The sequence below is a fragment of the Schistocerca serialis genome, chromosome 6 (assembly GCF_023864345.2).
Source record: "Schistocerca serialis cubense isolate TAMUIC-IGC-003099 chromosome 6, iqSchSeri2.2, whole genome shotgun sequence".
Lineage (NCBI taxonomy): Eukaryota > Metazoa > Arthropoda > Insecta > Orthoptera > Acrididae > Schistocerca > Schistocerca serialis.
The window spans coordinates 265,607,594-265,679,682 of record NC_064643.1 but is presented as its reverse complement, the minus strand read 5'-3'; the positions used below and the strand labels follow the sequence as shown (position 1 = coordinate 265,679,682).

Sequence of the window (72,089 nt, the reverse complement as noted above, 5' to 3'; positions counted from 1 at the left end):
CTATCCTCATTCCCCCACAAACTAACACCTGTCCCATACACTTCACTTAGTCCACAACCTGGACATTTATTGCCTCAGGGTGTATACACAAACAAGGAAAAAAAAAAATTCCCGGGTTTTTCCTGGTTAAAAGTTGTTTTTTCCCCCAGATGAAAATACACTTTTTCCATGCTAAGTGACACTCTTTCAACCCTTTGAATGGTTAAAGTTTTATACACTGATGTAGAACGTTCGAACACTTTATAAAAAGAAAAAAAAAAACATGTTTTTGAAAAATCTTTGATGTGCAACAACAGGTATGCTGCATATTTTTGTATTATGAAAGTGTAAATTCGAATTCCAACAAAAACAGCAATTTAGTTACAGAAGCATTGAAATCAAAATTGTGATGCCCTCTTGTAAGCCAATCCATAGCTCATGTCACATGATCTCTCCAGCCGATGACAGCATATATTCTGAGCATAGGGCATGTGATGTAGTCAGCCAATAGCAACATCACCGTTAAGTAGCACGAACACGCACACAGGGAAAGTTAATAGTTTAAATTTATATACATGATGCAGGTACAAGAAAAGCTAGACTTCCTCATGTAATATTGGTCTCAAAGATTAATAAGCTATGAGAAAAGCTAAGCATTCACTTGTAATATTGGTCTTTTTCTGCATGTGTCGCATTCACAGATATATCACACAAATTGTGACAAAGCAAGCTGGGATCTCTTTACTTCCTCTCTTGTTTTGCCATCTGCCTCCTTATATTCATTTTTACCTAATTACCATTAACATGCACGAGTATAATCTGCATTCTATAAAAGAAAAAGGTTGGCCCTCAGTCTTATGAAATATAGCACCAGGTCTAATTTTGTGTATGTATTAATTCCCTAATTTATTTTAACCATTCCTAGTTAATATCTTTTGCTACAGACCATTACCGGGTGAAATCAGTAATTGTTTTGAGAAATTTTTTTTACTTATAAACAAATATAAATTCTGTACTAATTATAAACATTTGGAAGAAAAAAACTACTAGGATTCTTGAAGTATTTATTTGGCTCTATTCAAAAACATATTTGCAAAGCCAGTCCTTAATTAATTCCAAAATAATTACCAGGTTTGTCAAAAGTATGTTTGTTTGTATAACTATATCTGCTAATTTCATTATTTAAACAAATAATTCAGCCTAACCTGTGTTAAAAAGAAGGAATTTTTTGATGTATTCGGTTAACTGAATGAGTAACGTTTTACTTTTTATTTCTGTACCTTAAACATCAAACAATGTAGAGTTTCAGTGGCTATTATTGTGAGGATATATAAAGGCCCGATTTTTGGTCCTGAAACATACAGTCCACTGCTGATTTCCAGACGTGAAACACATATTGGTTAGATTAACAACAATGCATCAACTTAACAGTGGAATAAGTGTAACACAAATAGGCAATGTGTTAAAACAATTAATGACAATGTCTGTTTAATTTAGTTGAAAAATAGTGTCACATGTACTGTATTATTCTGTAAGAACTGTGTGGTTAGGTTTATACTGCTCATAGATGTTCAACAGCAAACTATTGTAGCAGTATGTTGATGTTGGCTGCAACCTGTTAATGAGGCTTATCACCATTTACCAATAGCAAACAGGTCATATAATTGTGTAATAGTGGAAGGGGGGGGGGGGGGGGTTGTGAACAGAAAAGTAAGGAACTGTGAAACACAATTGTGCAGCTATCAGCTACATCATTTACAGTAGTCAGTGGCATTTCCCCTCAAACTCCCAATCCTCCCACCACCCCCAAGTACCAGCTACAAAAGGAGTGCTCCTTTCGTCACCCAATATCACCAACGATTAACAACTGAACCACATCCTTCGACAGAGCTTTGATTATCTATCATCCTGCCCTGAGATGAGGGACATCCTACCAAAGATCCTTCCCACCTCTCCTAAAGTGGTGTTCCGTTGCCTAACCAATCTCCACATCATCGTAGTCCATCCCTATGCCACTCCCAATCGCAACCCCCCTGCCACACCAATCATATCCCTGTGGAAGACCCAGGTGCAAGATCTGTCCAATCCATCCACCCTGCACTTCCTACTCCAGCCCTGTCACAGACTTATATTATCCCATCAGAGGCTGGGCAGCCTTCGAAAGCAGCTATGTCACATCAGCCCTGCTGCAATCATTGCACAGCTTTTTATATTGGTATAACTATAAACCAGCTGTCCATCAGGGTCAAAAGGCCACTGCCAAGCTGTGGCCAACAGCAGAGTAGATCATCCCGTGATACAACATACAGCTGAATGTAATGTGTGTGAATTCAATGCTTCCTTCACAACCTGGGCCATCAGCTTTTCTGAACGGTGCAGATGGTAGTTAGCCTTACAACATACAACACAGTCTCTGCTCCTGAAATTATCCAGCATCAACCTACGGTAACCTACTGTCCCCCACACCCTCCACCCCACAGTTCCTGCCCCCCTCTGTCCTGTCACCTCCTCCTTATGCACGTTTCCCGTTTCCTCACTTGCATTGTCTGCTGCTCTCTGCCAATGCACCTGCCCACCTTTCCTGTTCCCTGCTCCTCTCCTTCTCCATTCCCCATTCCCATTCCCTCTCCCTCACCCCTGACACACTGCACACAGCCTCCTGATGCTATACCTGGTGGGAGTCTTGTCATGCCTAGTCCCTGCAGTTTTCTTGCACCCCACCCATACCCTGCTATCCCTTCCCTTTCCCTACCTCCTCCTGCTGCTGCTTTCGTTCCACATGACAGCTGCATTCTGGTCCAAGCTGCCAGAGACGGAGCTCATGTGTGCATGAAGTGTGCTTACTTGTTAATCAGAGAGAGAGAGAGAGAGAGACAGATATTTTCCTTTCCTGAAGACGGCTTTCGCAGAAAGCTAAATGAGTAACCATCTTTTCATTGTGGCTGTCTGCAAGTCTACATGTTATTTGTATGGAAAGCACCAATCTATCCTTTTCCTTGTATTGTTCATACGCCATGATGTATTTCACTTGTCATAAGATACATCAAATATATGTGAAGAACAGGACTTTAGTAATTGAGATATTAATCACAACAAAGTTTTTGCTTTTGAGTGAGGTCATTATTTTCTTAATTTCTTGGCAGAGCATGGGATAATTGTGATTTGGTTTGTATGTGGGATTGCTCCTTGCATGCATTCTTTTGCTTTACCCCTTGAACTGTTCCACGTCAATATTTCCTTACTGACTGGTGTAAATCAGAGGTAGTCAACATTTTTCCACCTACTACCTACCTTTGTATCTTGGTTAGTAGTAGAATTTTCTAACCACCCACCTATTCCACAGTAATGGTGATTTATAATGGAGAGAAGTAACTTTACAAAATTTATAAAGCAGAGTTACAGCAAGTTAAAGTATGTAATAATAATTACGATATTCTTTATGTCAAAATTTTATGAAAACCCAATGAAGAATGTTTTTAATACCACTACTGTCTACCATGAAAGTTGAAATGCCCATAAGTCAGTGTTAGAGACCAGGTTGATTACTACTAGTGTAAATTATCTAGTTGCTTTCCTTAATAATTTAATCCTCTCACTTCTTAATTGATTTACCTGTTCCCCTTAAATCCCCATTTCAACATAATTTTGGACATCGCAGAACATTATAAAATTCTTAATTTTTTGCCTCACAACAGCAGTTTCATGTTTTAGGAAATCAGTTTTTACAATCTCGTATTTTCTGTTTCTTTGCACAACAGTTTGCCAAGTGCAGGTATAATTTTGTAGCACAAAATTTGTGGCAAGAAAGTTATCAGTACAACTCAGCAATACAATTAACACTTTCGCTGCAGCATCGGTGCAGGCACGCAGCTCTCCAGTGCGGCCCGGTAACGCTCCTGTTAAAATAATCCAATATGTGTCTTATCTTATATAAACGATCGTCTGGTTTCAGGTTTCCTGGAAATGGATTTTTTTGCAAAATGCAGAGAGCGTAATATGATCAAATACCAGTCTCTTCTTATATTCATCGCTATTCCTCTATTCTCAAACAGCGGTTCTTTCTTCCAGTAGTCTTGTAATCGCAGATATTTAACGTTACCCATATGTAACGGAACTCCCAGGAAAACTAGTAATTCGCCTATACTTAGAGGTTTCCATTTATAGACCCTAGATCCCTCTTTCGTATTTTCGCTCAGCAATATGTTGACTGCATTATCATTCGCTTCGTCAACTACAAGTTGCAAGAATTTGTCTGTTATCAATAATCTGAAGAAATCCATAGGAGAATTGCCAGCAGGATGAATTTGCAAAACTTCTTGCTTCATAAATGGGTGATATTGCATATTATGTGGTTCTTTATGCCAAAACTCACCTGGATTATCTCCGTGTGACAGGTCAGGCTCTTTTTCGTCATCGATTTCCACACAATCGTCGCGATCAGTATCATCAGATTCGGAACTGTCACGAAACAGATTCGAAAGCTGTGCTTCCACGCTATTATCACTCTACAGTTCTTCTGCAGCCTCTAAATGACAATCTCCGTGGTATGCCTCATCCTCATTACACAGAAAGTCACTGTCATCTAGTACACTAAGTAACTGTTCCTCTGTCAGTTTAACACTTTTTTTCCCTGCTCCTTTTCACATTGGAAGGTCCAGGTGTCAGTTCATTAGCCGCCATCACAAACAATAAACGTTCCATAACTGAGCACACGAAACAAAAGTTTACACACTTTAATGCTAGTTTAGACGCTGCACCTAGAATGAGTAATCAGACAGTGAGAGCGGATGTTTATCAGCGTTGGCCGCACTGGCTCATGGCTTGTGACGTTTATAAGCGTCAGCCGCAGTGAAAGTGTTAATGTAGCAGCTAGATGATTTCAGTGACAAGCTGGGGACATTAAACCCATACTTATTCACACGACATTTTTTTTTTTCTTTGTTAGAAACTTTCGCATGGGAGAAAATATGAATTTTCATGCCCATTGATCCAAGTGCACAAGTCACCATCATCTGTAAGAATGTCTCAATCTCCCACTTTAGAACTGATCTTGTTTTGAAAAATACAACCTGACACACTGATCCAAGTGAGAAACCCTACTTATATCATTACGGCTCAAAGTTAAGGCTCTAATAAAGTTGAAGTGATTCAAGTGCAAAATATTCTTATGCTTGTGACAGTTTGGAGTTCATGTAACTTGGTAGATTGAAGTCAAAACAGGTGCTTTTTTATGTATAACAGTGATCGTATACATACTTCATACAACTGACTATAGAGTAATTTTTCAACTGGTAACAAAAGAAATTGTTTATTTGAAATTCAACCATTTGTGTCCGTTATTTTTCCAGTTTCAGCAGTGTCTATATTCTTTGGTTTTGACAGATCTCCCAGTGCACTGTATTCTCTTTGCTGCTCACAAGTGTAACACCATCGTTCTTTGTGTGTATTTTCTGTGTTTGAACAGCCTGTCCACAAAATACACAACAGACAGACACTCTAGAGCACAAAATACATTAGCATTATGAAGTCCACTGAGTGACACTGGAAGTAATACGGAAGTTTCCAGTGTTCATTCATCCTACCACACCCCGACGAGGCACATGAATCTCTCAGGAAACATATGGAGGTAAGCGTATATGAAGAATCATCAGATAATGGAATTCTGAATTATATCTTATCTAGAAGAACTCTGCTCGAGATCTGACTGACTAACTAGCTTGCATTCTAACTTTAAGCACTGGAGGTCTCTGTGGTTTGGCTTTTATCAGAGATTTTATTACATCTGCATACTTTAAGAGATTGGCTACTGTTCCTTTTATGTGACAGGTAATTTAGGAGATGTGGACATTGATTAACATATTAGAGGAAGGAAACAGCTAATAAATACGGATTCATGGAAGAGGAATGTATAAAAACACGAAAGAACAGCCTGTCAGGAATACACCAACACTGCGCCAGCAAATGTACTCGTGCCCGTTGAATGTTATTTTCATGGGATGCACAAATGACTTGGTTATGTAATAATGTAAAAACTGCAGGGCCCAAACAATGTAAGAAGAAACATTCTAATCAGGCACCTAGCCACAAAAGTGTGACGGGACAGTTCATATGAGACAAAAGTTTGTAAAGATTTCTGTGTGGGTGTGATCCAAGTAAGCTATAACACTGATTATGCACTAAGAATTTAAAAGAAGAAGAAGAAGAAGAAGAAGAAGAAGTAGTCTCTGGAATTCCTGAAAATGACAAAAGTGGATGGAAACCACCTTCAAACAAGTTCTCCAAGGAGAAATTGACAGGGATCAGAGAGCCTTCCTAAATACAGGCGCAACTGTGGGGAAATGAAGTCTTCATGTCAATACTCTCCTACCATTCAGTACTCCAGAGTGGTCCAATAATATGTATGAACTACTCAAAGATAATGTGAGTCAGGAAAAGCCCATTCTAAAAACGCACATCAACAAAAAGTATTCACAACATTCAATTTGTACTTTAATGTGCCTAAAACAAATATATGCAAAACTTGCGGTAAGTCTCGAGTGGCACTAAAAGCAGAGGAAGACCTGGAAATGTGCTTAGTTTTAAGAACCTAGAAAGATTATCATATCAAACTGGCAACTAAAGTGCAAGCTATTTTGAACAATTAATGCTTAAGTTAAAGATGATAAATCTTTAACAGCTACAACCTTTAACTTTGAGCGCCCACACCCCATTCAGTACTTAAATACGAGGGGGTCTATTATCAGGGTGTACACGTGGACGAGGAAAAAAAAAATTCCCGGACTTTTCCCGGTTAAAAATACACTTTCTCCCAGATGAAAATACACTTTTTCCGTGTTAAGTAACAGTATACTTTTCCTCACAACTGTAAAATTTATGAATCCTTTCAATGGTTGTGGTTTTATCCTCCGGTGTAGAATTTCCCGGCACTTTAGAAAATGAAACTCAAGGGAAAAAACACATTTTGGAAAGATGTCTGAAGTGCAGCAACAAGTACACTGTATATTTTCGTATTACGAAAGTATAAATGCGAATTCCACCAAACACCGCATGTTACTTTCCGAAGGATTGAAATCAAGATTGGGATGCGCCTCTTCAGGCCAGTCGTCAAGTGATCTCGCCAGCCAACGACAGTGGGTATTCAGAGCATAGGACATGTGATGTAGTCAGCCAATAACATCACTATTAAGTAGCGCGAACACACAAACAGGAAAAGGTAATGGTTTAAATTAATATATATGTCTGTCTGTGTCTGTGTATGTGCGGATGGATGTGTGCGTGTGCGCGAGTGTATACCCGTCCTTTTTTCTCCCTAAGGTAAGTCTTTCCACTCCCGGTATTGGAATGACTCCTTATCCTCTCCCTTAAAACCCACATCCTTTCGTCTTTCCCTCTCCTTCCCTCTTTCCTAATGAAGCAACCGTTGGTTGCGAAAGCTTGAATTTTGTGTGTATGTTTGTGTGTCTATCAACCTGCCAGTGCTTTCGTTTGGTAAGTCATCATCATCTTTGTTTTTAGATATATTTTTCCAACGTGGAATGTTTCTATTATATATTGTTGCTACAAGAAAAGAAACGCTTTTACGTATAATATTGGTCTCTCAGATTAATAAGCTGCAAGAGAAGCTAAGCTTTCACACACAATGTTGATCTTTTTTGCACTTGTTACACTTTAAGATGAATCTCACAAATGTGCCAGTAAAATTTTTAACGTCGACATAAATGTCTGATCATCTGGGCTCGAAAATAATCTAAATGGTCATCCTCAAAGACTTGATTTTTGAATGAGAGTCAAACGCTCTGTGATTGAAGAAATTCATTGGACATTTGCGCACAGAGTTCATCTAGGGTAAAAGGGAATTTACTTTTAAAGTAACGCTTTCCAAACAACCATTCGGGCTAATTTCCTGTGACTTGTTAGAAATAGATTCGTTTCAGCAGTTGCCAGAGAGTGCCAGATAACAGGCGTCGCCGCGATTGCGCAGCTACGATGACGCAAGAAACACGTACGTTCGTATGTGTAAAACATTAAAAGATCTTACATTATGTCATAAAAGAAACAAAACATTAGAGGATACTCCAAGCGCATGGGAATTTTGTGAACTATACTGACATGCATCAAAATGGTTCAAATGGCTCTGAGCACTATGGGACTTAACTTCTAAGGTCATCAGTCCCCTAGAACTTAGAACTACTTAAACCTATCTAACTTACGGACATCACACACATCCATGCCCGAGGCAGGATTCGAACCTGCGACCGCAACGGTCACGCGATTCCAGACTGTAGTGCCTAGAAGCGCTCGGCCACCCCGGCCAGCAATACGCATCATTCGGCTTAAAGTGCACATTCATGTGTATTCATATGTAAATTTTCTTTGAGTACCAGTACTGTATTATGTCATGTTTGGTTCTTTATCAAGGCATAAAGCCATACGTGCTAGAAGATGTAAACGTGAACTTGAAATGCAGCGCACAGTTGGAACTAGCCAATAATGTGGAACTAAACACTTTGTTTCAAATAAATTGACTGCCTAAGCAGAAAAGATTAATGAAAGTCAAATTTCTTTAACAAACCGACAAAAATAACTTCAATGTTCTGCAAGGCGTTTAACACGACTATCAGAAAGGTGGAAATAAAATCTGAAACTGATTACATATTTTGGCCTTCCGTAATTATGTGAATGTATTTTTATTCACTTGATAGCTCCCAGCCACAGAAATCCGTTTTGTTTTCATTTGACGTGAGAGCAATAAACAAGGAGGAAACAGCAAGATCACTTAACGTAAACCGGGTCACGTGGAGACTACCACCTCCCCACTACAACTCAGACTGCTCTGTGCATCAGATCCGGATCTACGATATTTCTGTATTGGGGCAATATTAGATAGTGATGCTCCCCCTCCCTCGAGCGTTTGTGGTAGGACGCCAAAAATTAAAAAACCGACATTTCAAAAATATCTTCATTTTGTAGCGCACATCTTTCTTCTGAAGAGTCTGATACATAAAACATATATGTTCGAGGAAACGTAACATGTTATTTGGCCTTAAGTGTGACAAAGTGCAGTGCCACGCCTCTTCACACAACATTCTTCCATCGCATGTCTCTGATTTCGCTCCGTGGAATTCAGAAACGTAATATTTCGTAATGGGTGGCATCAAACTATATTCACGCCAGTGGAAATTAAAATGTCCTGTGGTCCCTCTCCTGCTCCCATACAGCCAGTTTGACATCCTGCCCCTATTTTACAAAATCTCGCAATTAATACTGGATGGGGTTATTTGTAACTGGCAGAAAAGAACTCTTCAGAAAATTTGCAGTCTTTACTGCCTATTAGCTAATAAATTGCTGTTTTGTTTGATATAAAATTAAATAAAGGATACATAAAACTACTAAAGACAAGAGACAAGCAAGACAGTACGCATTTCTTAAATCCTTAAGCTCTGCCTTTTTTTCTCTATAATATTGCCACTGCTTTATATAGCGTAATTTCATTTCTGGGAAAGGAAATATTACCTCATCAAATTTAGTCAACGTTTTGCTACATGAAGAAATGAAATGTCGTCGTCTAATATTAGAAAAGCTGTTAATACAAATTGTACCCAAGACTGGTGTGGTTTCTTGATCTGATTACGTGTATTTTGTCACTGCTAGATAAAACGAAACAGGCCTGTCTAATATTGCAGCAATTGTTACACACACCAAATAAACGAGACTGTTTTAGCACAAAGGGTCATTTTTATAACAAGACAGAATAAAATTCACAAAGTATGAATATCAAATGCCTATTACGCCTAGTACAAGAAAAAGTTTTATGTTAGGAAATAGTTTCACATTACATTCATACTCTCTCGCTTCTGAAGCACGAGATCGAAAAGTTGCAGTACGAAATTTTTATATAATTTTGGAATCTTCATATTCTTCTGTAATTTGTGAGTGTCCCCGTTTCTTCTCCTTCCTCGTTCTAACAGACAATCTTATCATCACTAATCTTGTAACTGTTCCTGCCAGTGTCAAAACTTATTCTTTGGTTCACTTCAATAACCCCGCCACTTTAGTTATTCCGCATTTATTCTCCGGTTAGGCGTTATTACGTGTTCGTACAACGTGGTTTCCGCGCTACTCCCAGAATAGAACTTTTGTGGCTGTTTGCCGGGGACTGTATAACTGGCCCTTAGTGGTGTAGCGGTCTGGTCAAAAATTTTCCATCCAAATTTCATTTTCTCGGATACACGGAGGAGACAATACGCAATCTTTGCTGCCTGTTATTCCTGTTAGTTGTTTATTTCAACTCTGGTAGTCTAGATCTATGGAATTCGCTTGTAGTTATGACAATGCTGACCATTTGCAAACCCAGTCAACCACATAAACAGCGATTGGCATTCACCCGTTCGGCTTTATTCAGCTCAGCTCATATAGACCCGTCCCCTTTTTTCTGCAGGAAAGTTTATTTCTAGATGTGATGGGGATTCCGCTGCGGAGACATCATCACATACACTATGCACGCATTCAAAAATCAACAAATGATTCATTCAGAAATCAACTTAGTGAAGTGGACTGACAAGGCAGCCAGTCCACAGTGACGGGTAGCCAATAGAAAGGCACGCGTACACACTCACGCCGACGGGCGTCAATTCTGGAACAGGATAACTATTGAATGGTAGCAAGAAAAGTACGTAGCTGCTTTATACTTAACTTTATTATTTGATGACTACAGCATTCTTCTTGAGACATTTATACTATAACTCTCAAAGTAGGTAAGGCTAATGGCGCCTTGCTAGGTCGTAGCCATGGACTTAGCAGAAGGCTATTCTAACTGGCTCTCGGCAAATGAGAGGAAGGCTTCGTCCGTATGGTCGCTAGCAATCTCCTCGTACAACTGGGGCGAGTGCTATATCGTCTCTCGAGACCTGCCTTGTGGTGGCGCTAGGTCTGCGATCACACAGTGGCGACACGCGGGTCCGACATGTACTAACTGGACCGCGGCTGATTTAAGCTACCACCTAGCAAGTGTGGTGTCTGGCGGTGACACCACACTTAGAATTTGTTCTAAAATGTTCAAAAACCAGCAGGGATGCGTTCAAAATCATGAGAGTAATCGATAGACCAATGTGCACTGGACGCTAAGCGCTTTGTGAAACTAGGTCTTTTTCCTCAATAATATGAATTTGGCGTCCTTCCCCCCCGAAACTGCCACCCAGGGCAGTATCCAGGTTTGCTCCCGCCCCCTAGTTCCAGGCCTGTTGCGCATACATGAATCTGGCAACTTAGGCGCACCAGTAAAATTTTTCCTGATATCATCTGGCTGCTTCCTGCTATTGCTTATATAGCTAACTGCCACACTTCTGTAGCCAGAAGTGGGAGAAGGTACTACTCATACGTGACAACAGCACATACGCATAAGCTCGCTCGCAACCACTCAAAGGACTCTAATGTAAAAAGTTGTGATGTCACACTCATTGGAGGCAATTTGTTGTTGTGAAACATTGCATAGCCTTCTGTGCTGTTGGCAGACGCTTATATGAGCATTGCGTTTTTTTGTTGTATATGGCGCATTTCCTTTGCAACTTAAGTGTTGTTTTCTTTTTTTCTCTTGTTTGTTTTTTACTGCTGCAGTAGCGAGATACAGTAGTAGTCTGTTAGAGTATTGGTTCTTACCAGTCAAAGTTACAAAAATTTAACTGAAAACTAAAACAATCAAAAATTCCTGGAATTCTAAAAAATTCCTGGGTTTTTCCCGGTTTTCTCCCAGATGAAAAAATTCCCGGGTTTTTCCCGGATCTCCCAGTTGTCCCGGGTCGTATACACCCTGATTGTCTAAGGCAATTTCAAATGTTCAATTTTGGAATACATTCCTACCTAAAAGATGGAGAAAATAAAAGATGGAGAAAAAATAGTTATGAACATGTGGCCTGAAGGGGTTCTCAGGAAGTGATGACTTCACTCCAGCACTACACAGAAGATTCTACGCCCAATACTATCAAAACCCTGTGCCTTTTAAGTGAGTGCTGCTCTGGACAGAATACAAATTGTATCATGTTGCATTTCATAGTGTTTCTGGTCAACAAATAGTCCCACCTCAAAAACATTGTTATGCACTACCTTGTGAGCAGCCATACATACTTACCAAATTACATGGATTTTTCTTTTTTAAGTCAAGAGCAAAAGGAAAAAGATAGACATCTTCACACCACAGGAGTGGCTGCACTTCCTGTGTGGCTGCCCGAAGCATAAACCTTTTAATAATGCGTAACATGACTGCCAAGTTTCTGGGTTTTGAAAGCCTATCAGATTACCACACAGGCTACCAACTGTTTTCAGAGAGGGTGCAAAGATATCTCAAATGTGAAAAATAAGTCTTCAAGGGCTCAAACCTTATGCATTACAATTATGGCTATAGAGAAAAGTATAAAGAGATTGACTTCAAACCTAGTGAAACAGACTTGCAGGCATTTCTGCTAAGCCTCTCAAATTACTTACCTGCACAGACTAGGACAGCAAAGCCAATACCACACAAAAAGATGCAAGACAAAGAAATTCATAAATTTGTTCCACCATTTCATCATCTGTTCTACCAATCACTTCCACATGGGCTCATGAGATGATGAGGCCTAGGATGATGAAAATGTGTTACCCTCCAGATGTGAAGATGATCAACTTAGATTACCTCCTCTGATCATTATTTCGATGTGATAACAGTAATTTCATTATTTGTTTGTATCAAAGTGATCCAAGTGATTTGTTTAATGCAGAAACCAAAATATTGTGTGTCTTTCAATAAGAAGATTGCAATAAAACTTTTTATTTATTGGACTTACCATATGAAAGCGCTGGCAGGTAGATAGAAACATAAACAGACACATACATACACACAAAATTCAAGCTTTCGCAACAAACTGTTGCCTCATCAGGAAAGAGGGAAGGAGAGGAAAAGACGAAAGGAAGTGGGTTTTAAGGGAGCGGGTAAGGAGTCATTCCAATCCTGGGAGCGGAAAGACTTACCTTAGGGGGAAAAAAGGACGGGTATACATTCGCACACACACACACACACACACACACACACACACACACACACACACACATCCATCCACACATATACAGACACAAGCAGACATATTCCGCATGGAATGTTTCCCTCTATTATATTTTTATTTATTGGAACGTATTAGTCAACATTTTAGCAAACATTAAACCATAAAAAAATGACCCATTTCCTTAAAACTAACACTAGTCTTCTCGAAATGACAAGAATGCCACATGGATCAGTATGATTCTACTGTCGCCAGTTGAGAATGGCTACACACTGTTTGCCATACAAACAGCTGCACGTAGACGGACAAGGCAGACTGCGATCATTGCTGGCAGGCAGGTAGATGGTACCACACATGAAAAATGAGAACACTTAACTTTGAAGAATCGAAATTTGTTGCACTACACACCCACAAAACATACATGTTACTACGTCATCACACCTCCATGGTTGTAAATACAAGCGTCCAGTTGCCACATCAAGTAATTGTACAGGTCTTGAATGTAAGTCCTGTGACACTTCATCCCATGCTGCTTGCACCTGAGTGCACAGTTACCACAGATAGGTGTGTGAAGTAGTAGAAATCCTGACACACTCCATGGTACACCTCTAATTCCCAATCACGGAGAGATCAGGCGATGTAGCTGGCCATAGAGTATCCACAGCTTCTGGCATGCTCAGGAAATGGTAGCAGTACGAGGACAAGCATTGTCCTGTTGAAATAGGGTATAGGTGTGGTCATTTACGAATGGCAGTGGCATTTGTTGCAGGACTTCCTTCATGTACCACATGGTAGTCACAGAGCCCATTAGGGACACTAGTGATGAATGAGCACCATAATATACCACTATCCATACCAAACTGATGGGACGTGGTATGGAAGACCACACAACAGCTCTTCATGCTCTCCAACTTGTGGTCAACACCTCCAATGCAGAAACAGGACTCATCACTGAAGATGACACATTGCCAATTTGCAGGATCCTCCTATGTCCATCATTCCCAACACCAGGGGCGTCGGGCATAAAGCTGTGGGGAAGGGGGGTGAGGACAAGAGCGCCGAGATTCATATTGGTCCATATGCACCTACCCCTGCATCATTCAACCACCTGATAATGATACCTGCACTTACCGGATGTTGCAGAGAAGACAGGTCAGCCCACTGACCTGTTCCAACATTGTCATTACATCTGTCAGTGCTCTGTGGACAATCCATTGGTCCTCCCTCCTTGTAGTGTGTGATGTCTACATCCTGCATGTCATTCAGGCATGCCTTCTTGGACTCACTGCCACTGACAATGAGCAGTGGTCTCATCTAGATGGGGAATCTGCTGTCTAATAGTCGCCTTGGCATTGTGCACATTCAGAACATTACGTAGTGACATTACACCTGCTGTACTGGCTAATGTGGCCACTTATGACCTCTTTATATGAACCGATAGGCATTACTTCATGGTCTTTCCCCCACTCACTGTGTGTGCAGCTGACCATGAAAAAGTAATCATCAGCATAGCTTACTGAGTGCAACATATCCATCCAGTCTGCAGTGGGTTGACTGGAGCCTTCTGGGTGCAATACAATGATCAGTGTATTTAGAATTGTGTTAATAGCCAGTTTGTCTTTTGTTGTTATCCTTTACGTACTTCACTGAGAATTTTGTAAGCACATTTAACAACATAATTATGCTCTTTCAATATTAAGGTTGTTTTTCATATTCGGTCATTCATAACTCAGACATTTGAAAAAACGTTGAAAAATTTATTTGCAGTTCTCTGAATCTTAACATTCAATTTCAAAAAAAAGATTCATTTTCAAAGTACTTCAAAGCATTCTTGTAATGCTGTTACACATAATTTATGAACAAAAATATTATTCTTACACATGACACTAAGATATTTTCCAACATTCACAGCACATGGAGAACAGACCTCTGAAGCAGTGCCCCTAAGGACTAGAGAAATACATTTGAGACTTAAGAAATATTTTCAGTTTCATCACATGGGTTCACTATTCAACAAAAATACAATCCAAGTAAAAGCATGAGATTACACAGAGTTAAACAATAGGAACTATATAAATACAGAGCAACGCAATTAAACAAATTAACAGTTGAAACTAACCATGTAAGACATCCTATACATATACTTTGCATTTCTTTTGTCAAAGAGGTTACAGACAGTTTCACATTTCTGAAACAAAAATAAGTTTTCTTTAACATAAACTTTTGAAGTATATATAATTAACAACAGCTATTATTCCAGTTCCATGAGTAAATATTTGCCAGCCTCAAGGAACAGAGGCAATTTTAACAATTAGTGCTGGAGTCAGCCCACTACAGGAGTATGCCTGTAGCAATGCTGTACAAAACTGCCATCCAGCAAACATTCAACACAAATATTGGTTTGATTTCCTTTGTCAATTTACTGTCACAGACTTTACACAAACAGTTTGGTTTCATCTTCACTTGATGATACATTTTGACTGCTATGCAGCATACATAGCATACCAAAAAAACAGTAGGAATGGAAATATGGAATGTTTTTTGGTTGAACACTGATCCAATTTGTTCATGCTATGGCCTTAGCTTCAGGCATAAATGCTTCCCAATATTTAATCAGCTGAAAATGTAAAATGACATGACATTAGCAGTTTTTTAAATATCCATCTGCTAATAAATTTTAAAATTTTTCTAATCAAACATCACTGGATTTTCACAGCCAAACTTCCTTTCACAACTAAGTCAAAAAAATGCAGTCCCTAACTTCTTTACATTTGTCTACTGTTCGAAAGGATTTATACCAAGACATTATTGCTACACATGGTTAGCTTTTCCAACACCACTTGTAATTAAACTGCAACATTCAGAAAGAACTGTCCACACAGATCTAAGGTCTGGGGATGTATAGAAAAGGTTACCAGCAAAAGGTATTGAGATTGCACAGATATGCACAAGCTGCACATGTATTTCCCGTTTTTGTGTTACAAGGATGATTAATGTTGTTATGCGATCAGTTGGTGAAGAGCCTTCCAAAATGAGGAAACAAGATCGCAGTTGTCATTTGGTCTGGACAAGGAGTGCTGTATCATATGGGTAATAATGAACAGGGCAAATTATTTATCTCTGGAAAATTAATTTGTCATACTATGACATTTCAGCTCACACAAAGAAAGCTTCTGTCTGCATTGAAGATGACATAATATGCTACACACATGCCAGCTACAAGTGGTATGCGAACCTCTGACACTGATATGCCTAGTCGAAAGTGTAGTGTTCCTGAACAGTAATCATTTCAATCTGTCAGTGATAGCTCCACAAGAGTTATATGCTACTGTTATGACTGCAATCTGACAGCAGCTACACCAGCACGTTGCGGAGGCCAAGGTAATACCCTTTAAATCACTCCAAACGCCATGTCACAGCAGCAAAATATCACAGGTAAAATCAAAGCCTTCTTTGAAAAATTGTAACTAACGTTGTCTTCCTTGGGCTGCATATTAACAGTTTTCCACTGAACACATCTGAACACTGCCAGCAGTAATATTAAGGCCCCCCAGGAAATATTTCTGGTGCTTTTTTGAAGTAAACTCATGTTTAAGAAGATTCCCAGGAATCTATCCAAACTCTCCAAAATACATACCACAATTCATTGTGGCTAAATGTAGCCCCTGTAATGCTCAATCTGTGCCAAAGTCTCAGCGAGATCAGAAGCAATAAACTGGAACAGTGTCAATTCACATCATCATGACTGATATGTTTTCACTAATATTTATTCACAGACTATCAAAATATATTTTACACTAATACCGATTTCTGCTAAGCAACAATCAGCTTCAATAGATGAGAACTCAGTCACAAATCTTTAACAGTGTGAAACTACTTTGTGATGCATGAAAATTATTTCTGAGATTACCTGATTCTGTAATCACATTCATTTACATTGCCAAGTCCATTTTTGTTTTGTTTTTAATGTGCAAAAACTACTGCACTTCAGTACCATAGAACACGAAGACAAAAAGTGGAGCTGAAAACTACAACACGTTAAGCCCATTGATGGAAAGACAGCTAAAAAACAGGAACTTGGAGAAAGGTCCATAAAATATGTCAGACACAATGGAGATCCTGAACTAAAGATTAAGTGTCTTTCGCCATATTGCTATGACAGGTAAAAAGTAAAACTCACTTGACAGCCTGGGGGCCATTCGCTAAAACGGCTGATAGACAGCAAACATAAATGAGAACATATGGCCAACTGTCAAAGGTTGACAGCAATGAGCACAAAGTGACGAGGGATCACCACTTAAATGACGATGGCTAAAAGGACAATGACCAATACACAACTGGCTAAAATGATCTCATGGCGAGAGGGCCAAGAGGAGATCGTCCAAGCTGCTGGGAAACATTTAATTTCAAGGAGCTTGTTCCCATAAAGGGAAGACCAGTGAAGATGCCAAAGTGTCACCACCTGCCAACAGACAGCAACACAAAGATCATCAAAGGAAACAGAAGAATTAGCAGGCTAAGGTACGAGGACTGCAGTCTTGGCAGCCACATCAGTGGCTGCATTTTCCATCAGACCAACATGACCAGGGACCCACATGAACATCACAGTGGCTCCATCAAGACTGAGCAAGAGAGAGCTTTCCTGGACCTGTTGCACTAAGGGGTGGACAGTGTACAGCACACACAGGCTCTGAAGGGCACAGAGTCAGAGTAGATGACAATTAAAAAGCCTATGTCGCCGGATGTACTGCATGGCCTGATACAGGTTGAAGAGCTCCGCTGTAAATACAGAGTAGTTTTCAGGAAGGTGATATCAAAACATTGTTGGTAACAATGATGAAGGCACACTCGACACCACAGTCAGTCCTAGAGCCATCAGTGAACACAAAGGTACTACTGCGAAGTTCCATGTGAAGGTGAAGAAACTTACAGCAATAGAGTGAGGCTGGAGAAGTGACCTTAGGAAGGGAATGAAGTCCAAGGTGAACATGGGCTGTCACACGAAGCCAAGGTGGTGAAGGGTTTACATCCACTGGGAAAATGGCAAATAATGTGGAGTTAAGCTACTGAAGTAATAGGTGAAAGCTAACTCCATGAGGTAGTAGAGAAGAGGGATGCACCCCATGCTGGAGATAGGAGTCATCAAAGGAGGCAGGAAAGGATGGGTGGCCGGGTATGGCAGACAAACAGCATACATATCTGCTGAGGAGAAAATCATGGTGGTATGACAGCAGTAGTTCAGCAGCTTCTGCATACAGACTCATCTGGGCTAGTGTACAAGGTGCCAGAGGCCAAATGGATGCCATGATGGTGGAGTGTATTGAGACAGTGTACGATGAAAGGACGTGCAGCTGCATAAATGAAACACCCATAGTCTAGTTTTGAACGGAAACGCGACTGGTACACACAGAGGAGAGTGGTTCGATCTGCTCACCAGGAAGTACCACTGAGGACACACAGGACACAGAGGAACCATGTACAGCGACTGACCAGGTAAGACACGTGGCACGACCAAGAAAGTTTCCTTTGAGCATGTGCCCCAGAAATTTCGTAGTTTCAACAAAAAGAGCAACAGGCTCAAGATATAAAGACCGTGGAAGAAACCAATTGTGCCGAAAGAAACAGTTTCGTCAGTGGAAAAGTGAAAGCTACTGTTGATGCTCCATGAGTAAAGACAATCAAGACAATGCTGAAGACAATGCTGAAGACATCGCTCAAGGAGAGAATTCCGGGGAGAACTGCAATAGATGGCAAAAATAATCAATGAAAAGGGAGCCAGAGATGCCTGGCGGGAGACAGGCCATAATGGTTAATGGTGATAGCCAAGAGGACAATGCTCAGGATGGAACCCTGAGGCACACTATTTTCCTGGATATAGGTGTTCAACAAGGCAGAACCTACACATACCTTGGAAACTCAATCTTAAAAATACCTGAAGGAAACTAGGCATGCAGCCTCTGAAGCCCCACATATAGATAATTTGGAGGACACCAATAGTCCAGCAGGTATCATAGGCTTTCTCCAAATCAAAGAACATTGCAACATTCCAGTATCTTCACAGGAAACCATTCTTGACATGGGTTGACAAAGTGACAAGGTGGTCACCTGCAGAACAATGCACTCTAAAGCCAAATTGCGAGACTTGAGCCATCATACCAGCCTGGCATGAATCATACATTCCATCACATTGTAAACACAGCTGATGAGAGAAATGGGTTGGTAGCTAGAAGAAAAGTGTTTGTCCTTACTGAGGCTTGGGTATCTGTATGACAGTGGCTTCATGGCAGCATCTGGGAAATGTGCCCTCTGCCCAGATGTGATTGTACGTATGAAGGAGAAAGTGCTTGTCTGCAAGAGAAACAGTCTGCAACATCTGAATGTAAACATCGTCTGGCCCTGGGGCAGAGGATCAGGATGAATTGAGAGCATCACCTAGCTTCCTCATATTAAAGGCGGCATTTTAGCACTCAATTCTGAGATAAGAAGGATATTGCCCAAGCATCTCTCACTCGTTTTCAATGGAGGAAGAAAGGGTGATAGTGGGTGGAGCTCGAAATCTCTGCAAAATAGCGGCCTAAGGTGTTGAAGATAGCAATAGGGTTCACTATGACATCCTCTGCTATGGTCAGGCCAGAAATTGGGGAAAGGACCTTGGTCCCAGAGGTCAGAGTTCAGCCTACACGATGGAAGAGGGAGTGGAATTGTTGGAAGAACTAGTACATGAAATTCAGCTACGTTTCTTTTTGCTATCCCAAAGAACGTGATGACACTGCGCACACAACTGTTTACAATGAATGCAGTTTGCCAGTGTAAAAACACAGAGAGCACATCTCAGCATGCAAATTGTGCTGTGGCACACCTCATTCCACCAAGGACATGGCATGGTAAAGATGAAGTGCGAGGAATGGAAAGTTATGCAGCGATAAGGATAATGTTGGTAAGGTATTCTACTTGGTCATCACAACTGGGGAAATGTTGTTCATTGAAGTTCACCAGGGAGGAGTAAGGCCTCTAGTCAGCCTTAGAAAGCTACCATTTAGGTGTGCACATAGGTGGGGGTAGAAGTCAGCAACATGTTAGCACATGAGAAATGGTTGCTTGAGTGTGTGTCAGAGAATGGACCACTCTAGACGATGGACAAGCCGGCAGTGCAGAAGGAGACGTCCAAATGGGAATAGGTATGCACTGAGTCTGAAAGGAACTTGGGTGCTCCCATGATAAGACACATGAGGGTAAGTTGGTTGAGAAGATCAGCCAAGAGGGCACCTCTGCGACAGGTTTGGGAGAACCACAAACAAGATGGTGTCCATTAAAGTCACTAAGCAGCAGAAAGGGGTGAGGGAGTTGCCCAATAAGCTGGAGGAAGTCAGCCCTGGTGACACCGGATGAGCAGTATGACTCCCCCATGCGAGATGGAAGGCCGTAGGATCCTGCTCGAAGAGATCTGGAGAGACATCAGCATTCTTGTCTGTTTGTCGGGTCCAGGGTAGAAAAATGGTTGGCAGTACACACCGGCAACACGGCGGTCAGCCAGATAAGGATGTTATGTGGTGACACCATTCAAGAGGATCTGCAAGTTGGTGAAGAAGACCATTTGCCTCTGATTGCTTGGAGCCTTTATGGGTGGCAGAAGAAGATACAGATGTTTGTTGGCTTGAGGGCATAAGAAGTCTTCATGAAAGTATTCCTTCTGCCCTTTCCAGCCTGCCGGTTGTGTAGCAGGTGGCTGCCCCATGAGGCAAATTTCTTATGGCTTGTTGTGCAGCTGGAGGAGGAGACAGGGATGCTACCATGACACGGTGATTTTTCAACCGCAGTGCTGAATTTGAGGTCGCAGGTCTGTGTGACCATGTCCTTCATAGAGCGAGATGTAGCAAGAACATACTGTGAGCTGAAAAGTAAAACACAGTGTTTCTGACTTGCTAGCAACTTGGGAGCAACAGGTTAAGTCAACGTTTCCTTCACCTAGATCTCCTGGATGGTCTGCTCATCAAGATACATGGGACAATCTTGGGATGAGGCTGCATGATCGCCATTGCAATTGATGCAGCGGGTAATAGCAGGCAGACAATTGCCTTCGTTAGCATTCTTACCACGGGTTACACATTTGGCTGAGCATTGACAGGACATGTGAGTGTGGTTGTAATGATGACACGGTTAGCAGCACATTGGGTTTGGGATATACGGTCAGACTGTGATAACTCAGTCTGCTTTGATGTCTGAGGGAAGCACTACTATATCTACATCAGAAAAAGTATGCGTGTGAGCACTGAGGATTCATCTACCTTTTTTATCACCCAGTGGCCTGCAATGATGCCCTGATCACAGAGGTATGTTTGGATTTCTGCCTTAATCAGACCATTGAGCAGCCTAGTGTAAATAACACCACACAAAGAATTCAGCGTACGATGTGCCTTGACACGAACAGGATAGCCATGAAGGAGCAAAGCTGCAAGCAGTTGCTGGACTTGAGAATCAGCAGTAGTCTCCAAAAGCAAAATGCCATTGCTTACATGAGAGCAGGATTTCACAGGGCTGGCAACTCCAACACATTTCTGGATAATGAATGGATTTACCGTTGCAAAGTACTGACTGTCTTCAGTATGTGAAACCACGAGGAACCCTAGTGCTGCTGGGAGGGTTTTTGAATCGTTAGCCTCATTTTGTTTCTATTTAGTAGATGTAGACTGAAGGAGATGAGTGACTCACTGCGAGAAAATCTCCACAACTGCCAGCGTGTCCAATGGTGTGCTCCGTCCAGCCCCCCCCCCCCCTCCCCCGCCAGCCTCTGACCCACATGGGGGTCCCACCCGCCTTAGATGGTAGTTCACACCTGAGGTTACATCCCAACACCTAACAGAGGGACCAATTGGCAATCTGAGACTGTAACAGATCAGGCGATCACCCCTCCTTGGGTCTGACTTGTACCAGAGGATACGTGCAAACCCTACCTATCAAGCCATGGCTGGGAATTACGCCTTACCCAGTCACCTGTTACTTATCAGATGTGTGGCCTGACATTCAGGAGTGCACCAGGAGGAAGAAGAAGAGGAACCTCTAACACCGAAGCAGAGGAAGGACAGGAGAAGGGGAACAAAGAAAGAAAAGATGAGCAAAAAGCAGTGGAGAGACTGTTATGATCTCAGGCTACTGAAAATGCAGAACACATTCCCACGAACAACCCGACATGTTCCCCAAGGGAGGGTAAAAAGAATAGCGGGAGGATAGACATGCAACATGGAAGGGAAAAGGTACTGCGAAGGCTGAGGCCCCATGGTAGCCAAGCATGAACCCACCAAAGAGTGGCGAGCCTACTGGGAGGGAGGGGGGAGTGGTTGTGTCTATAATCTATGACCAAATATTAAATGAAGTACTACGTATTCTCACTGATTTTGTAATTTCAAATTCAGTATAGCACATTTGCACATTTTCACTACATAATCTTCATTAAACAATGATTGTGCGCTTGCACTGCCTTCTCCTTGGTCCTATCAAGAATCAAACAAGAAATCAGTTACATTTATGATACTCATCTAAAATGCTTCATTAAGGCATGTTTTTGGTCAGTTAATAGTGTATGGAGGTTGGTATTAATTGGCCTAAAATGGCTATGGTAGACATGGAAATACAACACTGGTGGCAGTAGCAGATATCTGTTACTTACATGGACTAAAAATAAACGAAGGAGGGAAGGCTCTTCTCAGATGAGTTGTTAAGAAGGCACACGAGTAAGAAAGAGGCACACGAGTATGACTGGAAACATTGTTAAGCTTTCTTACGATCGTCTTCAGAGGTAGGTATAGGAAACATAGGTGCCTATTAAGCACTCAACATCTGAACTCTACAGCACGATGTCACTTTTTCTTCTATTATTTACATTCGACCGAAGACTTTCATTCTGATCTCTGCCAAGATCATAATATTCAAATATCTAAGACTGATTATTAAGTTTAGCAGGTCCATCATTCAAGCACACTGTAAAGCTTAACGGCAAAATTTTTAATGATTAGCACTAATTAGATACCTGTAGTTGATTGTTCATCAGGTTTTCCAGATACTGAATGATGATTGCCTTGAAATCTTTCACACGATTGATCTCAAATCTTTCCAATTCTTTTTTAATCATCTTTGAAATATTATCAAATTCTTCTTGCCCACGTTCAACTTTGGACTCCCACTGAAAGTAAACAGGAGTTCAAATTATGATTCAGGAACTAGTAAAAACTAGAATTTTGCACCATAAAAACTAGAAGTTTGCACCACACAGAACATGGTCAGGTCTGAGTAGTAAGTCACTATATGTACTGTTTTACAGTGAAATTAAGACTAATGTCTTTCTGTACCACATTTGCCTTTAATCTGTCACAGATAAGGTAGAATCTCCAAGAAGTATCCTCTAAACTCTTACTATCGTTGCCTATTACTTATTAAGAATCTACTAAGTCAAACTACAGCAGGGAGGGGAGGGGAGGGGGAACCATCAAGTTCATCTTGACTGTCTAGATGAGTAGAGTTGGCTTATCGTACACTGGAAATCAGGCATCACATTGAAATAAGATTGCTATTCATCCATATTAGTAACAGTTGCTTTCATACACAGGGAAATATATTACATACTTATACTACTGGCCAAATAGTTCTTGCATATACAAGCCAACGGAAGAGCAATTTCCTGACATAGAATAAAAGTCTTTTCCAAAGGTATTTGGAGTGTAGTCCTGTGCAGAATCGAAAAATGAATATAAATAGTTCAAACAAGAAGAGAAGATTTTGAAAAGTGGTGCTGCAATATACTGCAGAAGATGGATGTGCAGATTAGCTAACGAATGAGGAAACACTAAATACAATTGCATAAAAAATGAAATTTATCGCAAAACTTGACTGGTTGTTGTTGTCTTCAGTCCAAGGAGTGGCTTGATGCAGCTCTCCATGCTACTCTATCCCATGCAAGCCTTACCTCCCAGTACAAACTGCAACCTATATCCTTCTGAATCAGCTCAGTGTATTCATCTCTTGGACTCCCTCTATGATTTTTACCCTTCACACTGCCCTCCAATACTAAATTGGTGATCCCTTGACACCTCAGAAGATGTCCTAACAATTGATCCCTTCTTGTGGTCAAGTTGTGCCACAAATTCCTCTTCTCACCAATTCTATTCAGTACCACCTCATTAGTTAAGTGATCTACCCATCTGATCTTCAGCATTCTTCTGTAGCACCATATTTCAAAAGTTTCTATTCTCCTCTTGTCTAAACTATTAATCATCCATGATCCACATCCATACATGGCTACATTCCATACAAATACTTTTACAAAAGACTTCCTAACACTGAAATCTATAATCAATGTTAACAAGTTTCTCTTCTTCAGATATGCTTTTCGTGCCACTGTCAGTCTACATTTTATATCTTCTCAGTTATTTTGCTCCCCAAATAGTAAAACTCTTCTTCTTTCAGTGTCTCATTTCCTAATCTAATCCCCTCAGTTTCATCTGATTTAATTAGACTACATTCCATTATCATCGTTTTGTTTTTGTTGATGTTTATCTTATATCCTCCTTTCAAGACACTGTCCATTCCATTCAACTGCTCTACCAGGTCCTTTGCTGCTTCTGACAGAATTACGATGTCATCGGCAAACCGCAAAGTTTTTATTTCTTCTCCATGGATTTTAATTCCTACTCCAAATTTTTCTTGTTTCCTTTACTGCTTTTTCAATATACAGATTGAATAACATCAGGGATAGGCTAAAACCCTGTCTCACTCCCTTCCCAATCACTGCTTCCCTTTCATGCCCCTTGACTCTTGTAATTGCCATCTGGTTTCTGAACAAATTGAAAATAGCCTTTCACTCCCCATATTTGACCCCTGCCACCTTCAGAATTTTAAAGAGATATTCCAGGCAACATTGTCAACAGACTTTTATAAGTCTACAAATGCCAGAAATGTAGGTTTGCCTTTCCTTAATCTATTTTCTAAGATAAGTCATAGGGTCAGCATTGTCTCACGTGTTCCAACTATTCTACAGAATCCGAGCTGATCTTCAAGGTCGGCTTCTACCAGTTTTTCCATTCATGTGTAAAGAATTTGCGTTAGTATTTTGCAGCCGTGGCTTATTAAACTGATAGTTCGGCAATTTTGATATCTGTCAACACCTGCTTTCTCTGGGATTGGAATAATTATATTCTTCTTTAAGTCTGAGGGTATTTTGTCTGTCTCATACATATTGTTCACCAGATGGTAGAGTTTTAGGCTATTAGTAGTTCTAATGAAATGTTGTCTACTCCCGGTGCCTTGTTTCGGCTTAGGTCTTTCAGTGCTGTGTCAAACCCTTCACACAATATCTTATCTACCATTTCATCTTCATCTACATCCTCTTCCATTTCCTTGCTATTGCCCTCAAGTGCATCATCATAGTATAGACCCTCTATATACTCCTGCCTTCCTGCTTTCCCTTCTTTGCTTTGAGCTGGTTTTCCATCTGAGCTCTTGATATTCATACAAGTGGTTCTCTTTTCTCCAGATCTCTCTAATTTTCCTGTAGGCACTATCTATCTTACCCCCAGTGATATATGGCTCTACATCCTTACATTTGTTCTCTAGCCATCCCTGCTTAGCCATTTTGCACTTCCTGTTGATCTCATTTTTGAGACTTTTTATTCCTTTTTGCCTGCTTCATTTACTGCATTTTTATATTTTCTCCTTTCATCAATTAAATTCAATATCTCTTCTGCTACCCAAGGATTTCTACTAGCCCTCATCTTTATCTACTTGATCCTCTGCTACCTTCACTATTTCATCTCTCAAAGTTACCCATTCTTCTTCTGCTGTATTTCTTTTCCCCGTTCCTGTCACTTATTCCCTAATGCTCTCCCTGAAACACACTACAATCTCTGTTCTTTCAGTTTATCCAGGTACAATCTCCTTAAATTCCTACCTTTTTGCAGTTTCTTCAGTTTTAATCTACAGTTCATAACAAAGAGATTTTGGTCAGAGTCCATATCTGAACCTGGAAATGTCTTACAATTTAAAACCTGATCCCGAAATCTGTCTTACCATTATATAATCTATCTGAAACCTTCCAGTGCCTCCAGGCCTCTTCCACGTATACAACCTTCTTTCACGATTCTTAAACCAAGTGTTAGCTATGATTAAGTTATGCTCTGTGCAAAATTCTACCATGCGGCTTCCTCTTTCACTTCTTACCCCCATTCCATATTCACTTACTTTTCCTTCTCTTCCTTTTCCTACTATCAAATTCAAGTCCCCCATACCTATTAAATTTTCATATCCCTTCACTATCTGAATAATTTCTTTTACCTCATCATACATTTCTTCAATCTCTTCATCATCTGTGGAGCTAGTTGGCATATAAACTTTTATTATGCATTCACTATGCTGTTCGTAATAGCTGATCCTTTTATTTTATTCATTAGTAAACCACCTCCTGCATTAGCCCTATTTGATTTTGTATTTATAACCTTGTATTCACCTGACCAGAAGTCTTATTCCTCCTGCCACCGAACTTCACTAATTCCCACTATCTCCAACTTAAACCTATCCATTTCCATTTTCAAGTTTTCTGACCTATCTGCTCGATTAAGAGTTCTGACATTCCACACTCCGATCCTTAGAATGCCAGTTTTCTTTCGCCTGGTAACGACGCCGTCCTGAGTAGTCCCCGCCCAGAGATCCGTATGGGGGACTACCTTACCTCCGGAATATTTTACCCATGAGGACACCATCATCATTTAACCATACAGTAAAGGTGCATGCCCTCGGGAAAAATTACAGCTTAGCTACAGTAAGCTGCTTTCAGAAGATACATACAGATGAGAAGGCTTGCAAATGACAGCCCCTAGCAGTCTGTGAGTTATGATCCATGACAGTTACAGTGGGCTTGGTGCAGCTGCTTCACCTGTCAAGCTCAACAATCAAAGTTTCTATGGGAACACCTCCTCACTGTTATCACAGCTTTAAAGATGACTAATTTTTCCATCTGCAGCCTTTGTGCTTTGCAGGGATCATCTGTCACCGACTATACTATAGTACATAAGAGTGGCATCAAACGAATCTTTGAATGTATGGTCCAGTGAATCTTTCAACACAGTAGGAGTGCTCAATCAGGCATTATGTCAGGTTGCATTTGAAGTTAATTATATTGTCTATCAGAATATTCACATCAATGGGTACGTGGCCAATGATTTTTGCAAGGTTTCTTTTTCCTCCTTACATTTATGGGGATTACTGTTTTCAAATTGTGCCTGCTGGAAGAAGCTTCATAAGTGAGTAAATGTACTCCAAATATGTGGTCATAATGTCCATCCATTTGAAGACATGTCAAGTACAAGCAATTTCCTTACTTACCTGATAGCAAGATTGTCATTATGAGAAACATTGCTTATCAGCAGAACAATCATTCTAAGGAAGCATGGCTATTTGCTAATCCCATTTATTTTGATATGTTGTCAAATGTTAAGACTCCAGGGAATTAGAAGTAATATTAGAAGAAGTCCTTACAATGGAAAGGCCAAACTAACAATTCTGCTGAGTGTCCTAGCTCACAGCAGGAAGGTGCCCCATAAGCTGCACGGCAAAAATTCACCAAAGGAGTGTGATTGTAGGACTTAACATGTCAAGAAAAGTGCAGGCTTGTTGGTTGAAAAGCATTTGGAACATAATGCTCAGCTATTTTCTTAGGGGGGGGGGGGGGGGGGGGAGGAGAATGTTGGTGCTGAATTCTTTCACAAGACACTTCACTACACTAAAAGAGCTGATAATTAAGAACAAAGCAGACCTAACAATAATTCCTAACAACATATATTAGACCTTCAAATGATGGATGTTACTGTGAACAGACATATCAGAGCTCACCTGAAACAGCTTTATAGTGAGTTCCTCCCAAAAGGACACCATACTTTCACTCCAGGGGGAAGTAAAAAAAGCCCTCAATACCCAAGCTTGGTGAATGGATCGTTATTACCTGCAGGTGAATCTCAAGTGAAACCATAACCAAAGGATTGAAAAAGTGGTGTGTATCTAATGCCATGTATGGGTCATGAGGTAACATAGTATGGGAGTGTCAGGAAGAAAGAAATGGCAGTTGGTGTACAAACTATCATATCTGCATTTGTAATGAATAAAAAAATAGCAGTATCACAGCTATTGCCTTAATTGGCAAAAGAGATGTGAGCAAAAACTGCATGTAAACCATTTCTTTCTGTTCCTTGTTTTTCTTCTATTAAAATATGTACAATTAGTCAAAAAGTGTATGTTCACAATGCATAGTGTTAACTTTCTTGGCAGTTCGTTCAGTAAAACTGCGACTTTGGTTAGTCAGGATTTGCTAAAAATAAAAAATCTCAAGCCCCTTCAAAATGGTGAGGAAGGGTGAACCATATAGGGTCAAAATACAATCAAATAAATACACTAAAATAATGTGAAGTTTCTAAACAAAGGCAATCACTTTAGTTCCAGAGCGCATTTTACCCTATAAGAAGGAGCAAGAAAAACAAAAGGTGAAAAATTTCTTTGCTTTTCAAGGCACCCAAAATTATGAAGAAACCACCTAACGAATACAAGTGAATAATGCCAGTTTTACTCATTAAGAAACAAAATAGGAAAATTAAAATGTCCAAAAAGTTTTGTATAACTTTTATGATGTGATAAGATTCTACCGAGTACTTTTTGTAATTTTACTTTTCTAAATCAGAACTCCCGTTTTTTTCAATACCACTGACCACAAGCAATCTACGTACATGCCCCAGTGTAATGAAGCTAACTGTAATTTGCATAATGTGTGCAATTCAGTGAAGAGCCAAGTTTCCAATTGTGAACAGGACAATGTGACCTGTGCACACTGTTCAGTCAGTCAACATGCCTCAAGAAATCATTTCAAGCAATGGAAAACCCAGGTAGGAATATCAACAATATAGGAAGACATTGCTACTTACCATAAAGAAGAAATGTCAACTCGCAGACAAGCACAATAAGAAAGACACTCACATATAGCTTTCAGCAACAGCCTTCGTCAGTAAACCACACACACACACACACACACACACACACACACACACACACACACACACACTCTCTTACCTTATACACACATGACCACCAACTTCCGCATCTCTGGCCGGAATCTAACATCATGTGGGATGCAAGCAGCTATCTGGACGGGTTGGGTAAGGGATGGTAGTGTACAGATGGATGCTGTCTGGTGAAGAGTGCCAGGACTAGACTCCCAAGAAGTGCAGCGTCATGAGGTTGCGGAGCAGGGAGGTTCAGAAAAAAGGAGCAGAAATAGAGAAGAGTGGGGAAGGTGTGTGGATGCATTGGCAGAGGATTGCAAATAAACATGGTGGAAGAAGAGAATGAGGAGCAGACGATAGGACAGAGGGGGTGAAATTGTCAGGTGGAGAGTGTGGGCACAGTACGTTACCATAGGTTGTGGCCAGGATAATTACAGGAGCAGAGAATGGGCCATTCAGAAAAGCTGATGGTGAAGTAAAGGATCCAGATGGCTCGGGTAGTAAAGCAGCCATTGAAATCAAGTGTGTTACATTCAACTGCATGTCGACAGCCAGTTGGTAGTCATACCAATGTAAAACGCAAAGATTGCAGCAGAGCTGGTAAACAACATGGCTGTTTTCACAAGCGACCTGGCCCCTGATGGGGTAGGACAAACCAGTGACAGGACTGGAATAGGAAGCACCGCGTAGGTGGTTTGGTCAGGTTTTGCACCTCTATGTTCCATAGGGATATGATGTTTGTGGCAAGAGCTTGAGATTAGGAGTGGTGTAGGGATGGACTAGGATGTTCTGGAGGTTGAGTGCGCGATGGATCACCACTTTAGGAGGGGTGGGAAGTATATCAGGTATGATGTTCCTTACTTCAGGGCACGATGACACATAACGAGAGTCCTGGCAAAGAATGTGGTTCAGTTGTTCCAGTCTGAAGTGGCACTAGATAATGAAAAAGACACTCCTTTGTGGCTGGTTCTCAAGGGTGGTGGGAGGATTGGGAGTGTGAGGGGAAATGGCATGAGATATGTTTGCAGGCTAGATCTGGGGGATAGTGCCAGTCTGTAAAGACCATGGTGAGGATCTCAGCATACTGACCGAGGGAGTTTTTGTCACTACAGATACGCCATCCCCGGGTAGCCAGGATATTTGGGAAAGGGTTTTTGGTATGAAAGTAATGACAGCTGTCTAAATGCAGGCACTGTTAGTGGTTGGTTGGTTTACTGTGGACAGAAGTGCAGGTGGAGCCATGAGAGAGAAAGTGGTCAACATCTAGGAGGATGGCACACTGGGTTGAGGAGGACCATGTGAAGTGGATGGGAGAGATGTTGAGGTTGTGAAGGAACGAAGATAAGGTGTCTTGGCCCTAAGTCCAGATCAGGAAGGTATCGTAAATGAACCTGAACCTGACTAGGGGTTTGATGTTCTTGGAGACTAGGAAGTTCTCCTCTAGATGGCCTATTGAAAGGTTGTCTTAGGAGGGTACCTTGCAGGTGCCCATAGCTGTGCCACAGATTTGTTTGTATACCTTCCCTTCAAATGAGAAGTAGTTATGGGTTAAGATAAAGTTAGTAAGGTGTATGAGGTAGTGGGTTTGGAGTCTGAAGGATGTTGGGAAAGGTGGTGGTCAATAGCAGTAAGACCAGGGGAATGAGGGATTTGTGCATATAGGGAGGTGGCATCAACAGTGACAGGTGGGGATCCAGGAGGCAAAGGGGGTGAGGGATGGTGGAGAGTCTGAAGGGCGTGGTTGGTGCCTTTGATGTGGGAGGCTAGATTACAAAAAATTGGTTGGAGGTGTTGGTCAATGAGAGCCGAAATTCTTCCAGTGGGGCCACAATAACCAGCCACAATGGCGAATCCAGGACTGTTGGGCTTGTGGACTTTGGAGAGCACGTAGGAGATGAGCGTGCAGGGTGCCGTAGTGGAGAGAAAGATTCAGGGAAGATGTCCTGGGAAGGGCCTAAGAGTTTAAGCAGGGATTGGAGTTTGTGTTGGACTTGTGGGATGGGATCAGTCTGGCAGAGTTTATAGGTGGAGGAGTCAGATAATTGACTGAGGCATTCTGCCAGGTAGTCAATGTGATTCGTAACAACATTGGTGGAGCCTTTGGCTGCAACTAGGACAATTAGGTTAGGATTTGTTCTGAGGTTGTGTATAGCTGTTCTTTCTTCTGCTGAAAGGTTGGTGTTCTGAGGAAAGGACCTGGGGAAGGATGGCGAGGGCTAAGTTGATGGTAAACAATTCCTGGAAGGTGACCAGAAGGTGGTCAGGTGAGGGGGGGTGGGGGCACAGTTGGATTGTGGTATAAACTGGAAGAGGCAGGGTTCAATGTTGGAATTAGTGTGGTTTTGGTTGGAGGGATTGGTGGCAAACTAGTGCTTCCATTGCAGGAACTGGGAGAAGAAGAATAGGTCTTTGACTTGTCAACTCTCTTTCTCCTGATCTCTGCAATAGAGGCACTTCTTTGCCACCAATCGCTCAAACCAAAACTACCCTAGTTCCAACATTGAACCCTGCCTCTTCCAGTTTATACCACCATCCAACTGTAGCCATCCCTCCCTCTCACCAAACCACCCATGGTCACCTTCCAGGAATTCCTTACCTTCAACTTAGCCTCACTGTCCTTCCCCAGGTCCCTCCCTCAGAACACCAACCCTTCAATAGAAGAAAGAACAGCCATACACAACCTCAAAACAAATCCTGACCTAATCACACTACTTGCAGATACAGGTTCCAGCAGTGTCATGAATCGCAGTGGCTACTGGCAGAAGGCCTCTGCTGATTATCTGACTACTCTGCCTGGAGACTCTGCCAGACTGATCCCATCCCACAAGTCCCACACAAACTTTAATCCCTGCTTAAAGCTCTAGGCCCTTCCCAGAACATCTCATCTGAATCAATTTCCCTCGTCACCCCTACTACATCACACACACACACACACACACACACACACACACACACACTCTCCACATATTCCTGAAATCCACAAACCCAACAATACTGGATGCCCCATTGTGATTGATTATTGAGCCCCCAATGGAAGAATTTCAGCCCTCTTCAGCCCTCATTGACCAACCCCTCCAACCAATTGCCCATAATCTAGCCTCCCATGTCAAAGATACTAACCACTTCCCTCACTCACACTCTACCATACCCACCCTTTTAACTCCTGGACCTCTACTCATCACTGTTGACACCATTTCCCTACACAAAAACATCGCTAAAACCCATGGTCTTACTGCTTTTGAAAACTAGCTTTACTGACATCTCTCAGACTCCAAAACCACTACCTCACACACATTACTAATTTATCCTAACCCAGAACTCTCATTTGAAGAGAAGGTACATAAAAAAAAATCTGTGGCACAGCTATGGGCCCCTGCATGGCAACCTCTTACACCAACCTTTTTTTTGTCGAGCCATCTAGAAGAGACCCTCATAGCCTCCCAAAACACCAAACTGCTAATCTGGTTCATGTTCACTGAAGGTATCTCCACAATTTGGACTCGGGGCCAAAACATCCTATCTTTGTTCCTTGAAAACCTGAACACTTTCTCTCCCATCCACTTCACTTCATATTATCCTCCTCAACCCAGAGTGCCTAGATGTTCATCACCACCTCTCTGGTAGCTCCGTCCGCACCTCTGTCACATTAAATCAATCAACAGTACCTGCTTTTAGACAGCTGTCATCCCTTTCAAACCAAAAACATTTCTCCCATATAACCTGGCTACCTGGGGATAGTCTATCTGCAGTGACAAGAACTCCCTTGCTAGGTATTCTGAGGGCCTCACCAAGGCCTTCACAGACAGGCACTATACCCCAGATCTAGTCCACAAACAGATCTGTGCCATTTCCCCTCACACCCCCAATCCTCCCACTACTGCTAAGAAGCAGCCACAAGGGAGAGTCTTTCTCACTGTCTAGTTCCTCCCCAGACTGGAACAAATTAACCACATTCTTCGCCAGGGCTTTCATTATGTGTCTTAGTGCCCTGAAATAAGGGACACCCTACCCGACGTACTTCCCACCCCTCCTGAAGTGGTGATCTGTTGCCCACCCAATCTCCACAACATCCTAGTCCATCCCTATACCACTCCCAATCCTTCGCAACAAAGATCATACCCTTGTGGAAGGCTCAGGTTCAAAACTTGCCCAACCCACCCACCCCACACTTCCTATTTCAGTCCTGTCACAGGTTTATCCTAACCCATCTTGGGCCAGGCCACCTCTGAAAGCAGCCATGTAATTTACCAGCTCTGTCGCAATCATTGCACAGCCTTTTACACTGGTATAACTACCGACCAGCTGTCCACCAGGATGAACGGCCACTGCCAAAATGTGGCCAAGGGCAAAATAGGCTATCCTGTGGCACACTATACACCTAAACACAACAACATTTTATTTCAAAGGCTATTTCACTACCTGCACCACCTGGCTCCTTTCCTCAGTCATCAGCTTTCCTGAACTGTGCAGATAGGAGTTATCCTTATAATACATTCTCCACTCTTAATTATCCCAGCCAGAATCTATGGTAACATACTGTTCCCACAACTTCCGTCCAACAGTTTCACCCCCTCCGTCCTACCATCTGCTCCCCATTCTCATCTCCCACCCTGTTTATTTGCAGCCCTCTGCCAACGCATCCACTCACCTTCCCCACTTCTCTCCATTTTATCTCCTTTTTCTGCACCTCCCTGCTCCACAACCTCATGACGCTGCACTTGTTCGCAGTCTAGTCCCTGCACTCTCCACCAGACTGCATTCATCTCTGTCTGTACACTATTATCCCTTCCCCTTCCCTTCCAGATTGCTGCTCACTGCCAATGCCAGCTGGTGACTACAAAGTATTGTTCGTAAGTATCCCGAGGAGGAGGCAATGCAAATGTGCACTGCCCTTTTGGAGGCAAGCAGGAGAACAGTGTTGACCAAGACTGTATGCAGCTGTTTGACAATTCAATGCAATTCCATGGGTTTATCATGGAAGCAGATTCGACAGTTTGGAACAACACCATGTACAGATGTCTGACACCTCTCACTAGTAGCAAAGCCATCAGGACAAGCTCCACCAACCTATTGTCCGGCCCTACACAATACATTTTGGCAATGGCTTTTCCTTTCAATACAATAATGCACTAATGAGGGAAGTGCTTATCAACTTTATCAATGCTCCATTACCCTGAGCATCATTTTCCCATAAAATGTAATACAGAACATACTGCTCTGTACTCTCTCAGTATTCAGTGCTCACTTCTTTGCACTGCTGTGTTTGGAGCCCGTTACAAACATGCATTTTTATTTCCATGAAGTCTGTAACAACTAACCAAGTAATTTGAAACATAGGCTGGAGTACATGTACGCTTACTCTCAACATTGTGTCTACCACACTAAGGCTTCTAGATTTCTGTACTTTATGTGCCACTGGTGTTCGAAATACTGGTGGAGAGCAGTTCAACACTGTCTTGCATTACCATTAGCACATTCACATTGAATATTTTAAGGATTTGGAACAACAACTATCCTGCAACAGTCACAGCTTACCTATTTGCGGAAATTTTTTTAAAAGTTCAAAATTTACGTTTCCTTGTACAGCAAAAGCTACTGAATTTAAATAAAATTTTGTTGGATACTGCAAAAAGTGTGAACAGAAACAAGACACTATTCGATATAGTAAATATTACTCCTTACTTCCACAACTTCCATCCCAGCTTGCACTCCTTTATCTGACTTCCCTGACAGCTCCAATTTTGCTTTCTGTTCTCTCTTTTTATTTAACATCTGCTGCGAGTGCTGCCAATTTTGATACACCTTGACCCTCTCATGGAACACTTCCTGAAAAATTATACAACTGTCATGTACATATTTTGGTATAATGTTAATGTAATAAGTTTCTGTAATGATGCTGATTAATTACATGCATATTAACAGAAAAATCTGCAAAAAACTGACATTTACAATGGGAAATCCGTCTTTGAACCAATCAGTGCATGATGAACACAGCACCTTGTACCACACGGTAATTTTTGTTTTTATGCAAACCAACTGCTGCCATAAAACATTGCTTCACTAGATCAAATAAATATCCATTAATTGTGTATCAAAGCCTAAAAGCTAGCATTAGACTAAAATGCTGACTGAAGGTTTACAGTGTGAGGAACCTCTATGTTGCCAACAGCATTGGAAAAATAATAAAAAGGGAAAAATAAGAACATGCTGTATGCACTTTTGGAGCCAGTGGTTCCTTCTTCTGGCAGAAAAGTTGAAGGGGAAGAAAGAGGGCTGTACGAAAAGGACTGGAGAGGTTAGGTTCTCATCCCATCCGGCAATTCTCCCCCTGACCCAGCATTCTTTGTGACTTTTCTGAACTGTATCCCTTTCCCTAAACCTTTCCAGTCCTTTTCCTTCACCCCTCTTCCTTCCCCTCCAGAAGAAGGGGCCACTGGCTCTGAAAGGTTGCTCCAGGAGTAAAGCAAAACCTTATGTCTGAAAATAAAAACCACTTTTACGTAGGAAACTAAGAACCAGTTTAATCACCTGTGAATCATCTGCTAACATTACAGGCAAGGAATCTAGTGTGTGTGTGTGTGTGTGTGTGTGTGTGTGTGTGTGTGTGTGTGTGTGTGTGTGTGTTCCACTGCTGCCACTTCGTGAGGAGATTTCTTATTTATCCATTTACAATCTACAGTATTGGTATGATCATGTCACCAGGTAATGAGATAACAGAACACAGAAGTTTCAAAATTCCTAAAATGCATGGAAACAGAATTTTTAATATTATATCATTGAAGAGAGTTCTGAGATGGATTTAAACTGGGTTTAGTTCACACCCTCTTCCAAAACAAATAAGTAATTGGGAAAGCACAAGACACACTAAACAAAAGCAGCCACAAACATGGTTACAGAATATTCAGGAATCAATTGACTGACATGTCCTTAGATCCTGTTTGAACTCAGGTATTTAATAACAGAGAGAAAGAAGGAAGATAAACACACTAGGAAGTTAGATATAGGTAAGTTACCAAAGAAAGAGATTCTAGAAATTTTCAGGTACAGTGATAACCAGTATAAGTAAAAGTGTTAAATGTAATTATGTAGAGCAGCCAATAAAATAATGAAAATTAGAAGTGAATAATCTGAATCACCAAATCTCCTGAACTGGGAGTGTATGGTGCAACCATTTCCACAGAGTGAACAATACTTATTGTATTGTATATTGTATTTTAAAAGCTATGGTTAAATCAATATTTCACCCAAATCTACACATTCAATAGTATTTAGTCTCCAGAAATATGAAGAATTAAAATTACTGTTTGTCCCATTTCCTGAAGTATTTATAAACTTTCATGTAGTGCCTACACTTTACTTCAGCTAATTCTTTATTAAGGATCAAGTAAGGAGACACTGACTTTTCAAGAATTGTTCTGAAACTGGCAATTAAAACATCAAACATTTAAGTGAAAAGTCTGCCCCCTAACAAAGACTTTATATTTCATGAAAGACATATACCATCAGCTGCTGTCAAAAACTTTATTAAGTGCCTACCAGTTTCAGTCTATATTTTCTGACACTGGCCAAACAATTCATAATATACACTTAAGATTTTGACAGCAGCTGTTGGTGTAACTATATGAACAGGTCTTTCAAGAAATCTATTGCAGCTGTCGAGCACTATTTTACGGGGTACTGTGCATAACAGCTTGAAAAATCTTACCATGGAACACCCATTTCATTAATAACACTACACAAAACCATATATTTAAAAGTGAGATCTTTTTGGTAATGCAGCGACAATTATAGGAGATTTATTTCGAGTGTTAAGAGCATGCGTACACAAGTTAGCCACTCATTACCTTTACAACTTGTCAGACTACAGCATATTTTTCTTCCATTAGGTAAGTGCCAACAAACATGAGACTGAGCAATTTACCTTTATTGCGCCAAACAATGCAACATAGTCCTTCAAAAGCTCACAAAATATAGAGAAGTCAGAATTAGCTTGTTCGTTGTAGAGGGCTTCCACCTGCAACACAGAGTGACAGTCTATGTAGTTCTAAGATATATGACCGATAACAAATGAAATTCAGAAACACAGTATCACCCAGCAAGAATTGAAATGAAATAGAACTTTGTGGGAGGAATAGCAATAGGAAAAAAATTGAAGAAACAAATCTTGTTTGAGTATAATGTGTAAATTTAATGTGGAAAGGGCAAATCAAAATCAATAATACCAGGGTAAATATCGAACACACAAAACATATTGAGCAAAGATACCATGAAAATAGGCTAAACTAAAGACCAAGATACTGATCAGAATGACTGAGGAATTCAAAATTATGTAATCAAGTAACTAGAAAATTATTCTTAACACAAAATAATCTCAGTATTTTACAGAAAACAACTGTTAAAACAACACTTCAGTACACTCTGGACAGCCAATTACTGACAACCCATGATTTAGCCACCCTAACAAAGCATCAATTACATAAAATTAAGCATAACAGTCACCGTAACATCATAAGCTAAAATGAGGGCAGACAATAAATTTTTTCTGTCCCATTACGGTGTAAAAGATAATCAATTAAAAACACCGAATACAGAAATTATTTGAAACAAGCACTACAACCAGTTAACACTGACTGGAGTAGGATGCCATACAACAGATTCATTAAAATTAGTACCACTATCTTTATGACAGGCAGAAATGTTATCACAATCTTAACCTCACTAACAACATTTTGTAATACAACTTTATTAAGACACTGCACTGACAAATTGTCCTGTATACGGTAAGGTGAGGTGTGAGGTGGCCCACACAAGCATTGAAAGTTGCTTCTGGGGGCCTATTTTTCTGGTCCTTATATCCAGTTTGGGCCAAAGAGATTTGATGCGGATCCGCATATCTCCACCTGGAATCATGAAAGATAATGGGGGGTAAGTATCTGCTCCTCTAGCCAGACAGACAGCCAGTTCATTCCCTGGGAGGCCTACATGGCTTGGGGCCCACAGAAAATCAACAGAGCAGGCGGAACGGTCAAGGGTACAGAGAAGGTCATGGACAGCAGTGACCAAATGGTGACTAGAGTAGCACAAGTCAATAGCCTCCAAGCTGCTCATTGAGTCGATACATATCTACTATTTTAGAACCATCAGCGTAAAAGGAAAACTGAGATACATTCCAACCGGCAATCCCACCCAATGGCAGATATCAGAGGAGAGACATTCCTCTTTCGCAAAGAGGACAGGCTGCATGGGATGGTCAGGGAATCGTCAAACAGCAATTGGGTAAGAAAGCACGGGAATCCCCACGTCTGTGAAGAGACTGTCAACACAGCTAGTGTGAAAGGCAGTGATTTTAGTCACACCCCATAATATGTAAATTTAATGTGGAAAGGGCAAATCAAAATCAATAATACCAGGGTAAATATCGAACACACAAAACATATTGAGCAAAGATGTGGAAGGAGTTACTGAGCCATAAATCTGACAACCATTACCTAGTCTGGACAAAAACAGAGTGAGGTGAAGATGAAGAGCAGCACCCCCAAGACTATGTGGGGCAGGAGGCGCAAAGCATTAAGCTTCCGCATACAGGTAGTCTTCAGGTGGCGAATATGGAGCAGCAACGTCAGCTTTTTATTAAAAAATAAGGCTCAAGAAATGGGACTGTGCTACATCTAGGCATTAGTCACCTAAATGAAGTTCTGGATTGGGGTGTATTGTGGGTTGACGACAAAAATGCATAACCTGTGTTTTGGAGAGAGAAAACTGGAGACAGCACATGAAGAGGCTCGTCAGATGGTGTCTTTGAGCTGCTTTAAAGCAGGTGCTACTGAGTGGGAGCTGCACCAGATAAATTGTGAACATGCAATGATGGGGTAACCGGAGGCCCAACAGAGGTTACAACCCCACTGATGGCGATGGACAAGAGGTGGACACTTAACACAGAACCCTGTGGGATACCGTTCTTCCGAATCTGAGGAGTGATGAAAAGTAACAGCTCAAACCCGGAAGAACCAGTGGGATAAAAACTTAGGGATAAAAACCTGAAGGGGGGCTGTGAAAGCTAAATGTGACAGCGCTAACCCAAGTTAAATGCCTTATGTAGGTCAAAGAAGAACACGTAATGGCGCCAGCAGTTAGTGAAAGGGTTGCTGTTTCCAATCGGAGTAAATGGTCAGATGGAGATCGTAGTTACCGGAATCCATGATACGGTGACAAAATGCCCCGAGATTCGAGTACCCCACTATAATCTGAAGTTAACCATCCCCTTGAGCAATTTACAAAGTATGTTGTTCAGGCTAATCGGGCGATAGCTGTCGAGAGCTGCCAGAATAAGAAGTTCTAACCGAGCGAGGTGGCGCAGTGGTTAGCACACTGGACTCGCATTCGGGAGGACGACGGTTCAATCCTGTCTCTGGCCATTCTGATTTAGGTTTTCCGTGATTTCCCTAAATCGCTTCAGGAAAATGCCGGGATGGTTTCTTTGAAAGGGCACGGCTGATTTCCTTCCCCATCCTTCCCTCACCCGAGCTTTCGCTCCGTCTCTAATGACCTCGTTGTCGATGGGACGTTAAACACTAATCTCCTCCTCCTCCTCCTCCGTTTGGTTCTTTCCAGGCTTAAGGACGGGGATAACCATGCTGTCTCACCACTGCGAGGGGAATGCACTTGTGAACCAAATGTGGTTGAAGACCCTGAGTAGATGTTTCCTCTGGATTAGGAATGTGGGCCTTGGGTCATGTCATGTGAAAAGATAGGATCCTGCAAGAATTCCCATTCAGTGAAGGATTCAGCTTGATGGGGGTTGAAACAGAGGGAGGCTCAACTTAACTTTTCTGCTGGAGAAAGGTAGCAGGCTAGGGAGAGTTTGCTGATGCTGTTGCAAAGTGTGTCACAAAGTGGCCTGCAAGGACTGATGGAGCGCTAAAGAGAGCACCCTGTAGGATAAGACCCTGGACAATTGACTGCCGCTGGTGGCCCAGAAGGCTATGGAGCTTGTACCAAACGTGCACTGAAGAGGCATACATCCTCAGGGAGGAAAATGTCACTCTCAGCATTCCTTTTTACTCTGCTTCATAAGGTAGTGAGCCATAGCATGGAAATGCTTAAAACTGATAAGGTTGGTCTGGGAAGGGTGTCCTTTAATCGCTGCAGTGCCTGTCAGCAGTCCTGGATAGTGACTGTTACATCCTTGGTCCACCATGGGACCGGTCGACGAGGGGGACCTTTGGATAGGGGGAGAGCAGTGCCAGCAGCTTGAAAGGTGGCAGAGACGTCTTGCATAAGCGCATCAATGCAGTCAGAGAGACAGGTGTTTAAGTGCGAAGCAGATGCATATAAAGGCCAACTGGCTCTGCGGAATGCACAATGTGAGGGCGTGTCTGCCTGGCAACAGCAGGGGAATGATAGAATCATTGGGAAGTGGTCACTGTCACGACGATCTTCCTGAGGTAGCAAGGGAGAAGATCATGAGAGGAATAGCAGAAAATGTGCCATTAGTGGCACTGAAATGGGTATGGAAACTGTCTTTGAGGAGACAAATCGAAGTCTGCAGTTAGTTGGTCAATTAGAAGACCACTACTTGTTGATGTGGCACTCTCCCACAGTGGGTGGCATGCACTGAAGTCCCCAAGGATAAGCTAAGGAGGTGGTAGTCGCTGTATTAAGATAGGCAGGTCAACATAAGGAAGTGGTCTACCTGGAGGGAGATAGATACTGCATATGGTGATTCCTGGGGTCATTCGCACTCTTACTGCTACTGCCTCTAGATTGGTACAAAGGGAAATCCAGTCACCGCAAACTGAAATACAGGCCCCTCCAGACGCTATCCCAGGGCGGGCACAGTCCTGACAGACTACCTGATAAACACATAAGATTAGAGACTGGTCATCATGAAAGTGAGTTTCTCGGAGAGCAACACACAATGCACAGTAAGCGGAAACAAGTTGTTGTACATCTAGAAGGTGATGGTAACATCCGTTGAAACTCCACTGGATTATCGTGTGGGGAGACTCCAGGTTAGATATAAAGAAGCAAAGGGAAGGTCATGTCACAGGGTCAGTGGTCATCACCAATGAGGATGCGGTGACATTCATAAATAAGATGTCAGACTCAGGTTGCAAAAGGGGAGAAAAGCACCTCTGGGGGGCACCGGGGTGGCTTGTCCTGAGATGACCTCCTTCTGCAAGATCTGGAACCAAAAGATCAGGTGATGCAGGTGGCAAAACGCAGGGACTTTCCTCGTGCAGTGGGTGGGGCCACAGTCACCACACAGAGGGCCCATCATACAGTGGGAAGACATATGCCCAAAACACAAGCTCCAAAAGCACCTGATGGGTGGTGGGACGTAAGGCTTCACATGGCACTGGTAACACAACCTTGACCATATCCTTGAAATCCAGAATAAAGGCATCTGTATCGGTGCGGTTTTATTTCCTAACCTTCTGCACACATCAAACAAAATTAATGCCGCGTCACTCCAGATTAGCCTGGATTTCTTCTTCAGTTTGCAGGAGGAGGTCCCTGGGAAAAATCACTCCCTGGACCATATTAAGAGACTAGTGAGAGGTAACAGACACCAAGATGTCACCAAGGCAGTCGAAACAAGCATGAAGGGCTGCAGAAGAAGCTTTTATCAACAGGGAGCCCAACTGCATTTTACTGAGAGACTCCACTTCGCCAAACTTTCTGCAATATTCTCCACAAAAACCAAAGGCTTTGTGGTGGCAATTGTGTCCCTGTCCATCCTAGTACAGACCAGGTAGAGGGGTAATTGCTTCATTCCAAGAAAACGAGCCTGGCCCTCTTCCCAGGGTGTAGCCAGGGGAGGCAAGGCTGCAGGGTCATACGAAACAGCATTCAATAATCCACCATCACTCAAGACGGACATTTGAAACTAGCAAATTTTTTTGCAGCTTGATACCCTTCATGCACCAAACATCCGCCCTGATACCATCCACTCCAATCGAGCTCTCCTCATGGGTGCCCATCCACTCCAATCGGGCTCTCCCCATGGGTGCCATCTAACTACAGCAACAGCTGCTTGGCACAGCAGCTGTTGCTGGGAGTTCTGATGCACCAGGATGACGAGAAACCACTCCTTGGCTTACATGGTTATCAGTAGTATGATCCCTTTATTGTCAGGAGATTCAGTCAGATGGGTACTTAAGAGCCCCACCACACAGACTGGCTATCCATGTTGGTGACCTAGCAGGATGGAGGGGGTTCTACAGCAGGGGAGGAAGGGGGAAGAGGAATCCCTGCTGTAGATGCTAGGGAGAGAGTTCTTCCTCAAACTTCTCATGCTAAAGACAGAAAATTTAGAAGGGGAGATCAAGATCCGAGAGGGGAAAAAAAATTGAAGAATAGGTAAGAGGAACAAAACTGAAGGGACACATGGAACCATGCAGAGAGCCAGGTCGACAAATCAGACCATTGAGAGAGAGTGGATGGAGGGGTTGGTTGGATGGTTGGTTTAAAAGGGGGGAAAGGGACCAAACTGCGAGGTCATCAGTCTCATGTTCCCAGTAGAATAATTACCCACAGGAAAGAAGAGAAAGACGACGTACGGCACAATAACAGGAGAAATGAAGAAGAAGAAGAAGGACAACAAACACTACAATAAACAAAACAGGACAAGAAACCCACCGACACACGCAAGAAACAGGGAGAGGAGATTGAAAACAAGAAAGCAGATTACCATGGCTGGCTGACCATAAGAATAAAAGCCAGCCATTCTGCAACACATTAAAACCTCCATCCTAAAAGCCCTAGGGTGGAGGACACAGAGGGACAAAGGACACGTGCTAAAACTCAGATCAAATGATAAAACCCATCCTCATGAATAAAACATGAAACTAAAGCTGCTGTTGAGGCATTGACACTCATCACTGAAGGTAGGGTGTTGGGAATATTGAAAGTTCGCCGCAGAGCAGGTAAAAGTGGGCAGTCCAACAAGAGGTGAACGACTGTCATTTGGGAGCCACAGCGACACTGAGGTGGGTCCTCGCGACGAAGAAGGTAATCAGGTGTGAGCCACTTATAGCCAATGCGGAGTCAACAAAGGACAATCGATTTCCTACGAAAAGCCCGCAGGGAAGACTTCCACACTTTCGCAGTCTCCTTAATGACACACAGTTTGTTGTGCATACTGTTATGCCACTCTGTCTCCCAAAGCCGAAAAACCTTGTGGCGTGAGACAGAATGCAGGTCAGTTTCAGAGATGCCCATATCCAGGAGCGGTTTCAGTGTAGCCCATTTCGCCAGCATGTCAGCAAGTTTGTTGCCTGGGATTCCGACGTGTCCTGGGGTCCACACAAACACCACTGAACAACTGGACCGTTCCAGGGCAGAGATGGACTCCTCGATGTTCGCTACCAAAGGATGGCGAGGGTAGCACTGGTCGAAAGCTTGTAAGCTGCTCTGGGAGTCAGAACAGAGAAGAAACGACTCACCAGAACAGGAACAGATGTACTGAAGTGCACGAGATATGGCCACAAGCTCTGCAGTGAATACACTGCAACTAGTGGCCAAGGAGTGCTGTTCAATATGGCCTCTGTGGACATAGGTGAAGCCGACATTACCATCAGCCACTGAGCCATCACTGTAAACAAGTTCAGAGCAACATAACACGTCAAGAATCAAGAGGAAGTGACAGTGGAGAGCAGTGGGTTAACAGAGTCCTTAGTACCATGCAAAAGGTCCAGACGAAGCTTTAGCCAGGTGTACACCATGGTGGTGTACGTGAATGGACCTCAAGTAGAAATGGTAAAGGGAAGGACTCCAGTTCAGAGAGAAGGGATCGCACGCGAACCACAATCGTGAGCCCTGACCTGGGCCACCAATGCAGGAGATGAACTGCCACGGGTGGGAAAAGGAGACAGTAATTCGGATGCTCAGGAGAACTACGAATGTGTGCAACATAACTGGTGAGCAGTCGTGCACGTCGAATCTGCAACGGAGGGACTCCGGCCTCCAATGTGACACTGGTCATCGGACTCATTCTAAAAGCTCCCGTCACTAGGCGAATGCCACAGTGCTGCTCTGGGACGAGGAAACCCAACGCTGAGGGTGCCACCCAACTGTAAACCAGACTTCCATAGTCAAGGTGGGATTGAACAAGGGTTCTGTAGTGCTGCAGCAGCATAGAGTGATCTGCACCACAGTTGGTGTTGCTCAGGCAGTGGAGAGCACTGAGGTGTTGCCAGCACTCCCGCTTAAGCTGACGAAGGTGAGGTAGCCAAGTCAATCGGGCATCGGAAACCCGTCCTAAGAATCTATACACCTCCACTACAGTGAGTGTATTGTCATTAACATAAAATTCAGGTTCCGGATGAACAGTACAACACTGACAGAAGTGTATGACACATGACTTTGCGACTGAAAACTGGAAGCCCTGGGCTAGAGCCCAAGACTCCCTGTAGGTGCTGCTCAGCAATGCCAGTACTGAAGGAGCAATACGAAATGCCAAAGTCATCTGCATACAGAGAAGGGGAGACCAACGCCCCTACAGCTGCTGCTAGGCTGTTGATGGCCACCAAAAATACAGATACACTCAATACAGAACCCTCAGAACACCATTCTCCTAAATACGCGGGGAACTATAGGAGGCACCAACTTTGACACTGAAAGTACAGAGTGTCAGGAAGTTTTGGATAAAAATCGGTAGTGGAACCCAGAGACCCTACTCATACAATGTGGCAAGGATGCGATGTCGCCAGGTCGTGTCTTAAGCTTTATGTAAATAAAGAAAGATGGCAACCAGATGTTTGCATCTGGGATAGGCTGTTCGGATGACACACTTGAGGGACACAAGGTTATCAGTGGTGGAGTGACCTTGGCGGAAGCTGCCCTTACATGGAGCCAGTAGGCCATGTGACTCCAGGACTCAACCCAACTACTGACACACCATACATTCCAGGAGCTTACAGAGAATGTCGGTGAGGCTGATGGGCTGATAGCTATCCACATCAAGCGGATATTTACCGGATTTTAGCACCGGAATGAAGGTGCTCTCCCGCCATTGATATGGAAAGATACCATCGCACCAGATCCGGTTGAAGATGACAAAGAGATATCGCTTGTAGTCAGACGAGAGATGGTTAATCATTTGACTGTGGATCCGATCCGGCCCAGGAGCTGCATTGGGGCAATGTTCAAGGGCGCTAAGGAGCTCCCACTCTGTAAATGGGGCATTATAGGGTTCACTGGGGCATGTAGTGAACAAGAGGACTTTCCTTTCCATCCGCCGTTTGAAGGTGCAAAAAGCTGGGGGGTATTTCTCCGATGCAGGCGCTCGGGCAGAGTGCGCTCGACAATTGCGTTTGTGTCAGTAGAGAGCAAGCCATTGATGTTAATGCCAAGTACACCTGTTGGGGTCTGGTACCCAAAAAGACGTCTGATCTTCGTCCAGACTTGGGAAGGTAACGTATGGCACCCAATGGTCAACATGTATCTCTCCCAACACTCCTGTTTCCACTGTTTTCCAAGCAGGCAAATGCAGGCACGAAGCGGCTTAAAGGCTATTAGGTGCTCTAGGGAAGGGAGCCCCTTATGTCACTGTAGAGCTCGCCGACACTCTTTAATGGCCTCAGCGACTTCCGGCAACTACCACTGGACTGTCTTCCGCCGGGCACACCCTAGAGAACGAGGGATCGCATTTTCCGTTGCAAAAATTATCATTGTAGTGACCTGCTCAATCACAACATCGATGACAACACATGGGGGAGATTCATTGGCGACAGTAGAGGTGAAGGCTACCCAGTCTGCCTTGTTAAAGACCGTAGGTGTCCGTGGGCGTGAGACCGGGGGAGTGACAGGAAGACGGGGAAGTGGTCAGTACCACACAGGTCATCATGTGCTATCCTGTGGATAAATGGGAGTCGTCCTAGGCTGCAAATTGATAAATCAATGGCAGAGTAACTACCATGAACCACACTGAAATATGTGGCGACCCTAGTATTTAAGAGGAAGCGGTCAAGTTGGGGCAGCAAACTTTCGACATCTCTGCCATGGCCAGTAAGCATGGTGCTACCCCACAAGGGGTTATGGGCATTAAAATCTCCGAAAAGTAAGCAAGGTTTAGGGAGTCAATCAATCAGTGCAGCCAATACATTCAGGGGTACCGCACCAGCTGGAGAGAGATATACGTTGTAGACAGTTATTTCCTGTGTCGTCCGTATCCTGACAGCCACAGCTTCAAGAGGAGTTTGAACGGGCACAGGTCCACTACATACTGAGTTCAGGACAAACGCAAACTCAACCTGACACTTATATTTGCTACGGTTCTTGTAATATCCCTGTAGTCGTGAAGGGCAGGGGTCCGCATTACTGGGAACCAGGTTTCCTGGAGGGCAATGCAGAAAACAGGTGTAAAGCTTAACATTTGCCATAGCTCAGCCAAGTGGTGGGTGGAAAAAAATAATAATAATAATAATAATAATAATAATAATAATCACCGTAGTTTCGCCGGAGGATGATGTGATCGTGAGACTGGGAAGGCATGGAACACTCAATAAGGTAGTCTACGCCTCCGGGTCACCTGCTGCCACCGACTTATTTCCTGAACAGGCTATATCCATTGTGTCTGAGGGTCTGGCGAGATCTAGGTCCTCAGCAGACACCAGAATCTTCACCTCATCCTCAGACACAGAGCTTGTAGGCAACAGTGGTGAGGGTGTCTCTGCAATTCGCTTGGTCTTGGGAGTCTTCTTTCTGGATTTCTCTCACTGATCCTTGGGTTTCTCTGGCTGGGAGGGCTTCTCTGATTCAGTATCCGGGACTGAGGATGATCGTGAAGCCCTACGACCAGCTGCTTTTGGGCACTTCCGCCACTGGTGGCTGTCATCTTCCACACTAGCAGAAACCTGGGAAGGGAGTGACCCAAGGGACCCCTTCCTAATGAGAGGAGCCGAGTAAGACTTACACATCTCTAGCTGAGAAGTGGGGACTGGTGTTCCCAATGGTTGGGGAGACAGTACTCCCGAGGTAGGTGGTGCGGGAGCAACAAGGAGGGAAGTGCCCCCAGCCATCAAGGGGGCAGGTGTAGCCTTCCATCTCTGTGAGCCGACTGGAAGTCACGGAACTGATGGGGCTACAACTGTTCTCATGATGGTGGCATAAGAGTAGGTCATAGCCACAGGCTGTAGGTGCTCAAATTTCCTCTTTGCCTCAGTATAGGTCAGTCGGTCCAGGATCTTGTATTCCATGACGTTCCTTTCTCGCTGGAAAATCCTGCAGTCTGGTGAGCCTCCCAACACTGCACCTGTTGGCAGTCCAGCCCCTGCCCACTCTACCAGACAGCACTTCCTTCATTTGTGCACATAGAGCAGCAAATGCCCGACGATAAACAAGTGAAGGGGTACCATCCTTGGGAAATTGACAAAGGTCACGGAGCAGGCAGATCCGGGGACAGAGCCAAGGTGGTGCTGTACCCCAAGTTGTCAAGAAGGTTTTAGGAAAGCGGACGGAAAGAGAATGGAGCAGTTGACAGAAGCGGACTCCCGGTGGTAGTAGGGAGGAGGGGTGGCCTGCATACCCTACATCAAAGGAGGCGTCGAAAAAAAATGTCATGGGCTGGATTAGCAGGCATGGAAGACAGATGGCTAGCGTAACGACTCAGAAGGACTGCTTGCCGATTGGACAGTGGAGGTTCAGCAGTCTCAGCAGAAAGGCTTTCCACAGGGCTGGTGTAAAAAGCTCCAGACACTAAACGTAATCCACAGTGGTGGATAGAGTCGAGACGCCGAAGAATAGACGGCCGAGCAGAGGAGTAGACTATGCTTCCATAGTCCAATTTCGAGCGCACTAAGGCGCGATAGAGGCGGAGAAGGACCACTCGGTCCGCTCCCTAGGAGGTACCATTCAGGACACGGAGGGTGTTGAACGATCGCAGACAGCGAGCCGAAAGATAGGAAATGTGAGAGGACCAGCACAGTTTTCTGTCAAACATAAGACCCAAGAATTTAGCGACGTCCGAAAACTGAAGGTTGACAGGTCCTAGATGTAAGGAGGGTGGAAGAAACACTTTACGTCACCAAAAATTAACACAAACGGTCTTACTGGGAGAAAAACGGAAGCCGGTTTCGGTGCTCCAAGAGTAGAGGCGATCGAGACATCCTTGAAGACGTCGTTCAAGAAGGTTGGTCCAATGAGAGCTGTAGTAGATCGCAAAATCGTCCACAAAGAGGGAGCCCGAGACATCAGGAAGGAGACAATCCATAATCGGATTTATGGCAATAGCAAACAGTACAACACTTAGCACGGAGCCCTGGGGTACCCCGTTTTCTTGGGAGAAAGTACGGGAGAGAGTAGTGTTCACCCGCACTCTAAATGTGCGCTCTGCCATAAATTTGCAAAGAAAAAGGGGCAGCCGACCTCGAAAGCCCCAAGAGAACAGTGTGCGGAGGATGCCTGTCCTCCAACAGGTATCGTATGCTCTCTCCAGATCAAAAAATATTGCTACTGTTTGGCGTTTCCGGAGAAAATTCTTCATGATATAAGTGGAGAGAGCAACAAGATGGTCAACTGCAGAACGATGCTTTCGGAATCCGCATTGGGCAGGTGTTAAAAGACTGCGGGACTCCAGCCACCAAGCTAAACGGCAATTCACCATACGCACCAAAACCTTACATACACTACTCGTGAGAGAAATGGGGCGATAGCTAGAGGGGAGATGTTTGTCCTTTCCAGGTTTCGGAACAGGAATGACGATAGCTTCCCGCCATCGTCTGGGAAAAGTACAGTCGGTCCAAATTCGATTATAAAGGCGAAGGAGGTAACGCAGACTATGGGTTGAGAATTGCAGCAACATTTGGACGTGGATACCATCCGGTTCTGGGGCGGAGAAGCGAGAAGAAGAGAGTGCATGTTGGAGTTCCCGGATGGAGAAAACAGAATTATAGCTTTCGCGATTTTGAGAGAAGAAAGCAAGAGGTTGCACTTCCACTGCACGTTTCTTCGGGAGAAACGCTGGCGGGTAATTTGAAGAGCTCGAAATCTCAGCAAAGTGTTTACCCAAGGAGTTATAAACTGCGACGGGGCCACTAACGTATCACGCGCGACAGTGAGCCCAGAGACCGGGGAGAAACTAGGCGCGCCTGATAACCGTCGAATCCGACTCCAAACTTCCGAGGAGGGAGTGAAGATGTTAAATGAGCTAATAAAGAATTTCCAGCTTCCCTTCTTGCTATCGCGGATGACACGACGGCATCGCGCACGGAACTGCTTATAGCGGATACAGTTGGCGAAAGTAGAATGGTGGCGGAAAACGCGAAGAGCACGTCGCCGCTCATGTATTGCGTTTGTCTGTAGGTGACTGACCAAACAACTGGCGACTGCTTAATCTTTTATACAAGGCGCCACTGGATGGTGTTATGTACTGAAGATGGAGGTGGTCAGCACTTCTCTCTCCTAACTTAAAACGCGGGATTTCAAACTTCAGTCTCACATTTCTATTTCATATAGCCGGGGCAATTCGGAGGTGCGTGGTATTGAACGTTCCGCAGCTGTAAGAATAACGTCGGTAATATGTGTGACCTCATAGTCGATGCTAGGAAAGTGACGGTCATCGAATGTCGCTAGAGACGAAAAAAGTGTCCAATCGGCTTGGGCGAACTTCCAGCGTCACGGGCGCATATAGGGCAGTTGAGGCTGCAGTCTAATGACACATTGAAAGTTATCATTCGAGTGTGTATCATCAAGGGCAAACCATTCCAAGCGCCAAGCTAGCGGAACAGTACCGACCGAAAGGTCCAAATGAGAAATTTGTCGTAGAGGCAGACAAAAATGTAGGGACCCCAGTGTTGAGGCAAACTAGATCCGCTTGGTGGAAGACGTCTAGCAATAGTGAGCCACGTGGACAAGGATGTGGAGATCCCCAAAGTGGGTGGTGGGCATTGAAGTCCCCAACCAGCAAATAGGGGGGTGGAAGCTGACCAAGAAGATGAAGGAGATCAGCTCGTGCCATTGGTGTGGACGATGGAATGTATACAGTACAAAGAGAAAAGGTATATCCAGAAAGGGAAAGACAGACAGCGACAGCTTGGAAGGAAGTGCTTAAGTGGATTGGGTGATAATGGAGAGTATGATGGAGAAGAATCACGAGTCCTCCATGGGCTGGAGTGCCTTCAACAGAGGGGAGATCAAATCGGATGGACTGAAAATGGGGGAGAACAAAGCGGTCATGGGGACGCAGCTTTGTTTCCTGAAGACAGAAGATGACCGGCGAGTAGGATCGTAAGAGGATCGACGATTCATCCCGATTGGCTCGAATGCTGCGGATATTCCAGTGGATAATGGACATAGGGTGAACAGAAAATGGAGGAATGTGACCAAGGTTGCCGCCTACTCAACGCCTGCTCAGAGCTTGCGACCGACAGCATGGAATGGCATTCAGCCGAAGGCAGAAGATTCTGATCCATAGGTTGTTCAGGAGCAGATCCTGCCACCAGCGATCGGCCGGTTGATCGGCCGCCAGCAGTGCGCCTCCGCAACACAGAAGACGGCCGAGGGCGATTTCCGCCAGGTGGTGCTGTAGATGGGAAACGCCTTGGCAGAGAAGGAGATGAACTGGGTTTCTTAGTAGCCTTCTTGGAAATATGATGTTTAGATGGAGGAGGAACCGATGGTTGTGAAGTTGGGGTACGTAAAAAATCTTCACGAGTATGCTCTTTTTTCGACGACTTGGTGTCTGACTTGGGCTAGAGATTTAGCAGAACCCGATGCAGAGTGAGCCGTTGAGTCGGCAGGCGAAAGTGGTGAGGTTGAACGGGCGATCATTGCGCTGGCCGATCTGATGACCGTAGCACTAAAGGTGAGGTCGCAAGTCTGCGTGGCCGTCTCCTTTGTTGGCCGAGGAGAAGCAAGGACAGTGCTGTATTTTCCTGTCTGAGGCACGGTGGGCTGTCGACTGGCGAATAATTTTTGAGCAGCAAAGGTCGACACCTTTTCTTTCACTCTGATTTCCTGGATGAGCTTTTCGTCTTTAAAAACAGGGCAATCTCGAGAGGAAGCAGCGTGGTCACCCATACAGTTGATGCAGCGAGGGGATGGAGGTGGACAAGCACCCTCATAGGCATCCTTGCAACACGTAACACATTTGGCCGGATTGGAGCAAGACTGGCTGGTGTGACCGAACCGCTGACACCAATAGCAATGCGTAGGGTTTGGGACGTAAGGGCGAACGGAAATTATCTCATAGCCTGCTTTGATTTTTGATGGGAGTTGAACTTTGTCAAATGTCAAGAAGACAGTGTGGGTTTGAATGATGTTCGTGTCAACCCTTTTCATAACTCTATGAACAGCCGTTACGCCCTGGTCAGACAGGTAGTGCTGAATTTCGTCGTCAGACAATCCATCAAGGGAGCGTGTATAAACGACTCCACGAGAGGAATTTAAAGTATGGTGCGGTTCCACCCGGACAGGGAAGGTGTGGAGAAGTGAAGTACGCAGCAATTTTTATGCCTGGAGGACACTGACTGTTTCTAACAACAAGGTGCCATTCCATAATCTGGAACAAGACTTTACAGGACCTGCAATTGCGTCAACACCTTTCCGAATAATGAAAGGGTTGACAGTGGAGAAGTCGTGACCTTCATCAGACCGAGAAACAACAAGGAACTGTGGCAACGATGGAAGAACTGTCTGTGGCTTAGACTCATGGAACTTACGCTTGTGAGCAGACATAGTGGAAAGTGAGGAAACCACTGCGGAAGAATCCCCCGTGATTACCGGCGTCTCCGATGGCGTGCTCCTCCCTTGTGGAGGGCCTCTCTGAGGGCACTCCCGCCTCAGGTGATTGTTCATACCTCAGGTCACACCTCCCGACAAACAGACGGAGGGACCAATCGGCACTTTCAGAAGGTATCAGTTCGGGTAATCACCCCTCCCTGGGCCTGGCCGTTACCAGGGGGTACGTACGTGTCCTACCTGTCTACCCGGGGCGGGGAATTATGCGTTACCCCGTCACCGGCTACGCACGAAAATGCGTGGGTCGGCCTTAAGACACGCACAGGGAGGAAGAAAGAGAAAGGGAAAAACAAAGAAAGGGAAAGGAAAGAAGAGAGGTCTCAAACACTGCAGCAGAGAAAAGGGTAAAGAGAAGAGGTAAGGAAAAGAGAAGGACAAAGGAAGGATGAAGACATACAAGCAGAGAAGGCGAAGAATGCTTTACATTTACGAGCATCCGTCTCTGGACGTAGGCACAAACCATACTCCCAGAGGGGGAGAAAGGGAAGGAAAGGGCCAGAGATGAGGGGAGGGGGGGCAAAGACGGGGGATAGGGAAGGATGCGGGAAAGGAAGGTATGCAGCCCGGAAAGGAAGGAGGGCCACATTAGCTCGGGGTCCCGTGCTCGCTACGCACGTATCCACAAAAGAGTTGTGGGCCCCCTGGGGGGGGGGGGGGGGGGGGGAGGGCGGCCCAAGCTGACTGATGTGGCAGTCAGGTGTGTGTGCTCTTGCTGACTAAGGCTGTGGTTGAAAGCTAATCTTTTACTTGTGAACATCTACAACCTGACGTCTTTATGGTAAGTAGCAATCTATCTCTTCCATACACTGTTGACATTCCAACCCGGAATTTCCACTGTATGAACTGAAGTCAATTAGATTTCCACAATAAATTTGTTATAATTGAAGATTACAACCACACAAGAAGATAGGGTAAACTTTATACCTTTTCTTCAACATCTGCAAGTTGTGCAAGTGCTCGTGACAGGGAGGTGTGTTCCTCACAGTTGCCAAGCATAGCTGCACTCTTTGCAAATGACGATGTGAGGGTCGCAAGATCTTTGCGGTGCAAGACGAGCAGCTCTACACTTGTATGCAGCTTGCGTAACTGTAGATCCAGATTCTCCACTTGCTGTGTTTTCTCTTCAAACCACTGCAATAGATAAAATAGCTTCTGAAATCCATATGCATTACTACATTATAAACTAAAGTAATTAATTTTTGGCCTGGTATACATAAAAAATGTCAAACTGGACATGACAAGGGGAATAATGATATTGCACCTTTAATTTAACAATATATTCTATTGCTTAATAAACAAAGGTCCATAACAGCAGCAATTATAGTTTTTCATAAGAAATGCAATGCAGATGGAACTACTTATGTTCCTTGCGTATTTTGCAAAAGTTATTATTGTGTAACAATCAAGGAAGAGAAACAACTAACCTTTTGTCAACTGTCTCTACATTTGTGTAGGCATCAACGAACTGTTCAACAACCTAGTAATGTACAGAATCTAGCAGTTCGACAGCAAAGATACCCTTCATGCAAATTCTTATTGAAATAAGCTGTCCACCTTTAAAATACAATCATAATGCATCCAAAGCCATAAATAATTTTCTAATATCTTCCTGTTCCCCCACTTTCTAGCAACTTCGATAATATGAAGCCATCGCACAGCTGTGCGACATTAAAGTAAAGCACTATTTGCACTTATTTTGTTGTTATTGGTCTGGTGAATGTAATAAAACATGTCCCAGACGTGTATCTGCAGTAGTTTTCCAAAACACCCAGAGAAGCAAAGATTATTATACAAGTAAATCTGTTTACTTTCCATTAAGAATGTAGTAATGTTTATGTCATTGTTGGCAAGCATTAGTTGTTTCAGTCATTTCCTAACCTTGAAATGAGTTAGTTTTCTGCATTGTTCAGTGAAAAAGCATAATGTATTTAACTGAAACCATATTCTCTGTTTTAACACGAGTTCATGTGTGCTATGGTATTAATGAAAGCTATTATCTGACAAATACATGCAGTTTAAGTTAATGTTACTACCATCATTTTTCCAAAATTAAATTCTCTACAACTTCTGTTTGAAAACTTTGTGCAGTTTTCTGGAACTTAAAAAACAAATTGGACCAAGTAGTTAATTATTAAAAACTTTAAAAAATTGCTTCTTTGCTGCTCTGGATGTTCTGGAAAACTATTGCAGATACTCACCTGGAACATGTTTTATTACATTCACCAGATCAATAACAAAATAAATGGAAATTGTGCTGTATTTTAACCTCTTACAGTTTTGTGATGGCTTCGTATTAGCAAAGTTGCTAAACTTCGGGCAAAATCTTTTATTAGCCGTAACTCCATAACTGAACATTTGAGGACCTATGATTATATCAACCTTTTTTTTAGTTTTACTTGTAGAATAACATATATTAATATGTTTGCGTATCTTTGTGGATCACCCTGTACAAAGGCACTGAAGATTTTTAAACAATAGCAGTGTTCACCGCTGATCAGTACTTCTCCACTCACCCTGAATCTATTTCCATTTGATTAATGGACGGCAACTGATTATAATGACAAAATAAATTCCATCCGTAGAATATGTCTTAGACAAACAAGACAGTTCACACTATAAACAGGTTTATGAGAATCAACAACTTAGGGTTGTGTGTGTTTACCACAACGTCATACGATGATCATCATCGTGGGCTAGATCTGTTTTCTCACTTCCCAGAAAATGAAGTCAACTCAGGAAACAGAGGAACTTTACATCTGCTAGTACTGAAAGAGCAGGATGTAACTAACATTACACTGACCAACAACTGCATATATCCCTTCTGCAGCCATCTAACAGTTTAGAGGAGCAGGTAAACCAGTCTGCAAACCAGTCTCCACAAAACTCCAATCCACTTAAACAACTCATTTTGCAGTTTTAGGGCTTTTAAACAACAGACACTCAGAAAATCTGCCGTTGTTGTTATGGTCTTCAGTCCAGAAACTGGCTTGACGCAGCTCTCCATGCTACGCTATCCTGTGCAAGCTGCTTTATCTCCCAGTACCTACTGCAACCTACATCCTTCTGAATCTGCTTAGTGTATTCATCTCTTGGTCTCCCTCTATGATTTTTACCCTCCACACTGCCCTCCAATACTAAATTAGTGATTTCTTGAGGTCTCAGAACATGTCCTACCAATCAATCCCTTCTTCTAGTAAAGTTGTGCCACAAAATTTTCTTCTCCCCAATTCTATTCAATACCTTCTCATTAACTAATCTTTAGCATTCTTCTGTAGCACCAAATTTCGAAATCTTCTATTCTCTTCTTGGCCAAACTGTTCATTATCCGTGTTTCACTTCCATACATGGCTACACTCCATACGAATACTTTGAAAAAAGACTTCCTGACACTTAAATCTATACTCGATGTTAAGAAATTTCTCTTCTTCAGAAACTCTTTCCTTGCCATTGCCAGTCTACATTTTATATCCTCTCTACTTCGACCATCATGTTATTTTGTTCTCCGAATAGCAAAACTCATCTACTACTTTCAGTGTGTCATTTCCTAACCTAATTCCCTCAGCATCATCTGATTTAATTAGACTACATTCCATTATCCTTGTTTTGCTTTTGTTTATGTTCATCTTATACCCTCCTTTCAAGACACTGTCCATTCCGTTCACCTGCTCTTCCAAGTCCTTTGCCGTCTCTGACAGAATTACAATGTCATTGGCGAACCACAAAGTTTTTATTTCTTCTCCATGGATTTTAATTCCAACTCCGAATTTTTCGTTTCCTTTACTGCTTGCTCAACATACAGTTTGAATAACATCAGGGATAGGCTACAACCCTGTCTCACTCCCTTCCCAACCACTGCTTCCCTTTCATGTCCCTCAGCTCTTATAACTGCCATCCGGTTTCTGTACAAATTGTAAATAGCCTTTTGCTCCATGTATTTTACACGTGCCACCTTCAGAATTTGGAAGACAGTATTCCAATCAACATTGTCAAAAGCTTTCTCTAAGTCTACAAATGCTAGAAATGTAGGTTTGCCTTTCCTTAATCTAGCTTCTAAAAAAAGTCGCAGGGTCAGCATTCCCTCGTGTGTTCCAGTATTTCTACGGAATCCAAACTGATCTTCCCCGAGGTCGCATTTCTACCAGTTTTTCCATTCGTTTGTAAAGAATTTGTGTTAGTATTTTGCAGCCGTGGCTTATTAAACTGATTGTTTGGTAATTTTCACACCTGTCAACACCTGCTTTCTTTGGGATTGAAATTATTATATTCTTCTTGAAGTTTGAGTATTTCGCTGGTCTCATTCATCTTGGTCACCAGGTGGTAGAGTTTTGTCAGGGCTGGCTCTCCCAAGGCTGTCAGAAGTTCTAATGGAATGTTGTCTACTCCAGGGGTCTTATGTAGACTTAGGTCTTTCAGTGCTGTCAGACTCTTCATGCAGTATCATATCTCCCATTTCATTTTCATCTATCCTCTTCCATTTCCATAATATTGTCCTTAAGTACATCGCCCTTGTAAAGACCCTCTATATACTCCTGCCACCTTTCTGCTTTCCCTTCTTTGCTTATAACAGTTTCCAGCTGAGCTCTTGATATTCATACAAGTGGTTCTCTTTTCCCCAAAGGTCTCTAATTTTCCTGTAGCCAGTATATATCTTACCCCTAGTGAGATATGGCTCTACATCCTGACATTTGTCCTCTAGCCATCCCTGCTTAGCTATTTTGCACTGTCGATCTCATTTTTGAGATGTCTGTATTTCTTTTTGCCTGCTTCATTTACTGCATTTTTATATTTTCTCCTTTCATCAAGTATATTCAATATCTCTTCTATTACCCAAAGATTTCTACTAGCCCTCTTTTTACCTACTTGATCCTCTACTGCCTTCACCATTTCATCCCTCAAAACTATCCATTCTTCTTCTACTGTATTTCTTTCCCCCATACCTGTCAATCGTTCCCTAATGCTCTCTCTGGAACACTCTACAAGCTGATTCTGTCAGTTTATCCAGGTCCCATCTCCTTAAATTCCTACCTTTCTGCAGTTTCTTCAGTTTTAATCTACAGTTCATAACCAAGAGATTGTGGTCAGAGTCAACATCTGCCCCTGGAAATGTCTTACGATTTAAAAGCTTATTCCTAAATCTGTGTCTTACCATTATATAATCTATCTGAAACCTTCCATTATCTCCAGGCCTCTTCCACGTATACAACCTTTTTTCATGATTCTCGAACCACGTGTTAGCTATGATTAAGTTATGCTCTGTGCAAAATTCTACTAGGCGGCTTCCTCTTTCACTCCTTACCTCCATTCCATATTCACTTAGTATTCCTTCTCTTCTGTTCCCTACTATGAACTTCCAGTCACCCCAGACTATTAAATTTTCATCTTCCTTCACTATCTGAATAATTTTATTTATCTCATCATACATTTCATCAATCTCTTCGTTATCTGTGGAGCTAGTTGGCATATAAACTTGTACTACTGTGGTAGGCGTTGGCTTTGTGTCATGATGTTTGTAGTAGCTTACCCGCACTCCTATTTTTTTCCTTCATTATTAGACCTGCTCCTGTGTTACCCCTATTTGATTTTGTATTTATGACCCTGTATATTCACCTGACCAGAAGTCTTGTACCCCTTGCCATCGAACTTCACTAATTCCCACTATCTCCAACTTTAACCTATCCATTTCCCTTTTTAAGTTTTCTAACCTACCTGCCCGATTAAGGGATCTGACATTCCCCGCTCCGATGCATAGAACACAAGTTTTCTTTCTCTTGATAACGATGTCCTCCTGAGTACTCCCCGTCTGGAGATCCGAATGGGGGACTATTTGAACTCCGCAATATTTTACCCATGAGGACCCCATCTTCATTTAACCACACAGTAAAACTGCATGCTATCGGGAAAATTACGGTTGTAGTTTCGCCTTGCTTTCAGCTGTTCGCAGTACCAGCACAGCAAGGCCATTTTGGTTAGTGTCACAAGGCCAGATCAGTCCATCATCCAGACTGCTGCCCCTGCCCCTGCAACTACTGAAATGTCTGCTGCCCCTTCCAGGAACCACACATTTGTCTGGACTTTCAACAGATACCCCTCTGTTGTGGTTGCACCTATGGTATGGCTACCTGTATCGCTGAGGCATGCAAGCCTCCCCACCAACTTCAAAGTCCGTGGTTCATGGGGGGGGGGTGGGGGTGGGGGGGGGGGGGGCAGAAAATCTATACAGCCAACATTCACTCTCTATTGTAACACAAAGTATAGAACAGAATGAAAATTTAGGTAATTCAGTGAACTCTTACAGGGTCATTTTCATCCATTTTGTAGGTGATTTTATTGACCGTTTCACCAACTTTGTTAAACAACCGCATTACTCCAGCACCACTGAGTGCTGAAGTGTTTGTAGCTTTTGGTAGGTCCATATCTGCAATAAAAAAAAAAAGGTATTAACTATGTATTCATTTTGCAACACTGACAGTTACATTTTATTACTTACGTTGTTTAACAGTCAATTTTCTGTTAGGCAGTGGTATGAAATAATGCATTTCAAATAACCAATGCTGTCTTTTCTTCAAGCTACTACAGTCAGAGGTACTATTCTCATAAAAATTTCAAATGTGTAAATTTATGTTCAAACTAAATTAGGTTGTTTGAAGATCAAACAATTCAACTGGTAGATAAGGACAATGACAAAAGTCCTCCAAAAGTTTATTGACTAAAGCATCGAATTAATTAGAAGATGCAGAAAATCTTCTAGAGTCTTGTCTCTATAAAGAAAGCATTCCTGCATTCATTCAATATAGTTACAAGTTTCTATATGATTATGAGACAATTTCTGGGCAGTATTTGCTTTCAGTACATGAAATTTTTAGTTCTGCCAATAGACACAGATGTACATGAAACTTTTGTAGCTTTTTGACTATTAGCGTCTTCCTTGGGGAGGAAAGAGGGTGTATGGTATTTCAGATGGGCTCAACAGTATCAAAGTTAGTCCCGTTATCTTCATAATCAATAAGCCAAGAGAATAGCTTTTTTTAAATAATAGGGGTAGAGTTGGGCTAAGAACTGTGATGCTGTCCCGAGAAATGACTAACAGACAGTAATGATACATGATGTGGAAAATAGTAGTAAGGTTGAAATGCAAGCTGCTTTTGTTGCATCATCAGCTAAAATCTGTGGCAACAATCCATCATGACAACCTATGTTTTAGGTCACGCGAGTCTTGACGTACTTCAGGAAAGATGTCGGGGTCTGTCAGGGTCACTCTGCAGCGGGTTGTCTTGCTGTATCAAGTATGTGTGTGCGAGTTAAGGATTATACCTTCTGTTCAAGAGGGGAGAAGTGACATTCCTAGATATTGGTACACACTTATTCAGAGTGCTGGGTCTGATGACGGTCATCCACTTTCTCTGAAATTCATGGGACACTGTATTGAGATGTAGCCATATGTCAGCTTCTGGGATTCTTATTGGCAGCAGGTCCATTGCAGAGGACTTTCTTAGCTAATTTATCATTGCTTGGTGCATCTCCATGGTGCAGTATGGGGAGGAAAAGGAAATAGTTTAGGAGGCTCACTCATCTGAAGGTCTGAGTAACCTCTCTCTTTAACATTCCACAACCTACACCTTCCTGCGTAAGGAAGGAAATAATAGTCTGATAGGCTGGTTGTGCTGGTAAGTACTTGCCAGCAACTCTGACACAGAATTTTAAAGTTTCTTCAAGTCAATTTTCCTTCTGATACAATTTAATTTTCACTCACATATGATACAAATTGTATGTCACAAAAATATATAATTCAATTGTACCCTCCTCCACAACTTTACTTCCAAGCAAACTCTTCATAACATTTAGGGCACTGGTGATAAATACTGAAGGAGGGAAACTCAGGGTTTAACATCCTGTCACTGAGGTGGTCAATAGAATTTGATAATACGAAAGAGGGTAGACACCTAAACCAAAAGAAAGGTACATATCATTGAAAAACATGCAAGGCACTTTAGCACAACTGCAATGTTACGAAGATATCTTCAGTGGTCACCTTTCACAAGTGAGCAGCAATTGTGGTATGACTCAGCACTGAGCTTTTTAAAATTTATCACGTACTTGCGCACGAAGAACTATTGTCAATGAATTATTTTACAACATTTCCCCTGTACAAGCACTATTTATAAAAATCTTACTCTTACTTTAAAATGCCATTACACTATCTGCACAATTTATACCTGCTTCCAAGAATTCTCTGAAGTCAGGATCAACACACAGAACTGGATGAGCTGCTGTACGGTTCAAGTATCTTTCCAGAGAAGCTCTTCGTTTCTCGATGAACTCAGCAGAAGAGCCCTGTTCTGCTTGATTTGACATCTTTATTTTTGTCATACCTAGAAGAGAATGGGATGGTTACAGTGCGTAAGTCAAGCTGGGGAAATAGCACAAATAAGATTTTCTTTTTTGTCAGATGACAGTTCTGAAAGGTATTAAGGCACTCTCACAATAGTTCAGCAACACAAATTAAATGCATTACTTATAACAATTTCTCCATATTGAAAACACCAAATGTTTCAGAAATTAAGTTACTGCATATTAATGTAAATAAATTTTAGGGACTTCATACATAATAAAAAATTTGGGGTCAACGGAGGCATCCGATCCCAACTGTTGGCTTTGACCCATCATGTAATGGTGGTGCGTGTGGATGTCACGATGGCACGGAGTTTAGTTTACGAGTGTGTTGTGTTTATAGATGTCGTTTTGTTGTGGTCGGTGGTGCCCTCAGGTGGTGTGTTTATGGTTTGCGTAATATGTGGTGTACTGGGTTCATTGTGGTGTTGCTGCTTGTCCTGCAAGGTATTGGTTTCGACTGTGCTGTGACAGGAATTGGTTTCAGTGAGTTAACAATTTAGTTTTTGTTGTGTCCAAGTCACTATAGTGCTGTCTGCCGTATGTCTTGTGTTAATTTGTCGCTGCTTTTGTTAGGTATGGATATGACAGATATATTTAACAGCACTCATTTGCATGTGGAAATGGGGTTCAATGTGTTGTCCCTTATACAATTTTTGCAACTGTATGGGCTGCTGGCAGAAGTGGTTAGGTGCAGCGTGTGTTGGCAGGAAGTGCGGTTGGCAAAACTTACAGCATCTCAGACCAGGGTCGGCTACATGTGGCAGTGCCGTAAGGACAACCTATGGCGCTCCATAAGGTATTGTACCTAGTTCGAGAGGTCTAGGTTGGGCATGCAAGAGACTGTGTTGATGATGTATTATTTTTGTTATAAATCCTCTCACAATTTTTGTGCACATGAGACTGGTGTGAGTGAGATGACTGTTCTAGACTGGTTTTTGTTTTGTAGGGAAGTGTACAGGATAAGTTGGAAAGGCCTGGCGTGGTGGTGGAGGTTGACGAGTTGCAGTTTGGGAAGAAGTAGTATGGGAGGGGTAAGTCTCTGGTTGGTTTATGTGTGGGGGAGGGGGGCATTGTATCTGGGTATGGTTATTCAGTGTGTGTTGTGAGGGGTTTTGTAGGTGCGGACGAAAAGGGAATCGGTGGGATTAATTGAGGAGTTTATTGATGAGGGCAGCACAACAGTTTCCAATGCTTTTTCATCTTAAAGGGCTTGGGTGAGAGGGGGTATCATAATTTAGTAGTTAACCATAGTTTGGAATTCAAAAATTATGAGACTGGGGCATGTACAAATACGAAAGAGGGATTCTGCGGGTCAGTTATTGGGGGGGGGGGGGGGGGGGGAGGGAGAGAGAGAAAGAGAGAGAGAGATATTGTGGTGGCTGACCCAAGGGCAGCACCGGAACTTTTTTGTGGTAAGTAGTCATTCTTTTCGGTGTATTTTTTGCGTGTTTTGATGGTTGAAAGGGTACTTCTGTGTTGTTTGGTTGGTGGTATCGGAATCTTGAATTGCTGCTGACCTATAGAGGTGAGGCGAAGTGTCCAATTCCAATGTGTGGTTGTAGCTATGGGTGTTTTTGTATTGTGAACTGCTGTTGTGCTATATAGGTTAAGGGAAGTGTTCAATTACAATTTTGTTTGCCAAGGTGTTGGTTTTGTGGTACCCATAGTTGTGGCAGTGGTGTAATCTTTGGAGTTTTATAATGTGGTATCGATAATTGTGGTTGAGCTATATAGGTGAAGGGAAGTGACTGATTACAGAGGATACTGTGTGTAGTGGAATTTGGGGATTTTGTGCTGTCAATTTATTTCGGCGTTTTGTGTCGTCATGTATGGTGGTGTGTGTTTATATTTAGTTCGTCCCCAGCCAAAACCCCCCAATTTTCCATGCTTGTCTCGTTAGTTTGATTATATTTTTGGAGGAAGATGCAGGTGTTGGTCTTTCGATCTATTTTTGTCTTTGCTGTCATGTTTATGTAACGACATAGGCGCCATATTGGAGTCGCAGTGAATGGTCATTTCCGCCACATTGGTGTCGCCATGGGTCAAAGCAGACGGGTGGAATCTGATGCTTCTGTTTTCCCTGTCTGTAACTGAGGACCATAGTGTGAACTTCCACGTACAATTAATCAACATCATAAGGGCAGAGCCCTATTTCCATAAACATTAACAATAAATATAAGAATACTTGCAACAAGCACACTACCAGCTTTTGAAAGAAAAGAAACTTTGCTAATGATGTACATGTACGTGTATCAACATTTAATATTATTTACAATCCTGCGGCAAAAGTATCTTCATATAGCAACTGGATTTAATGCAAGAGTTTAGGAGCAACTGAAAATACAGATGGTTTAACTCCTGACTGCATGAATTTCATTGACTCACAAATGAAACTGAAATCGCCACTCAAACTACAAGACAAATGTGACAATTTCAAATAAAATAATTGGTTATGAAACACCCAGAACAAATATGACAGAAGGAACACAGTTTTAATATTATTGTATTCTGAAAGCAAACCCAGTGAGAATATAGTATTGCCCATTTGTTATCCTATATTTTTAACAGCCTGCTGCAACTGGACCCGAGTTGCTTAAAGAAAACAAACATTTGCAACTTATCTATAAAAGGTGAAGTTATCATCAACCCAAAGGTTAGCATGAACAACACCAATAAGGCTTTACTAAGCATGATCAAATCTGCGGTGGCATGTCCCTGCCTTCTTCCAATTTTCAAACTCATTTATCCAGCTTTATGGAACCTATGGTTTAACATGAACCATATTTCAACCTGGCATTTCAAATCAATGAATAATTATCTCAAAGCTACATGAAGAAAAAAAAAAAAAAAAAAAAAAAAAAAAAAAAATCGCAGCCCAAACTGTACACTGGACTTTTGAATATGTAATCTGACAGCTGGTAAACTACTGAGCCACACATTTACTGTTATAAAAATGTCAAGAGTCTAACTGCCTAGCAAACATTGTTCAATTTAGAAGTCTTAGAAACATGCTAATTTTCATTTATTTAATAGCACTCATTCTACTGATATTAACATTCTGCATTAAAATTTTTGTTCAACAAAAGTAGCAATTGCTATTTAAAAACGAAGACAAATCCAGCAACAGAGGAATTTATACTAACTGTAAAATATTTGCATAACAAACCTATAACACTCTTCTCTGGAGCTGGTGGTATGATGCGGCCTAATCTGAGATACTTTTCTACTAGTTTGTCATGCAGGCCCAGGAAATCACTGAAACGTCTCATTACATCAAAATGAGTCTTCTTGAATAGCCGTATATTTGTCCTCGTTACAACTTTGTACGCTACATATGCTCCCATTCCGTCACCCACTTTCTGTGGATCAGTTACAGAAACTTCAAGAAACTGGTCATCATTTTCCTTCTCCACCTGTAACAAAACATTTTTTCGAATTATATTTATAACGACAAATGAACAACAAACAATATCCACTGTCTTACCTCTTCTAGGGAGTTTGACTTCAGCACCGATGGTCTCTCAACTGGTGGAGTCTCATAGGTAGGATTATCCTTAAAACAAAATCAACTTTTTAATTATTTTTTTACAAATTTACACTAGTGCAGAATATAATTTAAATAGTTCTTGTTTTTTTTGCTACCACAATTAGGCTCCTAAATGATGGCTTCCCAAATTTATTGTGCTCTTATTTTTTCAGAATTTCTGATGTTAATTTTACATTTTCTTGGATTCTTTTTGCTGAGTAGTACGCATTTTTTCATAAAAGGTTTAAAAAGACAAAATAATAGTCTCTAGTTAATGATTTTCATAGTGTTACAAAATATTAGCACTGCAGACATGCATTACGGCTTGCTCGTAACAGAAACTGTTAAAGGCTTCATGGAGCGTGTAAAACAGCAAGCCTAATTACGTTCTCATAACGCTGTCAATAAACAACGAATACAATATGAAATCAATGCATGAATTCGCATGTTTTAATACGAACTCACAATGAACACCTGACAATTAACGCTATTTAAACTGGGCAAACATGCTGACATGTTCTGGTTTAAGTCACATTAATAACGAGACCAAATTACATTTCCATGTAGAAAAAAAAAATTATTTCAATATCAGAAGAAAAATGAAACATCTGTAACACTATTCTCTGCTTAGTTTGTATTGCAAATAATATTACTAATTTCCAATACATGACTAATAACATACATTGAACGCTTGCTTATCGGATAAATTTAATAGCACACACACCTCTGACAACTGTAACGTTGGTGCATCGACGTCCCTAAAAGGCACTCGCTTCTCATCTTCGAGACTTACATCCTGGGATAAAATGAAAACAGATGTTTTTTTATTGAATTCAATAAAACAATCAAACTAAATAGATTCAGTTAGCATAACACACTCCAACACAGACAAGATACATGTCAAACAAACAAATACACGTCAAAGTCCAGTTGTGGAATAAAAATTATAGTTTACTTCAATAGCGGAAGTGAATAAGTCATCATTGTCTTCCTCTTTCTTCGTTATGTCCACAGTATCAAAAAGTGGGGGTGGTTCCCTTTCTTCCGCCATTCTTCCTAATAACTAGTAACTGACAGAATACTGCTATCTCCCAACTCCTGCGACAACGCCACTACTGACTACAGCGACATCACCGTCATCTGCTTGTAACTCGCCATAATGATCTATGGTGTGGACACTAGCGACGACTTTCCAGTGGTATTAAATTCCTCTTTACGGAGTAATTATATATCAATAAAATTCAATGCTTTTTAAGCCATGATTAATAAAAATATCCAAATTCGTTTAACATGCGCTATAGTGCAAAGAACTACTTCAGCTCAAACTTTCCTGAGTCAAGGCGAAGAGCCTAATGAAAATCTCCTTAGGCCTAAGTCACGATTATTTCTGTCATAAGTATACGCTATATTAATTTCCAAATGATAATCATATAAAACGTTAATACTTCAAAAATTGGTAAGATATTTTCTGCTTTTTCGCTACCCCGAGTTGCATATTGAGTCAATGACGGCGGACTATTGTTTTGTAACTGCCTAGTTAAAGACAGGTGATTCAATTTCTGCCCTTACTACCAATAGCTGTAAGAGGGAGTAGAATGCATCAAATGTTTGTGGCTATCCGGGGATCCAGAAAGTCGTAAGATTCGGCAGGTATCGAGAAATGAATGTTGTTAGACGATGATTCTGCCTTCTCGAAGTACTTATGAGGAGAAATTTATATATGCCTTACTAAAAGCAGACCTCAAATAACAAGACAGGTGTCACTCTTAGAACTTCTTGAATGTTTTCGAATATTTTAATCCCATAAATTAAAAACATGTAGCTGTTCTGACTGCTTTTCTCTTACGTGAAACCGAGCCAGGTGGCGCAGTGGTTAGCACACTGGACTCGCATTCGGGAGGACGACGGTTCAATCCCGCGTCCGGCCATCCTGATTTAGGTTTTCCGTGATTTCCCTAGATCACTTCAGGGAAATGCCGGGATGGTTCCTTCGAAAGGGCACGGCCGATTTCCTTCCCCATCCTTCCCTAATCCGAGCTTGTGCTCCGTCTCTAATGATCTCGTTGTCGACGGGACGTTAAACACTAATCTCCTCCTCCTCCTCTTACGTGAAAATAAATTGTTACCTTTGACAGAAATAGGGACCATAAGAGAAGACGAATGCACATTACATTATTTCGGCTGTGTGCACGTATTATTTCTGAGTCACATGAATGAATTAGTCACAAAAGTCAGCAGATGCCTTGATGATAAAATGTGTGTGTCAGGCATCTTTTGTGACCTGTCCAAAGCCTTTGACACAGTAAGTCATGACCTGCTTCTCCAAAAATTGGCACGCTATGGTTTTCAAGGCAAATCTCTTAGTTGGATGTCATCATACTTGGCAAACAGAAAACAAAGAGTACTTATTAACATCAATGACAAGAAATTTCTCTCTGGCTGGAAACACACTCAATTAGGTGTTCCACAAGGTTCAATATTAGGGCCACTGCTTTTTCTGTGTTATATTAATGATATGCCATGTCAGGTCCAGTCTGATACTATCCTCTATGCAGATGACTCAACAGCTGTAGTCTGTTGTAAAAATGAGGTAGACCTAATTCGTCATATTGAACAAACACTTGGGGAAGTGGAGGCATGGGTCAAAAACAATAACTTGACATTAAATTTTACAAAAACAGAAATTTTTATTTCACCACATAACAATCTGCACAGTCTATAAGTGAAATAAGGTATATGGACAAAAAATTAGAGACTGTAGACTGTGTCAAATTCCTTGGCGTAATAGTCAATAAAAAACTGTTATGCAGTCACCATGTGGACAACATACTGGGTCGATTGAATAGCCTTGTATATATTATGAATATCTTGTATAGTATTACTGATTTAGCTGTAAGAAAAACTGTATATAATGCATATTTTGTTTCAGTCATTAGTTATAGTATAATTTTCTGGGGGTCTGAAAAAACAAATTTACTTAGAGCCTTTAGACTACAAAAAAGAATCATCCGAGCAATGGTGGGAACAAAACCAAAGCAACATTGTAAACCTTTATTTGTAAAACTAGATCTAATGAGCATTCCAAGCATATACATCCATGAAACTCTCACATTCACGAAAAGAAACCCACAACTTTTTGAGGGCAACTTCTTCTTTCATCGATATGATACTAGATATAGAACGAGCTACATGTTACCTACCCATCGTTTAAAATCATATGAAAAAACCCCATACTATATGGGCATGAAATTTGTAAATAAAATATGGAAAGATATGGATGACCCAAATGTGAAAGGTACCAAAAGAGACCTGGAAAAATATCTGAAAGATAAATGTTACTATAGTGTAGAAAATTTCATGAACAGCAACAATGCAAAATAATTGTAATTAAAATACCTCTTTGATGATGTTATACCATATATATTATTAGTTTATTGTCTATTTTTAGTATTATTATATACAGTGTAAAACAGACAAGTCACCTATGTCACAATCTTTGATTGTATAAGGCATGTTATGTGATAATAAAAATTGAATTGAAAATGCCATTCGTGATACACATGATCCCATTAGACCTTGCACAAGATAACTTGGCTCTCATGCAGAAACTCATCCTCGTTCTCACTGCTGCTGGTTGGGGGGGGGGGGGGTCCACCCCTCTGTTCTGAAGGGGTGGCAGCCTCAGTTAGCTGTGGGCCTTAGTGACGTACTCACAAGAAGTTGTGGGACCCCTTCGTTATGAATAAAACATTCTCAGCCAGTTTCGATGCGCCGTTTACCCACTCATTACAGAGCATGAACGAGGTGTACGCATGACAGCTGCTCTGCAGTCTTGTTCAAAGGGTTTTAAGGAAACGCTTCGGTAAAAAATTTGATTCTCTTGCGTTACATAGACTCATTAGTCAGTTCCATGATGAACTGCCCATCATTTCGTTAATGTTTATCATTACTGTGGTAGTTTGGCATTAATTAATCAACTGCAAGAAATACGAATAGTTTGCAATGGAAAATAGGAGTCGCTGTGAGTAATCCTTGAATGCATATAACTAATATATTCAGTTTTTCTTTAAACTTGAGACGATATCTATATCTATCTCCAATCTCGAGAAAATGTATTGTCTGTAGTGCACTCATTCCCACTCACATCCACAAACAATAGAATGAAAGTTATTGATCTGACATGTCTTCGATTGCTTGTTTGATAACATATTTTCGTCAGGATTCTCTCACAACTGGAACTGTACTAACATGATGGTGAAGTTAAATTGTACAAACCTGTTGCATTTTGGCAGAACAAGCTAATTTTAACACAGAAACAAGAGAAAGAAAGCAGGTTTATAAGTCAGAGAAAATAAATTGCTACTTCTGTTGCAGCTTCAGCTTAATCCTGTAATACATTGTGCTTTTAATAATAAGAGGTTGACTTCTCAGATTACTGGTCGTACTGGTGTAATGCATTAATACCGTCATTTACAGACACAATAGCTGTAGCTTACAAGTTCTTCTTATTACTGACCTTCAGATGTTGAGCTGCACATGTGGTGGCTGCCTACAGTGGAAGCCCTACCACCACTGTTGTCCCCTCCCCTCTACACTATCGGTGCAGGTACAGGCCTGGTTATTTTGTGTGCACTTGTATGTGCCAGTATCAAGGACGCAGTAGCTGTGAAAAATGATGAATGTAAACTTACTCATTTAGTCATCTGAGGCACAAAGAACACGAAATCAGCTGTTAAAAATACTCGGTAGTCCTAATTTAAGTGCTACTACTCGCAGAGATGCGTTGTGGGCTGTAGTTGTCATATGACACTTAATGGATATGCTAACGTGATAATGTGGAACAGATTTACAACGGGAAAAATTAGTTTCAATTTTGGCCACCAGATGCAAATATGCCGCTTACAGCATCTCATTGAAGTCTACAGTGCTCATATTGGACAAACTGTGTAAGTGGCTACTAATAATAAAATCAACATTGTGTTGTTCTCAGTTGTTTTACCTTTTCTGCCCACATCCCGTTCCTAATCCATCACACATGGAAACATTTCTACACTCCTTCTTGCAATCACAGAGCCAGATTTGAGCCTGGTGGCCAAAATTTTAATTTTTTTCCAGTGTAAATCGGTTCCACATTAATGCATTAGAATATCTACCAAGTTTCGCTGACATACTATAATTACAGCCCACACTGAACCTCAGTGAGTAGATACACTATAATTACAACCACCCATTACAAATTATCGATAGCCACTGTGTGATCTTCCTGAAAGAGAACACAAATGGGAAAAACTACTCAAAAAAACTCATAATGATGGAAAGATTTTCAAGGTTACTTTTTGAGTCATATGATAATTTTATAAAGTAATTCAACGATATAGGTCACTTAAGAAAGAAAGAAGTGGTAGTTACGGGGAAGTTGAGGCATAATGGCTGGAGGAAACATACGCACGAAAGGAAAAAGAAATAATCACTGAAGGAACTGATTCACCATATAGAAAAGTCAAAACATCCTTCAGTAAAATTAAAGTCAAGACCATTAACATTAAGAGTGCAATGGGAATTTCACTATTAAACACAAAGGAGGAAGCAACAGTGGCAACTCATGTTCATTTTTCTTGGATGGACCCAGATAAAAGGATAGTAAGCGCTTATCTTTCTGTAATAGTCACAAGACTCTTCTTCCTCAATATTATCAAAATATTCCAATAAGTGTAATATGTTTTCTTGGAAATTAGTTATTACATGAAACTGGAAGTTCCATCTAGTTGAAGAGACTGAAGGAATTCTCTTGATGCAGAAGTCTGTAACACTTAGGCAATGGAGAGAAAAACGTTGTAAATCGAGAAATATTTGCGAAGAACAACCTAACACACTTTATGTTTTTACTACAAGCAGAGTGAATGACCAAATTAGTTTGGTGCACATAACAGTGGAAATACGTGGCATATGAGAAAGTACTCTGCAGCAAAGTCTGTACACCACCATAACTGCCACTAACTATTGGGGCGCCATCATATATCTGAGCAATGAATTTTCCTTGATAACCGAAAGGTTCCAGACTTCTTTTTAGAATCTCACTAAACTCACATGCCTCCTATCGTTAACATTTTAGTACTTACAGCAGACTGTTGTCCACAATCCTTCACCACAAAATAACACACAATAAAAACAGAATAATTTTTATTTCCTCACTGTTATCTAAGGCTTTTCGCAGAACTATGTGTTGCAGAAAGTTCTCTTCTTCTTTCCATCGAGTTGAGACATCAAGAAATTTTTTCGTTCATATGTGCCTAACCACTTGATTTCCAGCTTCTCTTCCTTACTTAATAAATGAAAGGGCGTTTTAAGCAAACAATCTATTTTAAAATCACTGTACAAGCTCCGGAATATGAGATACTTTTGAGAGGTGGCCTCGTTCACTGTTTTCCACGTTTCCCATTGATAAATGGCAGTGAGGGGGGGGGGGGAAGTAATGTCATAAGGCACTTGACAGTAACTGTAGATAGGTACTGCAGACCCAAGGTGGTTGGTCTCAAATATTGCGAAGACTTGTAGACAGGCGAGCAAGGAGAGGAGAGTGGGAATGCAGCAGGGCATTGGGGTTCGCTAATATGTGGGGTAAGAGGGTTATGGGTGAGTTGATTCTTCTGCTGGGCCGATTTGAGCTGGTACTAAGCTGGACTAGGGCGAGAGCCAAGGTGAGAAAGGGAATCAGCTGGGTCACATCACTGCGACTGCAGTTTTAGGAGCTGGAGGTGTGGGGGGAGCAAGGGCTGTCTGCCACTGGCCCCATGGCATAGCTGGGGTGTGGCAAAATAGGGGTACACATGTGGTGACCCATCCAGTGGTGTCCATGCTTGCTGGCCCACAACTATGCTTCATCGAGGGGTGAGATGGAGAAGGGGAACTGATGGTCGATTCACTGTGACTGTATGCCAGGAGTATGGAGGCAGTATGGGGCTAAGGGCCTAGCATTGGCTCTTGGCTTTGTATTAATGGGATGGGGAAAGAAAAACTGGTTTGTCACTGCAGAATGATACACTTTGTGTGTGACTGCAAGAGAGAAAATTGGGTCTGACGACAGAGTTTTTGGCAGTCACATGAAACAAGGTCATGTCATACTTGAACTGTCTGATATAAAGCTGAAAATTACCCCTTAGAATGAGCCGCCTCTGGAAAGCAGATAGGTCGAATGAGTATACTGAAGACTTGTACAACAGGAGAAGACTTATCTGATGATGTGATGGAAGAAGAAATGGGAGTTGATATGAAAGATATAGGCGATACAGTATTGGAGTCAGAATGTACTGAGCTTTGGAAGATATGAAATAAGGCAGAAGGCATGGTTTTCCTTTGAAATTTTGTAAAATCATTGGGAAAAGTGCTAACTAAACAACTATTCAAATCGGTGTGCATAGGATCCGTTAGAGAGGAGACATACCATCAAACTTTTGGAAAAATATCATCAACACAATTCTGAAGATAGGAAGGGAAGATAAGTATCTATGGCGCAATCAGCTTAACAGTTTATGCATCCAGTTTGGTGACAAGAATAATGTACAGAAAAATGGAAAAGAAAATTGAGAATCTGTTAGATGAAGATCAGTTTGGCTTTAGAGGTAAAGGTGCCAAATAGGCACATCTGATGTGCTTGATAATGGAAGCAGTAAGTAAGAGAAACCGAGACTCGTTCATCGGATTTTTCGGCCTAGAAGAAGTATTAAAAATGTAACATGAGGCAATATGTTCGAAATTCTCAGAAAAATAGGTGTAAGCTATATGGAAAAATGGGTAATATGGAATATGTGTAACAACCAAAAGGGTACAATAACAAAGGAACACCAAGAAGGAAGAGCTCAGATTAAAGGGGATATAAGACAAGAATACAATCTTTCTGTACTATTGTTCAATCTATATTAATTCTATGAAGCAACGACAGTAATAAAAGGTAGGTTCAAGAGTGGGATAAGAGTTCAGTGTGAAAGGATATCAGTGCTAAGGTTGTTTGAGAACATTCCTATCCTAAGCGAAAATGAAGAAGAATTACAGGAGCTGTTGAATCGAATGAATAGTCTAGTGAGTACAGAATATGGACTACAGTAGACTAAAGAAAGACAACAATAATGAGAAGCAACAGAAACGAGAATAGCGAGAAACGTAGCATCAGAATTGGTGGTCATGAAGTAGATGAACTTTAAGAATTCTGCTACCTCGAAAGCAAAATAATTCGTAACAGACGATGCAAGGACGAAATAAAAAGTAGACTAGCATAGGCAAAGAGGACATTTGTGTTTAAAAAAAAAATCTACTGGTGTCAAATATAGGCCTTAATTTGAGGAAGAAATTTCTGAGAATGTGCATATGGAGCACAACATTGTATGGTAGTGAATCATG

At 42.0% G+C, this 72,089-nt stretch overlaps 1 protein-coding gene across 1 annotated transcript; it reads right to left on the bottom strand.

Moving 5' to 3' along the window:
* Window positions 1–14,743: 14,743 nt before the first annotated feature.
* On the bottom strand, window positions 14,744–64,821 carry LOC126484151 (sorting nexin-2). The gene is made up of 11 exons (XM_050107549.1): window positions 64,651–64,821; window positions 64,420–64,491; window positions 63,654–63,722; window positions 63,336–63,582; window positions 59,992–60,147; window positions 58,072–58,193; window positions 52,703–52,909; window positions 36,960–37,052; window positions 34,721–34,864; window positions 23,032–23,184; window positions 14,744–15,624 (listed from the first exon to the last, which is right to left on the bottom strand). The coding sequence occupies exons 1-11, from the start codon at window positions 64,744–64,746 to the stop codon at window positions 15,574–15,576; spliced, it is 1,410 nt and encodes a 469-aa protein (XP_049963506.1). The 5' UTR covers window positions 64,747–64,821; the 3' UTR covers window positions 14,744–15,573.
* Window positions 64,822–72,089: the final 7,268 nt, after the last annotated feature.

Coding starts and splice junctions, on each gene's coding strand:
- LOC126484151 (XM_050107549.1), bottom strand. CDS start 64,746: ATGGCGGAAGAAAGGGAACCACCCCCACTTTTTGATACTGTGGACATA. Junction 63,723..64,419: donor CAACGTTACAGTTGTCAGAG/GTGTGTGTGCTA, acceptor TTTTGTTTTAAG/GATAATCCTACCTATGAGAC. Junction 15,625..23,031: donor TGATGAACAATCAACTACAG/GTATCTAATTAG, acceptor TTACATTTTCAG/CTGATTAAATATTGGGAAGC.